The sequence below is a fragment of the Oxyura jamaicensis genome, chromosome 2 (genome assembly GCF_011077185.1).
Source record: "Oxyura jamaicensis isolate SHBP4307 breed ruddy duck chromosome 2, BPBGC_Ojam_1.0, whole genome shotgun sequence".
Taxonomy (NCBI): domain Eukaryota; kingdom Metazoa; phylum Chordata; class Aves; order Anseriformes; family Anatidae; genus Oxyura; species Oxyura jamaicensis.
In genome coordinates this window covers 129,351,280-129,412,672 of record NC_048894.1, presented here as the reverse complement: position 1 = coordinate 129,412,672, position 61,393 = coordinate 129,351,280, and the positions used below count along the sequence as shown (strand labels likewise).

Here is a 61,393-nt window from a genome sequence, read left to right as displayed (position 1 = left end):
AGGAAGGAAGGAAGGAAGGAAGGAAGGAAGGAAGGAAGGAAGGAAGGAAGGAAGGAAGGAAGGAAGGAAGGAAGGAAGGAAGGAAGGAAGGAAGGAAGGAAGGAAGGAAGGAAAAGAAAGAATGGTAAAGGGAGATAGTTATTGCAAAGCATACAAAAATAAAATTTTTTAAAATAGGAAAATGGTTTGTTCAGGATCATCCCAGAAAAGTTAAATTACTTTTTTTGGCTTGAGTATAATCAAACTTCATTTTCTCTGTTATACCTGAGCTAAGCACTGAGTCCATTCAGCTTTGAACTGGCATTTGAATATCTAGAATAAATTTAATATGCAGAACTAGGACAGGAAACATCCATAAAGAATTCTGTAGAAATTCACCTTTTACTTAAGTGTAAATAATAATTACTAAAGGACTAATATAAAAGGAAAGTTGAATGTGTTCTACTGAATTCATCTTATCACACAAAGGAAATAAATAGAAGATCTTTAAAACCTGATAGGAAGAACATGAGCAAAACCAGTAAAATGTTCAAACTTTCCTTTTGAAGAGTCTTTTCCCTAAGTGAAATGGTAGCCTCACCAGTGGATACAAAGGGGACAGAGAAGCATGCACAAACTGCTTACCAGTTCTTGACAATTACTCATAAGTAAAAGCTTTAAACATTACATGTCGTTTTGGTGTTTGTTTTGTTGTTGTTGTTGTTTGTTTGTCTGTTTTTTATACTTCCAGGGAGCCTTAAGTATTTTTGAGTCTGTGTGTGAATGAGTAATATTTGGTTGGACAAATCAGACACTGGTTGTCACACAAGTCATTTTTATCAGGTCCATAAGAACTCTCAATGAACACAATTTTATTTGGTAGAAAGGCAAGTTTATAAAAATAGAGGTTATGCTTCTCTGTCCTACAATAATTGTGCCTCTGCAACATGCCTATTAAATCATAGAATCATAAATGCAAATTACCCGAGGAAAACCTGCACAGCTTCTTCTTGGCTTGGGCATTAAGAGCAATTATGTTAATAAAATCACGTTCTTATTTATGTGACCTATTATTCTCAAATTATATCTGAAATCACATCAAATTACATCCAAGCACAACTTTTGAAAGCAACGGGTGAAGTCATGAGAGTTATCTCATAAAAAAACTCGTAATTTTGCTGGTAATGTGAGAGGTGTTAAAAAGAATCTGGCTATTCCAGAGTATTCTATAGCATCACATTTTATTTTTTCTCTCTGATGTAACTACATTCAACTTAGTATGCAAAGAAAGTTGATCTGCTCAGTAAGCATTTGGTATTTTATTTTGTGATATTAATTTAAATTTTGCAAGGGCAACACCTCATTGTATAGGGTAGTCAAAAATTAATTCCAGCCTTCTATTCAGCTATGTGAGATAACTGTGGACATGATCAACAATATTGTACAACATGTTTTATTGGTGATTTCTTCACAAGATGTCGCAAAAAACATTAAACTAAAAAAAAAGTAAAAGAGAGAGAGAAAGAGAGATAGACATATCCTAAATACTTTTTCCTTGTTTATATGTCATCATAACATTACTGAAGTTATCAGTGAAATGTTATTGTAAGATGCAACTTAATATCCTTCCTACTGATATCTGTTGATACTACTCAAGGCCAATAAACAATGTAAGGGAAATGTTTTCTCTGTGATATTGTAATTAAATAAGAACACCAAGTGAATACAATATATTTTGGTCTCTACTGCATTTCCACACAGTGCTCTTATTTTTTCTCCCAAGAATAATACAGTGACAGCATAATAAAACCATACTAGCAATGGTGATTTCTCATTTCTCTTGTAAATATTAGCCCCATCAACCTATCAGAATAAATGATTAAATACATGAATATATCCAAATTTATTTGCTGCTCAAATTGTGTTCCTAGTGAATTCTGTTGTCATCATCCATATTACAAAAATCAAGGAGGATGTTTTTAAAAAGTAAGTAACATGTCTTAAAATTAATCGTTTATTCTTGATCTCTCATATGAGCTTTCAGTTACTAAAGCCTAATCCAATCTTCTTGAATCAAGCTTTCAGTTAATATAGAAGGTTGTCACTTCATAAGATAGCATCAGTGCCTCTATAATAAATATGCTTAGTTCTTGATCTTAGCAGGAATCCAGCTGAGAAATTCAGCTAAGTATGCTTCGGCCTCAAAGCAGGAATTAGATCTTCAGTAAAATGTGTAGAATAAATTAAGGGAAAGTGTCAATATTCTCCTGAAATGTAAAGCAGAGTATAACAAGAGCAGAGAAATCTCTCTAAATGGGGCAAAAACTTGGATTTAAGAAGATAGTGGATCATGGAAGTGGAACAAAAACACAGGTGACAAAGCCAGTCCTGTGTCCAGCCAGTCCCAAATCAGTCCGTGTTTACATGAATGGAAGCTCTGGCTGACAATCTGCATTTTTAGAGCTTTATCCAAGATACTTTAAATTTTCCAAAGGGCTTTGTACATGTTCTTTTCCAAGGATAGGTAATTGTTCAGGTTTGTGCTTTCTTTAATAGAGAAAAACCTCTGGGGAAACCTTTCTTCTCAGACATTTTATTTTGCATATAATGTATCAAAGAATCTTTATATTCATTTTTTCCTTTCTCTCCTCTCCTCCACAGACCCAGTGAGGATAAAAGAGTTTAAGAACCTCCTATGGACTAAATCTTAAACACTGATTGCAGAAGAAGGATATCATTGAGTAACTTCCCAAAGCAGTGTGTATATGAAAGATGGAAATAATGTACTGGGGAAAGATCTAAATTATAAGAAAAAATCTCAGAATCGTGTAAATTAAGACAAAACCCAACTGAAATTGTGCTACACATTTTCAAGTTCTAGTATATGATCAAACTTTTTCCAGGTCTGTAAAGCTCTAGCTGACAGATTAATAAAGGAACCAAGTCTTTTCATACAATCATAAAATCACAGAATGGTTTGGGCTGGAAGGGACCTTTAAGATCATCTAGTTCCAACCCTCCTGCCGAGAGGGTTGGAACCATCTGGTCCCACCAGACCGGGTTGCCCAAAGCCCCATCCAGCCTGGCTTTGAACACTTCCAGGGATGGGGCATCCACAACTTCGCTGGGCAACCTGTGCCAGTGCCTCACCACCCTAAAAGCAAAGAACTTCCTCCTTATATTTAATCTAAACCTAGTTTAGTTTAAAAGCATACCCCTTGTCCTATCACTACACTGCCTGACAAAGAGTCCCTCCCCAGCTTTCCTGCAGGCACTGGAAGGCCGCTGTAAGGTCTCCTCAGAGCCTTCTCCTCTCCAGGTTGCACAACTCCAGCTCCCTCAGCCTGTCTTCGTAGGAGAGGTGCTCCAGCCCCTTGATCATCCTTGAGGCCTTCCTCTGAACTTGCTCTAACAGGTCCATGTCCTTCTTGTGCTGGGGGCCCCAAAGCTGAATGCAGCACTTTGGATGGGGTCTCACAAGAGCAGAGCAGAGGGGGACAATCACCTCCCTCATTCTGCTGGCCATGCTGCTTTTGATGCAGCCCAGGATGCAGTTTGCTTTCTGGGCTGCAAGCACACATTGCTGGCTCATGTCAAACTTCTCACCAGCCAACACCCCCAGGTCCTTCTCCTCAGAGCTGCTGCTCTCAATCCATTTCTCACCCAGCCTGTATTTGTGCTTGGGATTGCCCCAGCCTAGATGCAAGACCTTGCACTTGGCCTTGTTGAACCTCATAAGGTTTGCACAGGCCCACCTCTCAAGCCTGTGCAGGTCCCTCTAGATGGCATCCCTTCCCTCCAGCATGCCGACTGCACTGCACATCTTGGTGTTATCTACAAACTTACTGATGGTACACTCAATTTCACTGTCCATGTCACCAACAAAGATGTTAAACAGCACCATTCTTAATATTCTCCTCTGAGGGACATCTCTCATTACTCAAGTCCACCTGGACATTGACCACAACACTTTGAGCGCAACCATCCAACCTACGTTGTCTATCCATCAAATTAATGTCTCTCCAATTTGCAGATTGTTTACATCATTTGATTATCATAAATCACAATCAGAAAACATCACTGTCACTATTAAAACAAACAAACAAAACAAACAAACAAAAAACCACACCTCAATCCAGTAGAGAAGCAATTCCTGGGAAATTACATTTTTACCTTATTTCCTAGCAAGACTAAGTATTGGAGAAAATTCTACTTAAAATAATTTCAGAACAAGCATAAGGGCAAAGTACACGTGGTCTATGTGCTGTGGTAGCACATCATTACCTTTCCATAGAGAGGTCTGCATATTTCTCCCAGGAAACAGCTGAGAACAGCAGAACAGTTAAGCCTCTCAGTCATCTAAATCTGGGGCTGATATTGCTCAGCCATACACTGCTTTAAAATCAGACTTTCAGAAAGTCTGCCATGGATATCATTGCACGTAGTCAGAGGGAAAGGTTCTACACAGTTTTCTTCATTCCCTCAGTGCTGAAAGAAAAAAAAAAAAAAAAAAAGAGTAAAAGAAAGCTCCCCTGCGCACACACACACACACACATGGAAAAAAAAAAAAGAGAGGGAGAGACAGAGAGAGACTGGGCAAGATGCAGCTGTATGTATTATTATCTTTCTTAATCCTTGTTCCAATAATAGTGCCAACTGGATGTTCAGACTCTAAATCCAAAAGACATGTTAATCTTAAATTTAATAGGAAAAAGGAAGAATCTTCATGAAGAAAGCAAACATCCAGAGGTATAATGTGTAGGCTCAGATAAGCATGAACTGTGTTGTGGAAATACATGACAAAGGGAAAGAGGACTGAAGCATCTGTGATTTCTGTTTATAATCACTTGGCTTCTACTCTTCTGTCAGTTTCAGAAAAGCAGCCATCAGTTAAGCTGGTTAAACAGAGGGACCATATTCCATGAATTATGCAAAAAGAAAATGATTATTCAGATAGTGCTGCCACTAAAGATACGCAGTTTGCATTTTTATTCTGAATCTCACCAAGTGAAACAATAAATGTGAAAGAATAGAAACATCCCCTTTTCTGAATGTTATTCATATGCAATTAAGTCAGTACGAAGCAACGTGATTTAGGAGAATGAGTAGAGATGATACAATAGAATTTACCGAGAGCAAATCCCAGTATTAATTACCGCTTTACACATTTTGGAGAGGGAGAGCATTAATGATATTTTAACTTAATTTCAATAAGCAATAAAATAGAAATAGATTCTACTTTTGTATTTCCCTGGGTTATTCATAAAATTAAATTGCAAAGCCATAACAAGGCGTGGCCATCATTTCTAGAATGAGGGGCCAACACGACGAGCCTTCAACTCAACTTTCCATGTATCTAAAGAGCCCACATACTCCAGGTGTTTCTAGATACTCCCTGTCATGGACTCACTGCTCTTAGTTCAAGGTTGCTGTTGAAGCCAAGAGCTATAGGCTGACCTCTTCTTTATGATTTCAAATCTGCTGCTCACCGTAAATAACCTTACTGCATATCCCCAGAAGACATCAAACCATGGGGTGAGAATGCCCCTGGGGTGTGCTGCGGCAAGGTCTCTCCCCACACCACCATGCACCATGAGCCCAGCCTGTAAACTGTGCCCAAAGCCATGATTTTCCCTTTGGCACTTTCATTGAATAACGATGTGAGCTGCACCCTTACTGACACAAGCTGATGTCTTTTCTGAAGGTAGACTCATTGATTCCAAGCACGAGTTTTGGAAGGAAATGGGTGCTATGCATGTGGGAGACAGTCCTAAATATGTAGTATGTGTGATCCTCAGACTGGACTATTTCTCTTCTGGTGCTGAATTTGAGAGTGTACATCTATGATTAATGGCAAATATATTATTTTTAAGTCTCAATATTTGGGATTCAGTAGATTTTTTTTTTCAGTAGATACTGCAGGACAGTATCTAAAACTGATTGCACTTTTGACATTTATTGCTGAAACTTTATGTTTCTTCTGAAATTATAGTGGGCTTCACCTACAAATATGTCCAGAATATAATCAAGTCCATCTGGTAGAGGGAATAGATTTTGGAAACATTTTTGTTGGAAAGGAAGCTAAATTTGCTCTTGGGAGTGTGGTCTCTAATAGTGTTTCCTTTTCCTCTGAAATAATAGTATAACGTAAAGCCATTCTGGGAAGTGTCAACAAAATCTTAATTTGATGTATAAGGGCTGAAAAGCCAAAGCTAGAAAAGGAGAATCATGGGACAAAATTTGTTTATACAGATGCTGGAATGTCTCCAAAATCTATGAAAATAGTGCTAAATTCTCCCAGGGCTGAACAATGGGACTGAAATAAGGCATCAAAGAACAATTAATATATGATAACTTGCTCCCACCCACTATCACAGTGTGCGATTTTTTTTTCCCTGCAAGCACAAATAATGAACACAGTGGAAAGGTTTTCCAATCCATTCATTTTGTTAGCACATACCCAGACAGGGAAGGAGTCAACAACAAAAGTTTGATTAGAGTCAGCCTGCATTCCTGCTTTTATTTTTCTAAACAATTTCAGGTAGAATACATGCCCTTTATAAGGCAGTTCCTTTGTTAAAAAATAAAATAAAATAAAATAAAATAAAATAAAATAAAATAAAATAAAATAAAATAAAATAAAATAAAATAAAATAAAATAAAATAAAATAAAAAATAAAATGTTTAATGCATATTTCTCTTGTGTAAAATCTGCAGGTATGGAGATCTGGAGACCTGGAGAGCTGGAGACTGATCCTCCTACAGCTAGTGCCATCACGGAGTGACACCCCAGACTGAGCTGAAATGAAGCACTTACTTTCAGCATCTGACTTCAATAAGACCTACTCTGAATGGACCGCTTTATGAACAACAAAATACAGTGGACATAATATTATACAGAAATAGATAAGACGGTTTATTGTTCATACTCAACAGAATCAACTGGATTTTAGTGTATAACCTTAAAAAATACAGTACCTATTCCATGATTCATTTTATTTTTGGAAGTTTGAGTTCCATAGATAATATTATCCAAGTAGCCATTGGCAGAGTAAAATTATCTTCCTACGCTTGACTTCCACACTTAAAGAAATAATCATTGCCCTTTTTTTGGACAGCTGACAGCTAACAGTGGGACCACAACCTCAGAAAACTTAGAGATTTCCCATCATTTGTTTTTTTAAAAAAACTTTGATCTGGAGTGCATGTGTGTGGTAGGGAGGGGAAAGGAAGAGGAAAGGCCAGTATTAATTGCAAAGAGTGCAGGCAGAATAGGATAACAATTTTGAAATAAATCATATAACCAAACCATAACAGGAAAATCTTTGATAGTCTGAGCATTGTATAGAGCCAGTAGAGCTCTTTCCAAAACACGGGGCCATTTCATTAGTGTTCCTGGAAAGCTCAGACATAAGATTTCCCTTATGAGGTAGAATATCAGATCTAAGTTGCTAAAAAATTTCATTTTACCCCCTTTTACCACCATCACCCCAAAAAACAACCAACCAACCAACCAACCAGCCAACAACACTCTATGAAAACAGCACAAGTACCCTAATTTGAGAAGAAAATGAGGCATAAATATATCGATCGGACACTACTCATTACTTTAAAGGGAGCTTCCTTCCCTTTGAGCAAGTTTTACTTGCGGCTTCAGTTTGCTGAAGCTATTTCTTTTATAGCTCCAAAATCATTTCAGAAACATGCACTAAAATATCTAGCCAAAACTTGTGTCCTTTTCTTTTAATTCTGGGGGATTATAAAGCAGTGCTGGCTGGATAATGCATAATTTCTTATTTTTCATTTGTTCTTGGAAGTCTTGTTTTTGGCCATCTTATATGATATAGTGACCTACAGAGAGTTATGCAAATCTCAGGACAATTGGTTATTTTACACTGATGAGAACATTGTGTTTACAAATTTTATAAAGAGTGAGACTATTGGCTTGTATAATAACAAACAGAAAAAAAAAAAAAAAAAAAAAAAAACTTGGAAATAAATTATATTTTCAAGAATTGAGCAGCATAAATCTTGGCTGGCAGTACTATAAAATGATTGTTGTTTTATCTACGTGATCTAGTTTAACACAAATGGGTTGTATATATGGTAGTTCCGGATCACAGTATGCTTGCATTGAAGTCAACAGCAACATAGGCTGAAGCTAACTTCAAAACAAAGCAAACAAATATGTCAGCCTACGTAGCTGTGAAGAATTAGTTCTAAAGAATCCTGGTTTCCTGTTGATTTGTATTACAGCTGGTCAACTTTCATATCTAAAATAACATCTTACGTTTGCCAAGTTTTTCTTCCATTTAATGTCAAAGTGTGACTTCCATTGTGCAGTCTTTCCATCATCAAGGCACTTTAGAGGTCTGTCTCCTTCATCAGGCCTCCTATTTTCATGACATTTGGAGAAGATTAATTATCTTTGGGACCTCTAGCCTCTACTTCGCATGTGGCTGAAATCAGAGGGCAGGGAAATACACATACACTTACACAGACTTTACTAGCCTTGTTTCCATAGGAAATAACTCAAAAGATACTCTTCTGCCTTTTGTTTTACAAGAAATGATCTCACCGTAATCAAAACGGATGTCCTATAAAAGACATTGGAAGTTTTTTTTGCATTCTAATGAAAGATAAACAGTTAACACTACTCAGTATCAGAAGTGTAAACAAGTAGCAGTAAGTGATAAACCAGTGACCCCAAGGATGGCATGATGCCCCCACTTAAAGCAGCAATGCTCTGCTTCTTCTGGGAGGGATGCAGAATTTTCATATCATGCCATGGTAGCTGCACCCATTCTCCCACTCCCATTTAATGTATTTTTACAGATCATGAAAAACAAAAAATGCAAGAAGTGTGCTCCATATCTAACTTCTTGCAGATGAGGTAGGTAGAAGGGATGATTCACAAATACTCAGCAAATTATGAAAAAGGTAAATAGTTTAAAGTTATGGGAAAAGCAATCTTCCCTGAGGGGTAGGATGATCATACATGACAGATTTTTCTGCTGTTACGGAAAGCTCAGTAATATGATGTATACAGTAATCAGCTAAAATAGGGTTGAAGTAGCAATAGATTCTGCAATGACAGATGCTGCAAACTAGAAGTGTACAATTGCATGATCCCCCAGACTTCTGAATCCAATCATTGGAAAGCTTCTCATCACCTGCTGATAAACAGTTTCACTATTAGGGCATGTTTGTCTGTTGTGACAGAACTTCACTTTTTAATTTAGACTTATCTGACAGCTCCTTGGAAAACTACTTACATCACAGGCTCTATTTCCCAACCAGCGTAAAAGTAATACTCAAGACACTGATATTTCTGAGTATTTATTGTGGCACTTTAAAGCATATAAACTCCATTTCTAGATGTTTCAAGCCAGTTAAAAATAATAATAAAATGAGGCTTTAAGTTTTAGGCAGTATTTCAGTAGATTTTGTTTAAGAGTTTGTAGAATGATACTAGACAGGAAATAGGAATTTTGCTAGGAAAACAAAGAGCGTTCTCAAAATAAGGCTTTCTTGAAGCAAAGCACTTGTGTGTTTACTTAAGTTTATTATGTCTATTGGCTCACCAGTATGTATATTTCTTCAGATAAGAAATGTATGGGTTTGAAACATGAAACAAGAAACCAACCCCTGAAAATACATTCCTCTATTAAACACCAGCAAGGCTTATCTCTTATTTATACCCACCAAATTCCATTTACTTTGTAACATGCAAGATAGAAACAACTGTAGAGCCTGAATTCGAAATGCTTTTTCCTATTTCAGATTTTAATATCATAGCAATTAAAGATGAAAAGACTGGTTAAAATTCAGTTTGCTATTAACTGTTTGTTATCAAACTTTGAATTATCTTGAACTGAAGAGAGTTTGTAGTAAAGCCTAAAACCAAACTGAGTTTTTATAAAACCTCACTTTAAAATTCTACTATAGTAACAACATTTCCACTTCATATATTTGAAAATTTTCTTTAATAGCCTCATAAGTTCAGAATAGTTACATAATAGTTACATCACGGCTTTTAAAAAGGATTGCACTCAGCTACTCAGTCCATTGAAATACTAGAAAACGGGGAAAAGGAAATTATGGAGTGTAAAGGAGCTCTGTCCACTGAACTGAGTTGTTTGTAGCAAGTTCCTACTGAATATGAAGACGTCCTCACGCCTTCTGGTAGACTCTAATACACTTGACACCATTCATGTCACATTCCTAGAAGATAAAGAAAATAATTGATTAATTTGCCTTGGTACAGAATGCAAGGAAAAAGGCTGAAGCTAAAGATCTTTTAGAGTTACTTCACAGGCTACCAGCTAACAACACTCAAGGATGAGAAAGCAGGACTGAACTCACCACCACCAACTGTCCATCCACAAGTTTCCGTGTTATTATGGTCTTCTTGCCATCCCACTCCTGTTCCTGGATCAATGATCCATCATCTTTTAAGTTGATAAGCGTCTGAAATAAAGAACCCAAGATTTAATATTTTACCCATGGCATTTGATGAAGGCTGATGTTTTCTAACACTTTATTCCAAAGGAAAGATTCCCACCCCAGCTCACTCAACAGTAAGTTTGTCACTGTCTTCTACAAAGCTGGGATATCATCTTTCTTTCTTTTTTTTTTTTTTTTTTTATTGATCTTCTTCTTACATTATCTCACTGTTCATTCACTGCTCTGATGCATTCCTGCATGCAAGAGACCTTTGACAGCATGCACAATTTCAATTAACAAGAGCAGACGATGTTCTCTGTTCATCGCTTTGTGCATGGGCTTTGAGCTTTTGTCTAATATTTATCTGATCTTACAAAAACAGATGAATTGACAGCATGGCATTGAACGTGGGGGGAAATGGTACATAGCACTCACACAAGAAGATACAAGACATATTTGAGCGCTTCTTTGTTTTTAACCTCCTTTTGGGTGAATATTCTCCCCACTCAGTGCAGAGAGAAGCCTTTTTGCCTTCTAGAACTGGTGATTAGGAACTGTGATTCACATTTATGCCTGGTGTGTAACCCCTGCACACTGAACCAGGCTCTTGTTATGCAAATAGCAGAGACTGAACGGTCAGGTTAATTGTAGGGCTGAATTGCCTCTGATTAAACATCAATGGGATTTTTTCCATAGGCTTCAAATAAAGTGGCATTTGGTTTTAACGTGGATTTAAATGTCTATTGGTTTTACTTACACAGTGCTTGCCCAACAAATTGAAAACAACAAAATACAGAAGACATGACTAGCTTCAGCATTTTCCCTCTTTGGAAATTGCTTAATCCAGAAAAACATTAATTGATTTCAATGAGATTTACAGTGACAGCTATTCATCAAATAAAGCATTGTTAGTATGGATGTGAAAGCTGACTTTTAAAAAGTATCTTCATCTCTGAAACACCCAAATAATTGTGTTTATTCAATAGAAAATCTAGGATACTGACCTGAGTTTTTCTGCCATCTAATGTACTTTCCTCAAACTTCTCGCCAAGCTTGAAGCTGAACTGTGAAGTTTTGAAGGTGCTTTCTGTTTTTACGGTGATTGTATCTCCATCCTTAATAATGTAAACATCTGGTTTGGCCATGCTTCCCATTTTTCTCATGGCCATACCCACACCTGCAAGGCAAGAGGCACTGAGTGTCACAAAGTCAGTTAAACCCTAAGGCTTCGGACCACACAAAAGTTCAAACACCTAATTCCCATTTAATTAGTCACTTAAGTACACTTGAGAATCAAAGCTCAAGAGTCACAAAGAAAAAGGATGTTTTAAATTATCCATTAATGGGGAAGGGAAAAAAAGCATATTTGCATGGTTATTCCTCTGCCCTCAAAGAGATAAGGTTAAATCTACTTTGCCTTATCAAAGACTGCCTGCCTGATGTCCCAGAACTCAGCATTAATTTTTTACAAACTGAAATACACAATAAACAGGAAAACAAAGACAAAAGCATGAAGTAACATAACAGTGTTTCCTTTCAGTTCTGAATGTTTTAAAAATTCTACAGAATTAATTGACTGGCGAATCCACCCATGTATTTATTTCAACTTACTCAAGATATACTCTACAATCACATTGTACACAACTGCAAGCATGCAGTTTTAATAAAATTTCATCCTCTACGTGCTGTCTCCAAAATATAGGCTTCTGAATTAGAATATTCCCATCATGTGAAATCCTGCTTGCAGGCAAATTACACATGGAGGGGAAAAAAAGGACCTTGAGACAAATGACCTTTACAAATGACTGAAAATTCAGCACATTAAGGGGTATCGTTTGTAGACAGTTGTCCTCAAAACCCTTCAGAAAAAAAATAAATAAATAAAGATTCAACCTCCCTAAGCCCGGGTGCCCTGTTGAAGTGCTTTGCCTGAGTCTTTTTGATCCGAACGGTGAAGACATCAGTAAGAGGGTGTTCAGGCAACAAAATAGACTCCATTAAACTGGAAAGGGCAGATCTGGACCAAGCATTGATAAGCAACCTGTGAGCATAAAGTGCTACCAAGTCAGCAAATGTCTGTGCTCTGCAATTGGTGTGGTTAGGAATGCTGTCAGATACAGTGCAGCACTCTGCGGGAGTGTGCAGGATACTCGGGTGAGGGCTGAGTCCACAAAACGAAGATCACAGTTTTCTTGGGAGGTGAAAATAAGAAAGAAATTCCCAGACACCATTTCTCCAGAATCAACTCGGATTCAAGGAATGAAAAATGATGTAAGTGTCAGCCTGCAGAGTAAAAACCAGTCCTCCTCAGTCCGGGTGTTGTGCATGGAACTGGAAGTTACTGGTGTGGGGTCCCCCACCCATCCCTTTGCTGTTGTCCAGTCCGGAGCTATCAGTGAGTTATTTGACCAGCTACACCTTGAAATCTGACTAAACAGAGATGAGCCAAGTACTTTTCTCCATATGCCAAGCAGTGAAATTCACACTCCTTTATCACTGAACATTTTTACACAGAGTGAGCAGAATCTGCAGAATCCCATTCATAGTGTGTCTCAGTAGGATCAAAGGCAGTTTCCTAAGCAGTCAGCAAGGGTGAGATCCGATAGAAGACTGGTTCCTAAAGGGTGATTTGGAGTAAGCTTACTTGCCTAAATTGCAACTGTAAAACAGAACAGTGACTGGTTTAAGATTGCCATCTGAACACAAACTCACTTGCTGCCTACACATGGGAGGTGCTCTGTAGTTGCAGCACTTAATTTCTACTTTGAAGTTGCAGTTTGAGCACATGCCCGGCCCCGGCCGTCAGATGTGAGCACCGTGGCATCCTGATGAACTGAGTGGAGTTTTATATTCTTGAACTTCCTCCACCAAGGTCTCCCAAAGGGCTTAATCCAGAGGGTTATCTCAGATCATGCCTATTACCCATTCTCTCACAAAATGCACTTACAGCCCCTGCTTTCAGCTGAGCATAGATGCAGCGATGCCCTTTGTATTTTACACAAGGAGTGCATGACCTAAATTCCTTCCTCTCCTCCCTCTAAAGACATTCAAGGCAGAATCTCCCACCTCCTGAGAAAATATCCTAGCTTTCAGCAGGGAACAGACTGCAGAAAAGATCAGCTTCTGGGCCACACGGACACTGCAGTGTTTCCACCACCTGTTGGCCAGGATGCTCACAGGGGAGCAGGAATTCTGCTCCCAGTTAGCTCACAGAGGAGGCTGCCAGCGTCAGCCCTGTTCTTGATTCAGTAGCATGGTGTTGCAAAACGTACAGCAACCTGGAGCTGGGGATGGCAAGCCAGGGCCATCCCCTTGAGATACAGAAGGACACAAGCAGCCGGTGGCAATGCTCTGGGTGCCTGCGGGCACACAATCCGCCGGGGGTCTCTCGGAGACACCCACGGTGACTGCCTGGGGATGCAGCAGGGCTGCGGGCGGCAGCTGGGTGCGGCGAGGGGCAGGGGGAGCGCAGGCTGGCGGGGACGAGCCATTACGGTGCAAAAAAAAAAAAATTAATAAAATGGAATGGGATAAAATGGGATGGAACAAAATGGAATGGGATAAAATGGGATGGAATAAAATGGAATAAAACGGAACAAAATGGAATAAAATAAAATAATAAAATAAAATAAAAAGATAGCGCCGCCGCCCCCTTGCCGCCCCGCCGTCCGCGGACCTTGGACAGAGCCCTGCCGGCGTGCGGCGAGCCCCCGTGCCCTTACCCAGCTCCTTCATGTACTCCTCGAAGCCCTCGCTGGAGACGAGGCACCATTTGCCTAAAAACGCATCGATGGCCATGGCGGCGGCGGCTCCGGCGGGGCTGGCGGCGGGGCTGTGGCGGCGCGGCGGGCGGCGGACGGGCGGCAGCGGCCCCGCGGGCGGCTTTATGGCCGGGCCGCGGCCGTGTGGGGCCGGGCACAGCCAATGGGGCGCCCGCCGCGCCCCGGCCCCTTCCCCGCCGAGCCCCCGCCCGGCGAGACCCGCCCGCGGCGGCCGTGACAAGAGCGGGCACGCCGCGGTGCTGCCCGGCCTCCTCCTCCTCCTCTTCTCCTTCCTCCTCCTCCTCCTCTTCTTCCTCCGGCCTCCCGCCTGTGGAAAGGGCCCGGCGGGGGAGTGTGCTCTGGAACGAAGCTGGTCGCTGGGATTTGGGCCCCAAGGAGGTTTTTGCAGTCTGGGGTGATGAATCCTAAGCTACTCTGCGTGTTACAGATCATAGCATCAATGATATTTTTTGTGATAAATCAGGGAGAAACGAGCATGGGGCATCATGTGGCACGAAGAGAGGGCTATAAAGAGTCGGCATCCCCAAACTGCATGGGATTCCTTTGCAGGTCTTCCCACTATCCCCCCAGATCCCCTTGGTACATCCCGTATCACTAAATCCAGCAATCTGCAGCATGCTGCAGACCCAGAAGAGCTGTTGCACGCAGCGACAGCAAGCACCTTCAATCAATACAGGGGATTTACGCAGGTACCTGCGGTACACAGAAAAAAAAGCAAAGCCTTCATGCAACCTCCTGCTTCAGCACGGGGAAAATGCAGACTTGGTGCCTTGGTCTGAGTGCTCTTGACCCACAGTACCCTAATCCCCACTTCCTAAAGGAAAGCACTGCAGATACCATTGCTGCTAACCAACATCAGCACAAAATCTCCATGTCTGCTGGGCCCTGTGAGGTTTGGGCCAATTGTCAAATTCTACCAGGTGCACAGACAGACTTACTGTCATATTTTGGAAGAAAGCTGCTATTTCTGAGTCACAACAGAAACCCTGATTCCAGTGTGTCCCAAGATTTGTTCCTATCATTGGGATTATGCCGATCAGCATCTCTTTTGGCCTTGCACCAATCTGGGTGAAACCCAGAGCTACCATCTCCCAGCCAGAAAAATAAAAATCTGAAGATATGCCCAATGCCAGGAGCGTTTTTTGGTGTAGTAGCAGTGGTTTTGTACTTCTTTACCAGTACTTTCGAGAAGGAGTTTGAGAATGAGGTGTCAAAACCAGAGGAGACAGCAAGGTCTCTGTGCTGGTTCCAGAATGTCACAAGATGGAGGGGTGCCCCGAATCTGGATGTTTTGGTGCTTCTATTTACGCCTTGCAGTGATGCAGCGTCATAGAGCAAAACTGAATCAGTTTAAAGGTTTAATACTTTCTAGAAAAGGTCAGGTTTATCATACGCTAAATAATCAGCTCTTTTTTCAGCTGAGATTTTTTTAAGTACTTCTATTTAACCTTTCCTACTGAACTGCCTTTAATTACCTTCCGCTTCTCTGACTGTATGTTTTCTTTTAATATGCAAACAATGCTATAGCGTCTGCTCATAAGGCAACAAGCCACATTGCTTTTTTTGTCATTAAACAGGAATATTGAAACACAAGACTTTCAGCTTCCTTCCACTTTTATCTTCTTCTTCTTTTTTTTTTTTTTTTCTTTTTTTTTTTTCTTTAGTTAGGCTGAAGTTTACTACCCAATTCACGTTAGCGGAACAAAAATGCTGCCTGTCCTGCAGCTCCCTTCTGGTTGTTTATAGAAAGACTAAATTAAAAGCAATTAGATTGGGGATCAAAGAGAATCATCCTTCAGGAATTAGGAAGTCTTCAGTCTTGTAAAATGGGGATGATTTCTAGAAATAGAAGTCTTGGCTTTCATCCACCTATGCTAGCAAAGAATTTCTGATCCACCTTCCTGCAGCCCTGCCTGCAGATGGCTTATGATATACAAACATTACACAGGTATAAATTCTGATAGAGCGACAGAAGATGTAAAATCCACTATTTCCATCTAGTGGTGAGATGGTATTCCTGGATCTGAAGGATAGGGAGATCCACCTATGTACCTGTGCAGAACGCTGCTGTGTTTTCAACCCTCCCACAAGTCCTTTGTTTTGATTTACTCTTCTTGCAAACTGTTCAAGTCTAGGCATGTTCACAAAAGATGTAAGAAAAGAGTCTTGTATCTCTTTTCTGAAAAGTAGACTGTTAGGATATGGTGAAAATCTCTCAATTTTTACAGAAATCTAGCATTTTGCAAATTAATCCAGTTATATAGTTTACTGACTGTGATTCTGTCAATGGCACATCTCAAAAATTCTTTGAAACATGAGAATTCTGGTATGTCTTGTATCAAACAAATTAACTATATGGACCAAAGATGTGTCCATTTGGGTAAGGTACAAATGGACTGGACTACCAAAAATTCTTGATTTGCTACCACGACAATATTGTCCATATATTGGCCAAATGTTTGAAAGGTGATGGAATGCAGTTACTTACTTTGAGAGCTAAAATAAAATGGTCAGATATTCAGGGATGCTTGGTCCATGGGGATCTGTTTCTAAATCCCAGTTCCTGCCTAATTTGATGCTAACATCATGGTTTGGTGTGTTTTGTGTTTAGCCTCCTCTCCTCCCTACACATACCCCAAGAGAAGCAGCAAATACATATGTTCAACCTGCAAGTGTTCAATTCCCATGCCACATATTACTGTTTCAGTGCAGACAGCTTAAGTTCTCTGAGGGAAGTTGTCCTCTTCTCCACGTTAGACTATACATGTTCCAAGAGAAGAGGAATAACACCAACATTGAGAGGTGTAAAATTTTCCATGGAAGTTAGTTGCATGGACAGCACGTAGTCAGTTGGGAGCAACCACCAGTCTGGCAGTTTGGGCCTGCCAGAGAGGATGTTTTTCCAAGGCAGCCAAGCCCTTACATCTTGTAGGAGGGGAGGATATTACAGTCCTTTATTACCAATTGCGAAGAAAAGGACCAAAGGAAAAGAGTGCAGAGAGACCTTTGTCCTACTCCTCTGGGCTACTGCACGTCGTGCAGTGACGCTTCAGCTGACACGAGAGCTGGGAAGCCGTGACCAGCAGTGTTTGAGGTTTCTCTTCACGTAGCCATAGCGCTGCCCATTGCATGTAAGCCAAGCCATATTTTGTCTTTCAGAGTCGTAATACCTGCTCCTGGGGCAGGGCAGAGCACCACCTCGCTCGTCTGCAACATATCGCTGATTAGGTTGCATGGGAGATGCAACTTTTTCCCTAGACCTTTACTCATTAAAATGCCCATATGCTTAACTTGGAAGGAACCCAATCTGATAGCACTGTGCTTTGCCCGACTGTGTAAAAGGGAGGATCCTGCCTTCCTTCCAGTGTGCAGACATATCACACACATATATAGTGCCTTCCCTAAGCAGTAGGCTGCTTCTAGACAAGACTACCTCTTAAGAAAGTCTTAAGAGTTTGCCAGGAATATTGGACAGCACAGTCCAAATTCTACTCTTCATCCTACATCTAGCTGTAAAAAAAAAATTCAAACAGTCCATGAATAATAGTTACTCACCCCCCAAGGCATGGATGAGAAAAATTGCATAGGTGGCAGAGCTTTGTTTCTGTTTCCTGGTTGTACAAGTGTGGTTTTCCCTTCTCAGCCATGTCATCATGGGTAGACATGATGAAACACGTGCTACGGTTGCATGGCTGGTATAGGTAAGCTTTCCTCCATCTGAGGACCTCTGTACTTGGGCAATACCAGACCGAGGATTATGAAGCAACACATGAACCTGTGTGTTTTCATCTGTATGTCAATATGTTTAAGTTCTTCTGGAGTGTAAGCATTGCATCACCCTGAGCTAAACGGGCTGGGCATGGCTCGTGTTTTATCAATGGGCTTTGTGCAATGCGTCTCGGCTTTCACGTCAAAACAAAGCCAGTTTACTCTCCAGCTCCTCTTCCTCCAAGAAGCCCTCCCTCTGGACGTGGAGGCTGCCACATAGGCGCTCGGTGGCCGGCTGTCAGGGACGGGCTGGCTCACGCATGGCCAGCTCCAGTGCCAGCCAACCAGTGCCCCGGGCGCTGCTGATGCCATGGAGAATTAACGTAATGCAATTAGCACACTGGCAGCTTCAGCGCGTGGCCCCTGCACCGTCATCAGCATGTTCAAAGCAAATTTAAAGGGAAATGCTTACATCGAAGGGAAAGTTTACTGCTGTGATCTTGTGACAGCTCATCGGCTGTGCCTTGGCTGAATGACAGGGACAGCACCAGAGACCAAAGTGACCATGGAGAGCAACTCTAGGCTTCGTTTTCCTCATTTCAGACAAAAATGGGCTGATCTCAATTCCAGCTCACCTCACAGTGACTTCAGATATATGACTTTGAGCCTGACTTTGGAAGCTTTGAAAAATCCTCTTTATTTAGCAGCAGTATCTACCCTGAAGAGCAAACATCCACATATTAGTATAAACACATTTTTATTTCACTTCAGAAATTCATAGTCAGAATAGTCATTGCAATGCTAAAAACAACTCGGATGATTACAAATTGTCCAAGAGTGTCCATTATCCATAGCTTGTTAGCAGGGGACACCTGCTCACAAATGAGACTTTCAGAAAGGTAATAAACTGCAGAGCTTTTTAGGAAACCCAGATGTACAAAACATTAGCCCCAAACTCTATTTGGTTATAAAACCAAATAAAAATAACCTACTTTGTCCTTTCTGTGTGTTCTCAAACAATAAGGACATAAGGTTAAGGTAAGGACAAAAAATTTGCAATAAGTAAAGATGAAGGAAATATTTCTACAAACAATGAGCATATGAATTCTAGAATCACAAATTGCAGACTTGCCCACTGGATTTTAGAAGGGTTTTAGCATTCATTTTCAGTTGCATATTCTAAGGAAAGTTTCATTACTAAGGATATTAACTGACCCTTCTAAAGGTAACCTCAGGAAAAAAAAAATGTTTATAGTTTTAATAATTGCACTACTTTTCATTCTCGGGGCTTCTCTTCTAGACCTGAAAAGCCTCACTATATTTGGGTTCGCGTCCTTGATTCCTTCTCGCAATATGAGCTTACATATCTAAAACCTAGGCCATAGAAAATCTGTGAGGAGGTAAGAAATACCTTAATTAATAAATTAAGGTAACCTTAATAAGAAATACCTTAGTTCATTTTTTTTTCTATGTTTCTGCCACATGATAGTTTTGGTAGTTTCTTGTACCCTTCCCAGTCTGTGCATATACTAAGGAGCAGTCTAACTTGGTGCTGAGCTATATGAAGGAAAGGCAGAAATAGCCACACCATTCATTCATTTGCCATTTCCAGTAAATACTGTGGGATTCATTTGAGCAGTAGATTTTGAAGAGAAGTGCTCTAAAGTCCCACTTAGAAAAAGAAACTTTAAAAACTCAGTGAAAATACTGTTTCTTTTATTCATGCAAGTGATTTGAACCACTCAGACTTACTAGTAACGAAAAGACAGTTTGAGGAAGAACTGTGTTTCACATGACAAATTTGCTGGTTTTTCTTGCAGACCATGCTATTTTTAAAGTCGGGCTGGTCTTTCATCCCCTGCTGAAACAGGGTGTAGGGGTCAAAAGAAACAGAGAAGTGTTAACTGGGTAAAGAAGGAACAAGAAGGAACGTGCTGCTTTGTCTCCTGCCTGTCCTCGAACTTCCTGCAAAGATGATCAGACAGAGGTATGAAAACTTGCCCACGAAGGACTCAGCCTTTCCCAGGCTTTGTTCCTATTGACCCCGCATTTTCACAAGCAGGTCTGCCACTCTGCTCTTCTAGCTATCTTGTCTTAAAAGAAATGCTCTTTTCATATGTAAGCACACCCACCCTCCCTGACGAAGCACAACACAGCGCCCCATTTGACATGCTATTAACCTGCTTGCAGCACTACCAGTATGTAGGGAAGTGCTCCAAGCCAAGCAGAGCCTTTACGTTCATGTTAACCCTGCTTCCAAATACCACTCTGAAACTTAAAACAAGACATGATCAAAACAGATCAACATGGGAACTCATTCACCTTCACACCTCTTAATCTCTCTCCCTGGGCACAGCCTTAATTTTGTAAAACCTTGAGAAGGCCGGCTCAAGGTAAAGATTACTTGCTCTTAGGTAAAAGACAATCAGAGAGCAAAGTGGCTCCACAAAGCGCTGCTGTGTCCCAACACTTCTCAGTGTACAGAGCCAGTAAGGTTGAGGGGGAAGAAGAGAACAAGCACGAGTCTACCAGGAGCAAAGCTTCTCAATTGCTCAAAGCTACTGCAAGCTCTTGGCGGACAGCAAAAAGGGCTCAGAAGATTGACTCAGGCCTCCCAGAGGGAAAAGACAAGAGCGGATCAGATCAAATAGTTGCAGGAAGGAAAAAGGCTCTTAAGAAAGGAGAAGAAAGGAGGGGATGAAAGCGCCGTTGAGAGAGGCACTGTCGACAGGCAAGCTGTTAGCCTGGAGGTGACCCCTAACCACTCAGTGGAGAAGCCAGGCCTGGCGTGCAGAGTTGCGCATTCAGCTGATGAGGTGGGCAGCAAGCCAGCAATTCCTCAACTACAAAGGGTGTACCCTCCCTGTGCACATGTGTACACACGTGGAAGATATCTTTGGGAGCAAAATTAAAAAATAAAAATAAAGCCTTGAGAACAGCTAAAGCTTTAACAGCTAAAGTCCAAGGATACTTAATTTTCTTTCTCTATTTTTCAATTTTCACTTCAGTGTACCATATTCATTCGTTGGTCATTCAAGATTCACAGAGTATATATAGGTGGAAAACTAGGAAAAGCCAAAATTAATGCATTCTTTCACATCCAATAGGGCAAATGATTTTCAGAGATGAGTACAAGATGCCTAAAAACATTTTAAAGTCATCACCTGCTATCAGACATCCTACTTCCCCAACATAGAGTGCTGTCTGTATTTAGTTAATCCTAGTGTTGTAAGGACCTGTTCCAGCTCCTTTTATATTTAGGCAGGTGGCTACACTTTTGGCGAGGTATTATCATCAAGATTTGTGGGTCAGAGAATAATAACACGCCAAGTCAATGCTGATCCAACCCTGCTTTGTTGTGTATGACTGACCTTAATACCCTCTATATCCACACCCCTAGCCTGTGGATGTTGATAACATGTCCGAGCAGCCGGTCACTCTGCTTTGTTTCATTCAGTCACACAAGAGCAGAAATTGATACCGTATGAAGAGCTCACAGCAAAATTATTTAAATGCTTGGAGAATAAATTCATTAAAGATTATCTTCAATACACTTTTAAAATGCATTTGTACCCTTATCGGCAGAGTACGGGGAGAATCATTTTCTACATACCAACATAATAATCATCAGAGTACCCTCTTGCCCCTATTGCTTGTATGACTTCACTATCTTGTAATCTTGAGAATGCACGTTCTGAGCTTTGTTTTTCTATCCTGTACATTTTCCTTTCCTTACATATTTGAATCCTAGAAAATGACTTCTTTTTCATGCACAAAACATATTCTCCTTTTACCATTGCAAATTGCAGCTAATAGCACACAGAGCAAAGGCAGCATCAGCCTACACTTTGTCCACCGCGTTGTCAGTCATTTCTCAATAGCGGTGTTATTGGCCTTTTGTCTGATGTAAGCAACAATGTTGGGCACCTCTGGGTTAAAATACCCCAAAAGATTTTTTTCTGTAGAGAGCTGGATCCCCCTCCATTAGACTAAAGAAAAAGAAATCTTATTTCTTCAACAGGGACAATTTATTTTGGCTGTAAAAAGCTGAACTGGGACTTTCATTTTTCTCTCTCTCCTTGTCACATATATAAACCTCAATCTTGGACCAATATAAACACTCTAGCACCTTAATATTACTTAACCCCTGTTTTATTCTCTAAGTGGATATATGTGGCTAATTGTTTACAATGGATATAAGTGCTTCACATTTGAAGACAACCTTTGCATAATTTACTTAATTGTTGTACAAATTGTTAAAAAAAATAAATAGATCACAAAAATCACCTTTTGAGCATACAAATACATGATTAACTGGGGACTAAAATAATTCTTCAGTGTTTTCCCACTTCTCACATTCTCTCTAAGACCAATACAGGTAACATCATGCCACAAAATATTCCTCTAAACTGAAAAACAAACAAACAAACAAACAAAAAACCCTCAAACTGTCCTTTGAATAACTTTTTTTCTATTTTGTTCACTTTCTGAAATACTCTTTTAGCTTCACAGGACTTGCAATCCTTTCAAGGAATTTCACGTTTTCATAACTCCTTCACTAGAAGGGAGCTCAGTAGCAGGTTCAGGAGCTCAGCATTCTGGAACCACCTCAAAGAGCTGGTGGCCTAATTAAAATAAATAAATAAATAATAATAATAATAAAAGGATAACAGACTGCAGAGAAGGTATTCATCCCAGACAAAGTAGTTCACACGTGTTGTTCCCGTGTCTGAATTTCATTGACCTACCTGCCCCAATCATTTTATCTCACCCTCTTCTATTTCTTGCAAACACGCAGAAGAGGCCATCATAAAACATCACAGGTGTGTGTTTAGCACAGCTCTGCACCTCCATCTGCAAGGTGATAAAGAGATCACCTTGACTTCAACAACTTGGTGAAGAAGTTGTGAAGACAGACCTTAAACATGCTGCTAGATAAAACAATGTTGCTTTCAGAAAGGACAGTCTCCATTTACAAATCTTGGCAAAAATAAGTTCAGGTTAGTTTTAGATACAAGATTCATGCCCTAAGTCTGCTGTCAAATTAATGTCATACTAAATGTATGACTAAATGTACATACTAACATTTTATAAAAAGTCGAGCATCTGATTAACAACAGGTAGAACTCATACCTCAATAGGACTACACCTGCAGTTCTTGAAACTAGAACTTCGGTTACATTTTCATTAAGAACTGAACTAGAACAAAACTGATGCACATGAAATGCATGTGCAGTTGACACCTTCACCTGCACAGCCTGAGGACAGATCAGCCCTTCCAAACCCCCAGAGCTCTGCAATACAGATGAGACACCTAAGCACTTACGTTAATAAATAATAGGGTTGGACACCAGGCTATAAACACCAAATAAAGCTCTCCCTTTGATCTTTATAAAATATATAATGAAATCTCCCACAACTGAGTGACAAAAATATTACAAAACTGAACTTCAAAGATAGACCTTTTCTCCAATTATCAAAAACATTAACTTATGTTTCCCTTTGAGCTAGACTTTGCTACTTTTATGCAGGATGAGAAGCTCTACTGTGTGTTCACAGTCCCATTGCCTTGTTACATTAATTGCTGAGCTAAATTTACATTTAGCAAATCTCACACTTTCTTGAAAAATAGAAAATGACAGGGACTTAGCAACAGAGGTAATATAAACTGAGTATCAGAAAATCTACTCTGTAATTGCAGCTTGCAGTTCCTCGGCTACGTCAATGATGAATATTTTTAAAGTCTTCAGATATTTATTAGTTTTCACAAATGATAACTGCTGTAATATTTTGTGTTCCAACACATAGAAAAAATGTTGGAGATAACATCTAGAGACCCGTCTTCACTTTAGTATTTATTAACTAATGTGCAGTATTCATAGTTATATGCAAATACATGTGATATTAGTCCAACATGCAGATGACAGAGGCAGGTGCTTAGAAAGGTGCATTCACGCATCTTGAGTCACTCTGATCCACTAGTAGATGATGATCTGTCAATGCATTATGCCTTCATTTTGTGGAAGATAGGAGAACATTTAAATAGTTCAATTTGCTCTATGTTAACCTGGTCAGTGTTTCAGCCATCTCTCTTAGAATTTGTTGCATCGGAGAAATCCTTCTGTACGGTTTCCTGTTTTAACACATGTAAATGCAAACACAGTTGTTCTGTTCTTCAGTGATTCTTCTGGCTTTTCTGTTCTGCCTTAAGCTCTTTTGTATTACATCTGGACCCCAGTGCTGTTAACATCTCTACTGTCGTCAGGTTGGCTCCTTTCATTATCAATCGCTCTCCATCAGCTGTAAAGGAAAGAAATTTCAAGAACTCAAAGTCTAAGCCACAATTACTTCAGCGTGCAGTTGTTTTGTATACTTAAGTCCAAATACCCTGTTCATCTTGTCTGATTAGAAGGTAGTCCACTTACCACGAAATCTTATTATGCAACAAACAAATATATTGAACTGCACTGAATGAGCATGTAATCTTTATTTCTGCACTGCATTATTCAAAAATAAACATTTTTCTAGATGTATCTATAGTAAGAACATATATTTCCTAAGAATGCCTCACATTATATCCTCAAAGTTATCTAACAGAAGGTACTATTGGGCATAATTTCCACACATGGCTCAGCATTTTAGCAGCATGTTGTAATGGTCCATTTAACTTACTTCTTTAGCCCAAACAGTGAATTGTGTTACGCAATCTGGCAGTTATAACATCAGAAAGTACAGAGCACTAGGATTTCTAAAATTCTGAGAACAAACAAACAAACATCACTTTAAAACATGGAGGGAGCATTAGAAACTAAGGGCAGTACCTAAGTTAATTTTTAATTTTTACAAGATTTGCAGATATAAAAGATGTATCCAAACCTATATAATGCAATACCATGCAGGGCATCCAAGTTCCAATAACAGTTGCCAACTGCAAGGGCTGCAAACCTCACTTGGAAAAAATCGGCTCTTAGAAACTGAAGAGTTCAGAGCTCTTGGCATTAGTGAAATATGTTGTTTTTGTTTTACACTAGAAAACATGAAGCGTTACTGCTTAAGTCTTAATACATCGCAGTTAGAGTCATGGATGGAAAAGGCAGAGGCATGGGGGAGGGAGAAACAACTGTTGTCAACACTAAAATAATTTGGCTCTCCTCAGCAAAGTGAAGTACATTCAGCACTTGTGGCATTTCTAGTGACTCACTAAATATATGAGAGCTTAAAGAAAAGTGGGTAACAGGAAAAAGTAATAATGAAAACTTTAATGGGCTACATGCCATATTGAGCCATTACAGCACAGCAGGAAAGAAGATACAGACAGAGAAAAGGACAAAAGCAGATTACAGCCATCTGTCCATAGCCTTGAATCTGGGCTGCTTCCAGAACTGAGGAAATTTCCACCATCATCCCTTCCTCCTCACTGTACTCTCAAAGCAGACCGAGAAATTCGTTGTACTCCAGTTGACCTCATTTTGCAAGGCCACCTGCACACGTATGGTCCAGTATGAGCAGTTCTTTCAAGCTACATAGCAAGTTACTCAGTTGTGTAAGCAGCTGAAAGTATTAAACTTCTCTGTTCTCTAGATAAGGATGCCTCTACCACAGATAACAAGAAAATTACAAAGTGAACAGATTCTTACATCAAAACAAAGCTACACTTCCTTCTCTAGAATTCTGTTTGACTGTGTGATCCCACAAGTATGTTACTGCAAAAGTAGACTCAACTCTACCAGATCTAACTTGTACAAAGACATATATTCATGTTTCTATATATTTCAAACTGTCAGTGACTCCCTCTTCCTTTTTTCCTCCCTGCTGCAGAACATTTAGGTGCGGACCAGAACCAAAAAAAGAAACCACAGCAAAAAGTATCATAAAGGAGACAGTAACACTGCAAAAACACAAACTTGTAAGGTTTTTTTTTGTAAAGACTAAAAAAGAACTTCTTACCAAACATAACATCCACAAGTGGTTCAGACCCATCGTGTCTCACATCTGCAGTCACTTCGCAGTTCCTGTTAGTGGCTTGTATTTTTTTACGGCTTATACATTCAAGAAATTTTCTGAAAATATATTTAAAGATGTATTGAGTACACTGTAGATAGAAATTACAGTAAATACATGGAAGAGATTTCAAAAACTGATTTGAACAGCTTGACATGGCAGGGTGACAAAAGCGTAAACATAATGGAATTTGTATTGTATAGTTTCAGGTGTACTTTTTATGAGGAAATCACTTGTAAAAATCCAAATGGATATTCCATATATACTAATATGTAGAAAGAACTTCACAGAACTTAAATGCATTTCTCCCAGCTGGGTTAATAATAGCAACACAGGAGTCAGCAAAGTAATTTCCATTTTTGTGTATAAACCGCTTGCTTGCCAATGTTTCCTTGTTTGGGTTTGAGGCAGTATTTATTTATATAATGTTACCTTCAGTAGATTTGTCAAATGCGTGACATCGGCTTGACGTTCTGGCGGCTTATACGCTAAGTTGTGTTAACAGGGTATTTTAAAAGTTGACGTGTCAGGAAACCCAACACAAAATGACACTTTACAGTTGTGTGGCGCGGAAGCTGTATCACGGCACAACCACAATTACTACGAGTTCTCCAACAGTCAGTTACCAGGGCACAGCGGGAGCTGTTGCCTCTCTCTCCCATTATCAGTAGGAGGACTAGGAACCGCTGTCTGTCCTCCACAGGCTCAACAACAGGCGCTGTGTGGTAAAGCTAAATGCACGTGCGTTCACACGGGAGCGTACACCCCTGGTAAACGCAAGTCTTCAAAGTTATTTCAATTAACGTGGGGTTAACTGAAATGACCCCACGGTCGTGGCGTCCCCTCCTCCCCCCCGGCTCCTGAGAGCAGGCCCAGGCCGCCCCGCCGGGCGCAGGCCCGAGGCCCAGGACACACCAACGCCGCCAGGGGGCCGGGGCCGCCGCAGCCCCCCGGCGCCCCTCACCTGGTGCTCTCCACGTTGGACTCGAAGGGGCAGAAGCGGACCACGATGCTCTTCACCGGCCGCAGCACTACGTTAATCTTGGCCGCCATGTTCTCGCTGCCCCCTCCACTACAACTCCCAGCAGCCCCTTCGCAGAGGCGGGCAACGGAGGCGGGCGGGCCGTCTGCCGCAGAGCCGCCTGGGAAATGTAGTCCGCGGGGCGCTGAGGCGACTTCCCCGGCGGGTGTCCCTACGAGCGTAATTTAATGATCTGGGGCTCTTCAGGCTGCGCGTGTGTATAGTTAAAGGAGAGAGGCCAACCGACTGTTCTTTCTGCTGTGTAATACCCTAAATGCCTGTTTAGGCATGGATTTAGGTATCCAAACCTAAACAGCACAAACACCTCCTAGGCTGTGAAGGTTCGCTCGAGCAGAAACCATTGCAGTCACTACTGCCGCGAGGCTTTGTACCGACCTGCTCCTAAACACTGTCTGATTTTAGATGGGCCAACAGCAGCCGTCAGCCCTACTGCTTGGGGATTGCACCTTGATTCTGATTTGCACTTGTTCTGATAATATTCCGTGTTAGGAACTTCTTCATTGGAGTAGTTATCTTAATATATTATAGGTGTAACTGTGATCCTCCAATGATACTAAAAAAGAGGGGAAAAAAGTATATGGAAAGAGGTAATATTTCTGTTAGTCCAATAGGCAAAGTTAGAGAAAAAAGGCAAGCTTTTGACATAACATTGACATAAAGGATCTGCTCAGGGCCCCAGTACCACATAAAATTGCATACCATAAGCAGCGGTTATGGAATAAAACTTTCAGGGAAGCTATCGTATTTTATCCAGAAATTCAAGAAGTAAGGTTGCTTGGGAAGTCTGTATTTGCTTATTTATTTTAATTTTACTTTTACTTCTATCGCTATTAAGTGACAGATTTTGATGTCATTCAGAAGTACTGTAGTGTATTCAATGTGATTGAGTAAATGAGGATAATGAGGATAAAGATAACGGGTAGGCAATATGACCAAGGACAAATTAGAGGAAGTATTTTGGAATATATCAAGCAGAAGAGATGCTTGTTGTGTCGGAAGTGAATACATTTCTTTCCAATGGGTTAGATACCCAGTCTTTAAACAAAGGTTTTAGATATTCGTGCGGTTGGTGTAAGCTGTATGTTTTCCACTAGATGGCAGAAACCTCCTTGATAAATTGTTGCAACGGTCTCATTACTGTGTTCTGCTCAATGCTATTGAGATCTTATCAAGGATTAGGGATAGAATGGAATAAACCTAGTAGTAATGGCATTTGAACACGTTGTGAATTTTTATTTTAATATTCAAGACAGACCTATGTTTCCAATCTACAGGTAATGCATTGAATATCTAGTGTCCTTTGTAAAGGGTAACCTATTCTTAGAAGCTTATCTTTGTTTATTGGAAGTCCTCTGTGTTCTCTTTAAATTACACAGTTATTGAGAAAAATCATTCTCTTCACTGAGATTTAGCCAATAGAAATTAAATAGTAAAACTAAACTCAGAGGAGTCAATATAGTTTTAATGTTTTTATTCTCTCTCTTTCTCTCTCATTTTTTTAATCATAGTCTTTCAATTATAGGAAAACAATACAATTCCTTGAAATGTCTTTTGAAATAATTCTCTATAACCAATATATGGCTGATGTAAATAGATTTTTTTCCTGAGGAAGATATAAAGGAACAGATCCAGGACCAGGTAAATGGAATACTTTTTACTTAGGAGGTAAAAGTAACTTACAAAATGTCAATATATCTTGCTTTATCATAACACAAAGAACTTGATCTACTCCATTTAAAATCTGTAGCAAAATTTCCATCAGCTTCTGTGACAGCACTGAAGGAATAGAATCAGCAAAGGACTGAAGAAGAAGGAATGATCGCTGATTTTTCTAAGGGCTCTACTCAACACACTGTTGGTACTGTGACACTTAAAGACTTCAAAATAGCATGGCAAAAATATTTAATATCTCCTCCTATTGTGTTCTGATAGTAATTTCATGTAGAATGTGTAATTTATGCTGCACAGATAAATGAGGAAAAAAAATGTCGTTTTCCTTACCAGGAATTTATTGTCAGCAGTAAATAATACATCTTTCCTATTAAGCAATCTGTTTAGGGTAACCAAAAACCATTTCTGCCTTTTAAAACTAATTTCTAATTTATTTATTTATTTATTTATTTTTAAGATAGAGATTTGCAGTAACATGAAAAAACAGATATATGTGAGCAAAAAGGCTCTATGCTATTTTCAAAGAATAGAATGTCTCAGTGAACGGAAACCAAGGGACTGTGTATCATTCTTTACATGTTGACAGGCAAGTTTTTCTCTGCACACACTCTAGATGCAATAATTTTAGCTTATGATAATTCTGGTGAAAGAGTGCTAACTTTTACAGTAAATAAATTAGATAGATAGCCAGCAAGGTGACACAGCTATTAAAAAGAACAGCATTTCTTCATCTGCCTTTAAGCCCAGGCAGTAGTTAACCCCAGAATGTTCGACTACTCTCAGTTTATAACACAGTAATTCCAGCTGACCTCTGAAGCACAACATTTAAATGCCTTTTCTGAAAAACTGATGATTTGTCCATGAGGGACCTTGAATCAGTCCCTCCAACTCAAGCAAGTAATCTGGGAACAGTCAAGTATCTGCATTTGGGACTGTTCTCCAGGGACGTCCTTTTGAAGCTGAATGATTCATGAGTGTTATACCTGGTGATAATTATACATATTCCCAAAGCATAGTAACATGAAGAGGCATAAAAAATACAATATTATAATAGAAATACTTTTAATATTCCTTTCACCAGGCCAATCTTTTTTATTATAAACTTTGCCTCATCCCAAGTCTACAGATTTTCATGTCATTAGTTTCACTGAAGTGTAGTCATGAGCCTGTAGATGATTTATATCTAGGCACCATACATAGCAAGGAAAAAATGCAGCCACCTTTTACACTTTAATTATGAAGATGGGTAGAAAAAGACTATCATATTAATTATAGCCAGTCAATTTTCATCTTTTCTCATTAATCCTCGAGGTTCTCCTAGATCCAGGGAGGATTCTTTTCTTTACTTATCACATTCCTCTTCTGTAATGCTTTATGACTGTAGAAAGGCCTACATTTCAGAGGTCTTAGGAGTCTGATATCTCCATAGTTTAGGCATGTCTGGTTTTAGCATCCTGACTAAGGCTTTTGATAGCTCTGAATGAACTGAAGTTCATTTCTTCCCTTTAAATTTGCCGATCTTTCAGTTTCTTCTTCCAAAACATTGCATGATAGAAGGCTCTCAAGGCTTCTTTTCAGGTGTGGTATTGTACCTCCATGCACTTACTTGGTTCTGCAGTTCATTATCTGTGCTTGTCCTCAGCTGATTCCTTACTCTGAATGTTCATCCTTTTTTCTTTTGTCCGAGTCTTGTCACAAATAGTGATAGGTGCAGCATTTAGCAACCAAAATTTCCTGTCCACACATCCAGCTGTAACACTGTGTAGTCTAGGAATAAAATGTAACGCTCCCTTCAGGGAGGTAGCCACTGCTAAGAAGAGAGGCAACACAAGTCCAGCAGCCTGCCTGTTTTGCACTGAGGTAATACTCCCAGGCAGCCACCCAGAAGAGGCTTTTTGGGGAAGACAATGCACTGCATCTGACAGTAAGAATGAGTTTTTTTTTTTTCCAGAAAAAGAAAAACATTCCAATGGGAGTGATGTCATGACACATATCCTTCTAAGAGCTATGGACAGAGAAGGTGAAGATTACAGAGGGCTTGTAGGAAGTCGCTACAAAATACTAGTGCCATGCTGAAGGACATGCTGGGATGAATCCTCTACCATACTGGAGCAGCACTGCTTATTGTGCTGAGTCATAAAAATATAAACCAGTCTGTGTTTTTGTATTGTTTTGTTTCTTCCTTTGAACTGGATATTCTTACACCATACGTCAGTTACTGAATTTTTAGAATGTTTCCCCAAAGAAGAGTTCGTAAAGATCCTTTAAGCCTCTTAAAATCATAGAATTTAAACATATTTTTATGCTAATAGTAGTATGGAATTTGTGTACCATTAATAAACCAACTAACAATCGAATGCTGTTAATGTGGTTTTCAGAAATAAAATTAAACTCAATCAACAAAACTGCTGCCTTAAACAAGCTTGGTTTACAGTTCATTCTGAAATAGTAACTGCATATCAGTTAAGAAAAGCTTTTACGGGAGTGAATAAACAGATTCCCTGGTTGCTCTTTACTTCTCTGCAAACATGTATTTCTGTTGCCTGAGGTTGCCAATTGCCAGCAGAAATGTTTGCTAAAATAACATGCAGTATTTAACTGGCTAAGAACATACTGTGCCAGTCCCTGGCTTTTGTAACTTGATGATTTCTTGATGATAATAACTACATCTTCACGTGAGGTAGAACAAAAGCTTCACTTCATCTGTTTTTCTTCTCTGTGTAACAAATACCTCACCGAATACATGCAGCTATCATTTGGATTTTTATGCGGATTTAAAATATGCATTTGCTTCCAGCGAGTAAAGCTCATTATCATAATAGCACGAGGCACAAAGATGAGCTGAAATGAGAGGCAGCCACCTAAGGTTAGCACCTTAAGGTCTGTAATCCCTGCATGAAGCTCCAGGTAGATTAAATATGTATATTTGGGCTGTAAAGGTCCTTACACATGGTGACCCCCAGGTACCTTCCTGTTTGTCAGTCCTAACTTTAACAGAAACTTTGTCATAATTTAAGAGGGAATACATTTCCAGAACCACCCTAACAGCATGAATTCAAAGCAGTTGCATTGAATTTCGATCTATATTTTCAAAGGCTTCCCGAAGGTTTGTCTGTGCTCGGGATAACTTGTTACAAATTTTGAGGAGCTCAGCAGCATATTGACATTTGCACTACTCTTTTAAGGGTATGCTTCAGTGTTGTGAATATTGTAAGCAAAGCAGTTTGTTTTCACTGTCTTCTGCTAAGAATAGCCATGCCTGCAGATTGATGTCCTAGGGTATTTGTATTGTCAGCAAACTATACCAATATCACTCAAACGAACGTGGTAACTAGCCAGGACAGTCTCTCTATACACATTAATTCTTTCTCTGGCAGGAACTTTCACCTGGTATTCTATAAGTTTATTTATGCATCAGTTCTTACCTCTCTTTTGATAGACTTCAGGAAGGTATCTAGACATTACCCACATGTAAATCATAGATTACAGTATAGAATACCTCCCTAACACAGAAGTTGAAACATTAAGTGCCTAGTTAGCAGACATAAAGGAACATGGTATCAAAATAGAGGATTTTTATCTAACCATTTTCTGTAACTAGTTTCATTTCATTACCTATTAATTAGCATAAGGAATCTCAGGAGAGTCACTCTAGGGAATTCTTTTCACCTATGTGACTAGAAGACCATGTTTCTTTGAACTTGAAAACATATCAACACCATAGTGATATGGTACTAAATTTAGTACTGTAATTCCAATACGAAGCTAGTTTGCATTTTTGAGAGGCCATGTTAAAAATATTCTGTATTATAAATCTAAATATGCCAATTTTCTGAATGAACATCCTTCACATGGAGCTCTCATTCTGTTTGCAATTTTATGCTCACATAAGAAGAAAATAAAACAAACCCCCTAGCAACTGGATTGCGAATATGTTGGTCTGGCATTGTACTAGAATAACAGACGTGTGTGTGGTTAAAAACATGCGTAGCACAGGAAGAGTATGATTCAGTTGGCTTCACACAAGAATTTCAGATGCAGTGCAGTCAATGATATGCACAGACACTGCAGCAATTAGTAGAATACAGATCTAAGCCATTTCAAAGTATTTGTCAGGTATCTCCTTAAGTGATTATAATAATAGTGTAATAATTACATTATTCTGTACTAATTAAAATAAGCACATCAGAAGTTAGAAGAGAACAAACAGGATAATGCAGGAGTTGTTATAGATACAGAAACTACATTATATAAACAATAGGCAGCAGTTGACAATTTAGATAGGTATTCCCAGGGAAATGATACTGAAGAAATGAAATTAGGAATATGGAATGCCATATAAATAGCAAAATTGTTTAATTTTATTTAAGCCTATTTTGCCAGTTAATAAAGGAATGTAGCAAGTATAATTTCTTAAAGTAGTGGTTTTCAACCTGTGGACCCTTAGTGACCTATGGACTATTTGTTGTGGGCTTGCGAAAAATTATTTTAAAAGGAAAATTCTAACAGTTGGTGGACTTGCAGACAGGATCCAGGAGTCTCCATCTCCACTTGAAAATTATGAGGACCCATAGGTCAAAAAAGATCACACCATTGTGTAAGTTGTTACCATTCAACTCTGATGATATGAGATAGCAGAGCATTGGTTACTAGGCTACTTCTAAATGACCAATTTTTTTCAGACAAATATTTTTATTTTTATTTTTTTAATATCCAAGATTCTTCTCTCTGTCACCCAAAACAGAAGAAATCATTGTAATTTCACTCAGTCTGAATTACTGACAGTGCACGCACATTTCATCCCCCTTTAACTACATTATCCAAGTTAAACATCTCAGGGCCCTTAGGATAACCTATTCTGTTGTTACCTTCATTCACCTTCTTGTGTGAAGTACATGCATATTAAAGAGGCAATGCGTCAGCCATTCAAGCAAACATTCAAAGGACGACCACTTCAAAATAAAGACAGGGAAGAAGGCACAAGCTACCCTTGCAAAATCCCTCTCATCATGATTATTGGGTTTGTTGGCAATACAGTGTTCATTCAGAGCCCACTCCCATGCTACAAGCACAAGGCAGGTTTGTCTATGCAGATGCAAACTAATAAGGTAATAACTGTCCAGACTAATAAGAACGGTGCTCCTGCCTTGCCTGATCGGAGGTGAGCACGACACTGGAGAACAGCAGTAGTGCACAGCAAAGAAGAAACTGCCTGTGGGGGTCTCACGAAATACATTTACAGCAGCAGACAGCTCCTGTGATGAGCCAGAGGTCTCCAACACCCTACCCTGTGCTGCCTTTTGTGTGGTATTCAGGTAAATATAATTAAGCAGAGATAATCAACTCAGAGGAATAATTGCATCTCCCAGCCCCATACAAATATATATATATATAATATATTCCAGTTATTGATTTGGGCTATTTGGTAGTGACATATTTAAGTTTTAAATCCTCTGTGCTGCTCATTGTCTTAATAAGCTTTTTCTGCCTCTCCCTCTCCTGGGGCTTTCAGGACATAGTCAATACCTATAAACTCTACAGCTGTGACAGGAAGTTTCATCTCATTAAAGTGCTTCGTGAGTGGAGATTTCTTTATTCCCTCTTGTGATTTGTGTTCACAGTTTCTGACCTTTAATATCGGTGTTGTCTCACCAATACATTGGGTGCCCCTGGGGAGTGTGATCACAAATGTCACCTGACGTACTGGGGGATTTATACTTTATGTTATGTACTTTCCTTATCTGATATCAAAGTATTCTCAGCTGTTTATACTCTCACTGCAATAGCTCAAGTAAAACCTTTCTTCGAGAAGATCAAGTTCTGGGGAAATTCCTTTTATTGCTTTCTGATATTGTTTCTCTACCATATTTTTTCACCATAGATATGTCAATAATGCATTTTTTTTTTCCTCTTTAATGATACAGTTCCTCAGTAAAGACCATTTATCTCCAGGAATGTCATAGTTGTCATTTTTTTTTCCATTGCTCTTATCATACCTGTGGTTCTGACTGTGTCGTGTTGCCTAGGTTTCACAAAACTGGGTTATGACTCATCCTCTTTCTCCCTCTCAGAGCACCTCCAAAGGGCTTAAAGGGGTCACAAAATAAAAATACAAGTGAAGGAGCAGCTACTCAGCTTCCGAACACTACAATACTTCCAAGAGCCCACGTACTTCAAAGTGACGGGGGTTGTGGACATGAGACTGAGATGCAGTCGGCTGCCGGGGCATCCCAGTGCTCCTTTGTGAGGCAGCAGTGCTGGTATCAGCAGTCTCTCCAGCATCTCTCCAGCATCTCCTGCCTCCAGGTGCTCATCCAAGCCATGGGCCCTGTGTTAGCTCGGCCTCTCGGTTGCAGGCCTAGCACAACACAGCACACTCGAACACCTTGGGAGCTGCATGTGGCTGAGGAGACCCAAGGCTGCCACCCACCATCTAACAGCAGGCAGAAGTTTCCAGAGTTGCTGTAAGTTCTTTCAGCTATTAGTTACAAATATTTGTCATTCCCTACATCTAAAGAAATGAGGCAGCTGCCTTCTCATCCTAGAAATATGGGGAGGGCAAGCTGAAGGAGGTAACCATGCTGAAAGGAGTTTCACAAAGATGAATTGGTCCAGAAAGAAGCTGTATTCAAATAAATGCTACCCTAAACCATTTTCCATTCTCTGTGTTGCTCAAATTTCATTTTACAGAGAGAAATAGCTGAGCAGGGTTCTGATTCCTCATCAGAAGCTTGCCGAAGCCACCAACAACTTAAAACTGCTAATTTCTGAGTGACATTGCGTACTCCTGCAGGCCATAAAATAGCTCTTTCTATCAACTTGAGATTTAAATATATGCGCAACTGGCTCCACATTGCCTGAGAATGATGAAATTGTAGGAGCAAAAATGAGGAAGCTCTCTGAAGAGAAGTGCCATGGGAATGGCAAAGTAGTTTATGTTTCCATTAGGAAAAGTAGTCAAATGTGAAGCAGTTTTAGCTTGCCTTTGTATGCGCAATTTTCTTTAGGATTCACCCAGCACAATCATACGTATGAAAATACATCACATTTAGATGAAATACCACAGTGATATTAATCCCATTGTTCACTATCGATACATTAAAGAGATTGCTCTGCCCCTCTGGGAGCCTGATGTGATCCGTGCAGCGCTGCTCAGCCACTCCTTGAAACCTCAGCTGGAAAGGCTGATGGTTATTTTGCCTTGTTCTACCTTCACAGAGTGTAAGTGTTCCAAAGAAACACCAGAGGTACTGAGCTGAAAGATATATTTTTTCCAGATGACAGCTGGTAAAGAAATGTCTCAATCAAATAGGTACACTTTAAAGTTTTTAAGTACTGTATCAATTACAGAATCAAAGTAAATAAATAAGTTGCTTGGAAACTGCTGATTAATGGTAAAGGGTATTACTGGCACAAAAAAAGAGAAACAAGAGAGAAACTGCCAACTTCATTACTGAGTTGTGATCTAGAAACTACTGAAGTCGGGAAACCCAGAATGATAGAGTGGGAACCAAAAAAGCCCCCTAATCAGCCAATACCTTGTTACATGATTTTCAGTGGTTTCATAATGAAAGATAACTTAGAAATACATCAGGCTGGTGGTTCCTTGAAAATGCATCAGGTTGCCATGGGCACCTACCTGTATATTTTGCCAGGCTTCGTGTAGAAGGAGATAATGTTTCCCATTGCCATTTCACTGCAGCAGGGATCAAGGCTTAGGCTGGCATAAACTAATTGAGAAAAAGAGTTCTGTGACAAAATGCAGTCCTTCCTGAGGTGATCCACGGGGCAGTGACTCCGTAGGTGAGTCTTAGGCTTCTAACTAGTACCAAGTTAGTACAAATTCCTTTAAAAAATGCTACATGCCAAATAAATGATGACTGTGTCTAATTGTGCCAACATTATGTGGAGCTTCCTTATATTTTGCAGCTAGACAAGTCAGATCTAATTTTCTTTAATGGGCTTTCCCAGAAAGCATTTTGACTATAGCTGAACAACAAGAGCTTCTATGTGTGTTTTTTTTCTTGGATGTTTCACAATGGCATTTTTTTTTTGCCCCCTGAATGTGAGATTCCAGCTGAAGTAGCAGAGCATGTAATGTTGGCAATAGAAGCAGGTAATGTGAAATTCATACCTCACACCTGCTTTTCTCTGCCACTTAAGCTGTGCCAAAATGCTACTCTCTTGTTGGAAGCTAAGCAAATATCAGATGCCTTTCATTTCCCTGACATGTGTGCCACATGCCACAATGTACTCCAAGTCTTATTTGCATTTGAAGAAGAAAGAATCAGTCTTTTGTGTGCTTTTCTTAGCTGTTACAAAGCTATTTCTTCCCTGGCAGGTAAAGATTTCCTAATTGGTCCTGTCCATGTAAGTGTCTGTTGGGTTTTATTTTTTATTTTTATTTTTACTTTTATTTTCCCTACATTATCATTCTGTTTGTAAGACTTGTGCTATCCTGATATATTTTCTTATTGTCCTAAACATGTTGGCTTGAATTTTTTTTTTGGTAGAAGTTGAAGAACAATCACAGGAGAATACTTGTTGGCCACAAGAAACATCCCCCACTCTACCCTTCATTTTTAAGGAAGATTTGTCTCTCCTTCTACTTAATTCATGCAGAGATTCAAAAGGATCCAAGAGAAAAAATAGAAGTGGCAGCATGTTCCACTCCTGGACAGGATTCAGCTGTCTGTACATGCTTAGTATTTTTTAGACACTGGGTGCATCCTGCCTGGCCTCCAACTATCTATCTTACGGAAAGGTGCAGATCTTCCCATAAGTCCCATGTTGTGTCTGCCAGCCCATGTAGATGACTTGGATATCCCAAAGTACCTCCAAAGGATGTCTTAGGAAGTGTACTTACAGCACTAGATTCTATAGGAGTAGAAAATATTGTAATTTAATTCTTTGGAGGTGAGAATAAATTTGGACTGATCCCACAGAAATTGCAACTCCCATCAGTAAGGTTTTTACAACATAAGATTCTGGTATGAGGAAGCCAAACAGAATTCAGTCTCATTACAATTCTGTCTGCCAAGATCCACAAAGAGGAAATGAAAGGATATTTCTATGTTTGTGTGTGTGTATTTCCATCTTTCTTCGGAGCGTGTGGTTGGTTATGAGTAGAGATCATCAAACACAATGATAAAAAATAAAGGGGAGAAGAATATATATTAGTGTTATTATTGTTATGACAAGTCAGAAAAGAACTGATAGTTTGCTTGTTCCCTTAGATAGGAGAAGAAAAGGTCAGTGATAAATAATTTCAAGTGAAGGATGCAGCTAGCTTTGGAGGCTTTTTCTGGGAATACAATTTTCTTCCTCCTGCCCCAACCTGCCAAGCATAATAAAAGTAAACAAATGGCAGCAGCCTGCAAGTGAGATGTTAATGACGAGAGTTATTGACAGGTTGACCTAACTCTGTTAGCTTCCTTCATCTGAACCTAGCTGCGAGATGAGGTCAGGATGGCTGAACACCATGTCAGCCGTGTCATCAAATGACCTCAGCTTCCCACATAGCTTGCCTGCCATGCTTTCCCCATTGGATATAGGCTTCTTTTTACCTGCCTGGGTGAGTTTCACATGAGTTATGAGAGGAAGAAGTCTCCAGCTCCTAAGCACAACCATCAAGATCCTACCTTTAACCTGTCTTTTTTTTGCCTATGAGCCAGCACAGTCTGGCCATTGCTGTGCCCAAACAACTCCCTCAGGTAACACATCTGGGCAGCTCTGAAGGACTAGGGTTCCCCTGCAAGAGGCTACCAACTCCTAGGTAAAGGCTTCCCTTTAGAAAAGGGATTTTTTTTTTTTTTTTTTTTTTTTTTTCAGAGGAGAACATTAACTTCATGAAGTTTCTTTATTATGTAGCATTGGTAGATATATATATATATATATTATATATATATAAAAACCATGGCTGTTAGGAAAGAGGAAATCATGATATGGATCCAAAATCTCTTAAGCAGGGAGAGCAATGGGAGGCAACTAGGCCATCATAAGAAGCACACTTCAGATGAATTCCTTCAATCTTTCAGGTCTAGGAACAAAACAAATCCGATGTTGCTTATTGCAGTGGTAGTAGTGAACAGACTTGAGGAGCACAGAGAGAAGTATCCCAGCGTTCGCATTTGGACTCCTCCCAGAAAGATTTTGGTGTTGTTGGTTGTCCAAAAAAAGCCATCATTTTGGGTCAAAGGTGCAGAAATGTTCTCATGCATCTGGGAAGTGCAGCCCTGCCCTGGGTTGGCAGATTTTAATTGGAGTGGAAAAATTCCACTCCTAAAATATGTGGCCACATTTGCACTGTTTAGAGCCTTCTTCATTCAGCTATTATCTAGTGGGTTTTTGTTGTTATAACAAAGGGCTTTTGTGCTCTTTGGATTGAGTTGAACAATCAGATAATTTGATGAAGCACTCAAGGAAGAAAAAATTACGGCTTTCCCACTGTACAGTGCACTGCAGGAATAATAATAATTTTTGCTTGGGAATTTTCAAGTTTTCCTTTAATACGCTCAAATGAATGTTCCTTAGATAATTACAGGGATTACTCCCATGGTACTTAAATTTGGATCACTCCAATGACTATTTCAGCTGTTTGGAAGCAGTGCACAGCAGCTTCACAGAGAAAGAAAAATAACATCAGCTTTGCTTCTCTTCCCCAAAACACAAAGAAAGGTATTTTCCCCTTGGAACTATTGTTATTTACCATTTCTTGTACACTAGCAAGCTTCTGGGTAAGCTTCAACATAAAGGTAAAGTTAAACATTGAAACAAATCTGGAGGACCTCAGATTATATGAAATAGAAAGCCATGCTGCAAGGGGCACACAGAACAGGAATAGTTTTTATTGGTTCCTTGTCAGTGTTTTAAATTAGAGTGACATTGCTGTTGTATAGGTACTGCCTGGGGGAAGGAGGGTATTGAAAGAGAAGTTCATCTAGACAGAGGTAAAATACATGATTTTAATCCTTCCAGCTCATGTAATAAAAATGTTAACATTGATCAATATTTAGGTGGAAGACATCGACAGAAACTCGGGTGACTTTGGCTGAATGCAGTTGGCTGTTTTCTCTTCACAGAGTGAACATAATTCCTTAAATTTATGCGACAAAGATTTTAGTGCTGAACTGTTGAAAGGTAAGTGATAAGATTTTGTTGTAATTGATCAGATTTGTCCTAAGGCATTCTCTGGCCGGATGACTACGTATGACTGCAAAATTTCACTTACATACATGCTTGTCCCAGCAGCTTTGAAACACGCTCTCTGAACCTCACTGCCAGCCTGATAGACATTGTTGGGGCTTTGTAGAAAGTCTCACAGGAAGAAAACATAAAAGCAATCTTAAAGGTATAAATGGGAAAAAGAAAAAAAAAAAAAAGAAAAAAAAAGGAAAAAAAAAAGAATTAGAAAAAAATCATGAAGAATAGTTTTATCATACGCTGTTAAGTACAGCAGCTCTGCTGCAGCAGCTCCCTGAGCTGCCAAGAATGTAGGAGTGCAGGAGAGGGGGCCCTCAATATTTGTTGTTTCTTTATATTTCCTTATATTTTCTTCTGAACACAGCAAGGACAGCATGCAAGGACATAAACAGCAGGAAATAAAAACAACAAAAAGCATGATTAGGAGGGCCGCAGTCCCTGTGCCATGCTCTGACCACATGCACAGTATCTTGTGGTGCGGGAACTTCTCGGCACAGCAGCATGGGCACAGCTGAATTAGGGCTCTGCTGGCACCACAGGGGCTACACGGGGCAGAGCCCACTTGTGATCTAGACAATGGGACAACACTAACTGGCAGATGTTAGCATTAGAGGAACAGTAATAAAATAAAGTTGATTATGTTATTCCTCTGTGCAGCCCCAGCCGTTCTACTGTACAATTATCTGAAGAAGATGCCCACAACTGAATCAGGGTAGTGTGTCAGGGTAGTCCAGGAACTCAAGGCTGTGTTCTTTTGGCTACACTGCTGTAAACCTAGCTTAATCCTGTGTCTATGAAAGGAGTTCCTCCTGATTTACAGTAGTATGGACTACTGTAAAACCTACACCTATCTTTTCCCTCTCATTACCTAATGCATTTTGGGCTTTGATTTGAGATTTTGAGCAAGTGGCTTACTGCTGAAGAAAACCTATCCACCTGTGAGATGTAACAATGCTGTTCTCAGGATGAATGGTGAAAATCAGGTCCCACAGTGGCACTTGAAGGTCTTGATTTCAGAGAGTGATCTTTGCCAGGTGCTTTAACTGCCATCAGCACAAACACCAAGCAATACAAAGAATTTGTCTTAGTCACTGGCAGGTTGGATCGGTGAATTTTTTGTGTCCAAGTATGTTCTGCACTGAGGCAGTCACAATACTTCTCACTAATTTAGCAATAGTTACACTCTCCATGTTCGAGTCATTCCCAGAGTAAGGTTAAGAGCAGTTTGTACCTTCTATCCAGCTGCCTTTCTATCTCCATGTAACCTGCACACATTTAAACCATGATCTTCCTGTGAAATGTGCTTCCAGCTGGACACTGGGCACAGGGGATGTTTAGATTGGATATCTTCACAGAAAGGGTCATTTTTTCATTGGCATAGGCTGCCCGCAGAAGTAGTGAAGTTGCCTTCCCTGGAGGCGTTTAGGGGATGTGTGGATGTGGCACTTATGGACTTGGTTATGTGGCAGGCTTGGCAGTGTTGAGTGATGGTTGGACTTGGTCTTAAAGGTCTTTTCCAACCTAAATAATCCTGTGATTCTATGTATTCAAAATGAAAAGATGGGGGATTACAGACAGACCCCGATGAAGACAACAGGAGCACCAGAACCCTGCTTCTAAATGAAGACAAGTTGAAAATGTTGCCTAACGAGAGCTGCGTTTTGGCTGTTGTATGTCAGCACAAGAACTACCCTAAAAGTTCAAGATCTAACCACAGTCCAGACACTCCAGCTTTGCACCTGCAGAACCCTCCCATTCCTTATCTGGTTTAATCAACAGAGATTTAGTGTGCGGTAACTTATATCTGAATAAAGAGGGAAAGCTGCAGTCAAGCCCTCTACTGGCATTACTTAAGCTGTGTGGAAACTGGCATGTGTTAGAGCTTTGACATGTGCTGGAGGTACAATCAGGAAAAAAAATATTTGAATGAAATTTGGATTTTGAGTATTGGATGTCAACCAGAATTGGAAAATACAGCTTGCCAAAATTACAGGCCTGCTAATTAGGCTGCTGGTTACTCCAGAGCAGCCTAAAGAATGATCTAACAGCATAATATGAATAAAATAAAACTATTGCTAGAACAATGGAACAGTGATAAAAGATTTATTGATACACCTAATCAAAACACATTTTTGTATGATTTTGACACAAACTGAGTATTTATAATATACATTTGGAGTGAGACAAGTGATTTGCATAGTCATCTGTTGTGCAGAGTGTAATGTGGCATGGATCCACCCATTAATAAAAAGACTACCAGAGGGATACAGGCACTCTTCTGCTTTTTCCTAGATTTCCTTTACAGAGTCTGAATGGCCACCCTTGCAGTAATTAAAAACATTCAGTACCACAGGTATTTCCAACACCAGCAGAAAGAAGAGTCTCTCTTACTTTAAGGCCTGTATTTCACATACACAGAGGTTAGATCCCATTCAAGTCCCTGGGACTTCTGTAATGCAGGAGCCAGCCTAGTGACAAGCCAGCTGCCTTAACGCACATCCTCCCCAACTGCCCGAGTAATTTATGCCACCATACAACAAAGGCCCACAAGCAAAAAAAAAAAAAAAATAATCATTGGGATGGTACAATGAGCCCTTCATAAGGCCTCCTTCTGCACTTTTTCGAAGTCGGTCATAACCCAGCTGTTACCATCTGCTGGAAAGAGCTCTTGGCAGGGGACCCGTTGCAAAAGGCTGCCAAGCACCAGCCCCTTGACGAAGTGGACCATTCGACTTCTTGCAGGCTGAATCCCCTCCAGAGACACAAGGATGCGTAGACCTGGGGACGGCTGTAGTTATACTTGCTGTCCACGTATCTCCAGGTAGCTATTTCAAGGTAGAGGAAGACTTTTATGGATTGAATCCATGAAAGTGAAATAGTAATTTTTCACGGGTAATTAGGAAAAGCTGATTTGAATTTTAAGCACAGATACTGCCATTATTGTAAAAGCAACACCTTTTGGGGGAATTTAATTTCCTCTAAGCCATCTTTAATAATCATTATGTTTTTATTAAATTTCTAGCCCTAGGACTAACTATTAGCATTGATTTAAAGAATAAATTACTGATGAAAAGTTTTTCCATAACAATTTCATCCCAGTCTTGCTTAGATACTGAAGACTGTCAAGCTACCACCAGGAAAAATAGTTAATCTCAGTCTAAAATTAAGCAGTTGAATTTATGTGCATAAGGATAAATTGACATCTTTAATCCCACAGAGAAAACTCCATACTCCCAATACCAGATCCTGTCATTTAAGATTGTGTTGCTGTTGAAGTCTGGAGATCCTCTTAACATGTGATTTATTTTTAATGCTTTCACTGAAATTACAAAATGATCACATTTCTCTTTAATGGATTTAAGTGTTTTTTATTTGTTTGTTTTGTTTTTTCCTTTCTAGCTATGCTCAAGTACTGCACAAAGATTTGAAGCTATTGATGCATCACCTCTGGAACAGTCTTCAAAAGAAAAAATGCTCAGCCAACGTTATAGGAATTTGCCTTGGAAACATTTATATAGCCTGACATGAAATGTGAAACAGGAGGAAAGGATGACTGTAATAGGAAACCAGTGACATAGTCCAGAATGAAAGGTCTGTTGTATATTAAAATACATATTGATAGTCCACACCTCCATAAATTACATTGCTTTGGACTTGTTTGTAGCAAAGAAAATAAAGTATTTTAAGACACCAAGTTCTGAACCTTTTAAAAGCAGTATGCCTGTTGTAACCTCTGTAACAAAAGTCTTGATTTAAATTGCTCGTCATTTATACACATGTAGGAGCTCTTTGAATGACAAGTGTACACACTGCTTTAATACCTGCATCTGTTCCAACTCATTAAACCCAGCTGTTCTTTACTTTTCCTCTTCCCCTTATGGTTCAATGGCAGTAAAACCATTCCTCCTAGGCCATAAGTTAAAATCAGAGAAGGCGTTTGAAGAACGCCTTGAGGAAGAGCATGATTTTCCATGCTTAAGTGTAAACTGATCCACAAAATACATTCACTGCACAGAAATAAAACCAGTTTTGCTGTGGAATGGTAAGTCACACAGAGCCATGCCGATGTCCTCACAGCATTGTAATGATACATACGGGTCAAAATGGAAATGTAGGAGTTCTCTTAGAGAAACTGAGAAGTCTTGGTATGAAGCTTGTTCAGCTGTACACAAGAAACATACCTGTCCTCATGCCTGAAATGCCAGTACGGTCTGTGCTCATACACCAACTCACAGCCATCGCAGAGTACACCGTACTACCACAGACAACTCCCTCCCTACAAACGATTCTTAAGCTCTCACAGCTACCAGCACAATCCTATTTTAGCTAGGGAGAGGAGAACCAGACCCACACGATACACATGTTAGCAGTTAAGTTCCCCCTTATTTTAACAAAAGCTCATAAAACCTGGGTATGTTACTATGGCCCTACAAGGCTGACCTTGCTCTCTTGGGCATGGAAGCACAAAACACGCTGCACAGGGCATCGTCAGCTTGATCATGTATCCTACCATAAATTCATATCAGTATTCCTAAAAATAATGTTCAGTGTTGTGGAGCACTCCTGATTCCTGATGTCCCATTGAGAAAGAGGTCCCATGATTTTGTGATGTTTGTATGGAAGTCTAAGCAGGCACCTTGTTCCCTTCTTCCCACAGCAGAAACAGCCTGCAATGGGAATTGTGCACATACATGCTGTAAGGAGCTCTGCAGACGTCTTCCACTCCACATGATATAAACCTTCCTCAGAGCACCACACCTTACTGCAAGGATATGGTAGGGGCAGACTGGCTGCAAAACAAAGGGTTGCTATATAGGAAAATAGACCCAAAATCCTGGTGTTGTGATTTAAACATTTCTGTTAATGCTGCATTATCGATAGTGATAACACAAGCTTCTGATTGTCTTTTGCCCACGCTGCACTGCAGCAAGTGTTCATAAACATAAACTTTGTTCCAGATCAGCCTTTTGGACACTGGCTGCAAGCTAAGGCACCAATGACAGTTTTCTTAATACAAATTTGACAAGCATGAGCTCCGCAGCTGTATTTGATGGCTATTATAGCTTACCAGGTGGATTTTTAGAGCACTATAAAACTGGCAGCAGCCTTGGAGAAAACTCTGAAAGCAGAGGAAGCAGGATCAGACTCCTGCCCTGGGGCAGATCCTGGAAGCAGGCATGCAAGCAAGCATCTGCAGGACAGTTTGTGTAAAAATTAAGAACAAATCAGAGAGGGAGCATCATCAGCACTGGCGTCACAGCTTCATCCAAGCTGATGCTGCCTGGAGAAATATTCCAAGTAATCTCATGACAGATGATTGACATTATTTTGATTTATACTACTTGCTGTAGGATGGCTTTTGTCTCAGGAAAAGGTAGAGGCTAGGTGTTTCTCTGTCATCACTAATGTGTGATCCCAATGGAAGGAAAGCAAAAATCAAAGCATGCAGCTAGGGACTTTTTCTACTAGCCTTTAACAGAATACTGCTTTGCAAGTACTCAAGCTGAGCTTAGGACACTTTAACACTGGTACTAGCATCCAGGCAGGGTCTGGAGGTCTCTGCTATGAACTCGGTTGTGTTGACTTAAAAAGCCACCGGAGTGTTACCTGGTCTCTCCATGTGCTCCCTGAGCAGGGCATGAAATGGGAAGACAGATCTGTGATGAAGAGGCTTCTGTATTACAGCTCAGCATCCTGATTTTTTGCCTACATTTTTTTTCATTCTTGGTTGTTGAAGCCTGGTGATTTTGATCTCAAAGGAGTTACTGCAATTCTTATTCCCTCCTGTAACTTGCAGGCCTTCTTCAGCCATTGACTTGTTGCTCCATCCCCAAGTGACAAAGGGCTTCTTAGAACAGAAACAGTTCTACTTGAGAGCTGAGAAATTAGTGCCTGCTCCAATTTAGCAGCTGCAGTAAATTAACGTAGATAGACTATGGTCTTTATGGCATAAAGACCATATCTGGTAAAAAAGGTGATGTTTGAATTTTGCCCTTGCCATCTGCCAAGTGAAAAAATATTTCCTTGATTTTTATAAAAATAACTGAAAACTCAAGCCATTGCTATTTTTTCTGCAAGCTAATAACCTAGGAGGAAAGTGCTTCTCGTAGATGCACATTGAAAGAAGAAACAAAGGCTTAGTGAACTGTCAGAGGTATCTAACTGTGACCTTGCTATGGGAAAGAACATGAAAAGGTATTTTCTTTCATTACTTTCCTTGGACAGAGAAAATGTTATATTTCACTCATTGTGTGTCAGGACTTGCACTTTTTCTGGACTGCAGCAGCCACTGAAAGCTTTGGAGAAAGGAACTTTTCCCAGCAGGGGAAGGTAGGAAGAAAAAGAAACTGCATGGATGTGCAGGCTGAGTCTGAGCTTGGCCACCTCCATGAGCAAGGAGCTAGAGGAGACAGGGACAGGTTGGTGATGGTCAGAGAAGGTAGGGAGATACCAGAGTGCCACAAGTGCAGCTGGAGAATGAGGGTGTAGGGGCAGGAAGCAGAGGGATTGGGGCAGCACATCTCTCTATAGCCCCAGCTCCAGCACCATTTCTGTACTGCTGGAGTCAGGAAGGGCTGTGGTGGACAGGGGTCAGTCAGGACATCAGTGCTGGCACAGGTTTGGGCCCCTTCCTCCTCTGTCTGGGGAGAAAGGCAGAAATACTGGTACCATGTAACCCCATCACTGGGGAAGTGAAAGAGTGTGGGGATGGGGTCCTCTCCACACACAGCATGGCAAGCATTTCGCTGCCATTTGCAATCCTTATTTACTCTTTGCTTGGTTCTTAACACAGCTATTTTTGTTATTTTTTAAACATCCATTATCTGCTGTAATAAACATCTTAGTTCCACAGCTCTCTGGTGGGTAAGCACCGAAGGAAACACAAAGCACAGAAAGGCTCATCCAAACTTTTAATGGATTTCAAAATGACGTGAGGCAGTTGCCAGTTGGCATCGACATGAGAAAGCAACGGCACTGCGTTTCCTCACCCTGTTTCCCCACGCACTGCCGCTTGCCACACAAAGCTCTGGGCGCACAAAGCCCTTTCCATGCCTGCCTCTTTTGGACTGCTCCCAGTGATGACAGATGAGGTTTTTAGCTGCCTGTGCCAGACCTGCAAACTGATGGTGTCCTGAGCCCACGCCGGCAAAAGCTCTTTGCATTATCTGTGTAATTGTTGTGCCATTTACCTCCTGCCCCATGACTTTGAAGAACACCGGGCTGCCTGGCACCTCAGCTGGGCTGCAGACAGTGCCATTTTGCTTTCAGTTTGCCTAAAACTGGTCCTGCTTCCATTAAGCAGCAGTTCAGTGCACAGCTGAGCCATCTCCTGCCAGGTGCTCGCATAGCAGGAGACGGCCTCATCAGCCAGGCTGGTAGAGGGCACACGGAACTCTCCTGAAATAACAGCATGTACTCATATTTTAGAAAGGAGAAAAGATGCTTTCATATTCAAATTGATTTGGGCCACATAGCACTATGAACATTGCCAAGGTATCCCACAGCAGTATTCACAAAGGCTCTGTCTACAATACTAAATTAGACGTGCCCAGGTGCTAAGGCCAACTGGCATTGAATAGTTTGCATCTATGCTAATAAATTGTCTCGTCCTCTAAAACAGGGCTGCTGCATGCAAACCACCTACAGGTCTCTAACCATGCCCAGGAATTACTCAGGAAGCTTGCTAGCTGTGGTGGGCCAGGCGCAGTCTCACAGATTGATCTACCAGTTTACTAGAATAGATACTTGTAGGCATGCTGGGCACGCTAGAATCTGCTAGCCTAGGAGCAGCTGAATTTGCCCTCCTCGTCAGATAAACCATCTTCAATGTTTCAGTATTTTTCTTTCACACTGATATGTCCACAGAGTCTCTACAGTGCAACCACTGTGTATGTGGGAAAGGAACATTTATGGATGCCACCAGTGGCACTTTGGAACTGTGCTCTCCTCAAGCTGGGTATCACTACAGAGGCAACAAGGAAATCATCTGTTTTGCAGCCACAGTACATTGGTAATCACGGCACAAACATCCACCACCACTATATGGCGCTTCCAGGGATGGATGCCCTTTCCCTGAAAGCATTCAAGGCCAGGTTGCATGGGGTTTTGGACAACCTGATCTAGAGGGAGGTGTCTCTGTCCATGGCAGGGGGATGGAAGTAAGTGATCTTTAAGGTCCCTTCCAACCCAAACTGCTCTATGATTTTATACCAATGATTTGCTGGTTGGCATCAGAATGATTTGACACTGGCTTGTAAGAGTCACCACCTGCTGGATCCCAGTTGTAATCTGCCTGGGCTGGTGCTGCCTTCTTTGCACAGCTCCACAAAGATAGTACTTTGTGTGCACAAGCTCTTCTGTCAGTACTTGTTATCTTGGGTCTGCAGAGCAAGGGAGTAGCAATGACTGCAAAACACGAAATCAGAGAGATGTTAATAGTGGAAATTCCCCAGTCTTACAACCCATCTTCTTTAACATTTCCATCCATGATTTTAGCACAATAAGTAATGGCAATGTTGATGAAATTTGCTAATGCCATGAAGCTGGACAGTATCATAAAATGAGAGAATTCAAATTTCCAGATGAACTTCAGCACCACAGCAGTGGAGATGGAAGGAATTTCAATAAAACCAAAAACTATATATTTGAGGAAAACAAAAATCAAACACATGAAAACAAGGACCTAGTTGTTGACGGAGAGAAGCATGTGTTTGCCAACTAACCAAAGAATAACTATGAACAACTTTTGGAGGCAATCATATGAAAAACAAATGAGATTCTTGGAAGTATTTGCAGTGATGAGACCTTACGAAGAGCCCTGCCTACTGGACTGGTTGCTCATCATAAGAGTGAGTACAACAGGCCGCAGAGGGTGGGGAAGGGGCAGTCTGTGTTATGAGAGAGGGCTGGCAGCCCTTTACTCGGTTGACAAAGTGGGGAGGAGTAAAAGGGGGGATACACTTTTTACTTATAATTGTACAATGACAGTGGTGTAGGAACACTTCAAAGAAAGGACAGTGTTGGCACAAACCAAGGTTTTGCATGCTACATATAAATACATTTAGACCAAGAAATAGAAAGTTCCCCCCTTTTCTATATTTGTGCCCTCTGAAACAGCTGTTCAAGGACAGCATAAATGAAGAGATTTTCAGGCAGTGCCCATTAAGTTCAGAAAAATAATTTTAAAATATAATTGCTTGTGAGAGCAGGGACCAGGGCCTGGCAATCCATGTATCTAGTGTGGTCCTTTTGTCCTACAGGGAAGAAACAGCTGTCTGTGCTTATATATGTCCCAGTCCCTGAGAGCTGGGAGCATGGAGAATGTCCAGAGAGGATGCTGCCTGCATCAGCTGTCTCCATGCTCCCTCTGGATGGTCTCCACATCATGGCCTGCCCCAGCTGCTGCTGTCCTCTAGGGATCTCCTCCCAGCTTTCATATCCCTCATTTGCATCTGTATTTGTGTAATTGAAGAGAAATCTTTAATTTGCTGCCCTTGATTACTGAAGTTAGGTCTGGTAGTGGTGGAAAGGGACAGGAGTGAGGAGATTGCAAATGGGAAAAACATCTGTCTCAGTGGTCATCTCTCCCCATCAGAAAAAAGTAAATATGTCCAGAAGCATAAATGAAAATCATATAACCAGTGAAGCCCTGAGGCTTCTCAGTATAAAGTGAAGTATCATTAATTGATACAATTTTTTTGTTAAGGAGTGGCTCATTTGTCATGGCTTGCACAGTGCCTTTAATTAAAAAAAAAATTCTTAAAGACAGAATAAAACCATTTGCTCTAGTTGTGGAGGAGTCTCTGGAACAAACTGCACATATGCTTTCTAGCTCTGCTTGAAGCCTGCCAGAGCAAGACTTTTATCATTCATTTTCTGATACTAGTACGGATCTTAAATGAGCAACCATGGCAGTTGGCAGCTGATGCTAGTTCTGGCTGGGAAGGATGCGAGGAGCTCTAGGGATAGTATCAGTGTTGTGTTTATTGAAACTGCCTGAAATGGATGGCAGCACCAGCCTTTGTGGAGCATGGAGGCCTGCACAGCCCTGCTGAGGAAGGGGGGAAGGACACTGCTGGGGAGCTGGGACTGTGGTGACAGAGGGGATGGCAGGCAGTTCTGCACTGATGTGACACTGTCCCCTGCGCCCAGAGAGGACAGCAGGGCACAGCTGGTGACAGCAACAGGCTCAGACCATGTTCGGGCCCCAGAAAGTGCAGCCCCAAATGGACATCAAGAGTTCAGCTGTTCCACGTGTGGTGCTTTGCCTCTTTTGTCTGAGGGACAAGTCCTGGGCTTAGATCCAGGGAAGTGCTTTCTAAGTAAGGAGTACAGGACAGAGGCTAGCCTGACATTTCACTCCCTGCAGTCTGGCTGAAAGCATGAAAGGTTTTGAGGCAGCCCGCTTTGGTCATGGGTGCCTGCTCACAGGGGAGACAGCACCAGCCAAGCACCTCATCCTGCTCCTCAGCGCGAGGCGAGCCCAGTGCTGAGGACAGCAAGGTTTTTCATGCACTTCTGCCTCAGCTTCCTCCTTTGACAATCAGATGTGCACCCTGTAGGACGTCAACAACCAGCATTTTTTTTATCATTTCTGTGACACACCTGCCATTTTTTTGTACATGAGTCTGTTGGGTCTGTAACCCAGCTACTTGGCTAGCTAGGCCTAGCATGCTAAGGCCTGTCTCCAGCGTTGGGTTGTCCTTTTTTCTCAGTTCTTTCTGACAGAGGCAGGCAATTTTACTTTGAAGACCTCTCCAAACACGCAAAAATCTTGAAGTTGTGTAAAACTGGATGTTTAGAAGTTTCTATTGATTGCATTCAGCCATGTAATTTCACTGGATAGAGGCTACTGCTAATCTAAGTTTTGTTATCAATTTAGGGGAGAGCCAGGGCAGGTATTACATGAGAGTCTGTACTATTATTTCCAGGCTGAACCAGCAATAAAGTTGCATGCATTCTTCTATAATCTGAAACTTGCTGCCGCCCCTCTTTACTCGCCCCTTGCTCACTGATACATCTGTGCTGTGTGTACCCACTGAAAGAAAGTCAGGAACAAGAAAAAATTGCTTTTTTTTTTTTTTCTTGTGAGGTAGAGTGATGCAGAGTAACTGGAACTGTGCAATAAATAAGATTTTCATCATAGATCTGATCTGGACACATACAATGCAGTAAAGTGTTTCTCAGATTTGTACTTTGTTGGTTGTAGGAAATAAGTAATAACGTGTCAGGACTTGATATACACACTTGATCTTCTTGTGTGGATGAGGTCAAGCTATCATTACTGGTCAGGAGCAATTACTGCTGCAAAGATAAAAGTCATTTCCACCTTCAGAAGCTTTATGTTGTTGTAAATTAAGATATTGGTTTGAATCTAAATTGAACATATCAGTAAGAAGCGAGCTGATATAAATTGATCCTCATAAGCCAAATACAAATTATTACAGCAGTCATTAATGTAACCAGGAGGAGGAAAATATTACAGCTATGAAACTGTATGTTGTAATTACTGCTGTTATCTCAGTGCTTTATATTCAAAGTTCTCTGTTGTGGACACTGTTAATGAATATTGATTGGAGAACAGAAAAAGAACTTCTCAATATTAAAAGCAGTTTAGCTGTATTTAAACCAAGACAGTTCCTTTTTTTTTTTTTTTTTTTTTTTTCTTTCTGCCTTGGCTGTATCTTTAGACCCCTATCTAACAGCAGCTGTGATTTATTTTTAGCTTTTTTTCTTTGCATATTTAAAAGAGTGTTTCCGTATGGTGTGAAGCATAAGCTAGTGTAGCAATTAACTGGCAAAGAGACTGAGCTTTACTATTCTGAATAACTCAGAAATCAATTTCTGTTATGAATCAAAGACATCTACACAAAGTGAATAGTATGCCTCTGATAAAGACACATTTTGTGGATTTGTCCAATCTGGAGACTCAGTGGTGCATACATGCTGAATTCAAAAGAAGATGTCTAGCAATGGGTTTAAATGCCCATAATGCCACAATACTAACTGAAGTGTTGTAGGGTTGTCTTTTTAATTCATATTATATCAATTGAATATTGCAGAAATCAGCAATATCCTTTCAGAAGCACTACACTGTACATGTTTCTAATGAAGCAAGATCCAAAGGCTACATTTGCATCTAAATATAATGATCCATGCAGAAAATATCTGGCTTTTATATATAAATTACAATGCTGCTCTGAATTGTTCTCTTTTAAGAAAAGGAAGCTCCATCTTTCAAAAGACAGTGAACAACTGGTTTCATATTGTTTGGATAAGGTACAGTGATCTTACCAAGGCATGTCGAACATAAGGAGTTACAAAACTGTGACTATATAAATGGTTTTTTGCTCTACCATGTTCAACTAGTCAAACAGCCTTCAGTAAATAAATGATGTGAGTACAGAGCAAACTTTTTGCACTGCATTTTAATTAAGAATTAATTAACAAGAACTCATAAAGAAATAATTAACTTCCAGATCTTTGCTTTTCTGTTTTGTTATTCCAAACAAATCTGTGGGAGTTTTGACCTAAAAAACACAAAAAGTCTTCACAACTAGAAAGCACCCTGATCTTATATTTGTGTGAATTAAAATTTTAACAATATAAATCAGTGTGGGGCTGGTTTTTTTCATACTTACAAAAACTCATAGAATTCTCTGTCTTGTCCAGTTCTTTTTCAGAGACAAGGCAGTTGGTTTCTGACCTCTGTGCTCTCATCAGCAGGGATGGTGAGGAAGGGCTTAGGTTTCCTGTTCTATTTTGCTCATTTATGCTGGTTTACAAAGCAGGCACTTTAAACTTGTTGAATATCTTCAGGGCAGACTAAGACCACCCTAGGCCTCCTTCAAGCCTTTCCAAAAGGGGCACTCCTTTACGCAGCCAATTAAAAACCAGCAGTGAAACCAGACGCTCAAATCTGCCTTCCCAATGCATGGCACTCTGTCTTCCCCAGCTCCCTCACCCTCAGTTATCACTTCAGCTTGGCCCCTCTCCAGGCTGAATCAGGTGTAGCTGTTGGTAAAAGCTCTACCCAGCCAGAGCCCCTCTGCTGCTTCCCAGCTCATAAAGGGACAGAAAACCCATCTGCCTGCAGCACTTAAACTGATGAACTTATTTGGGAGACAGCTCAGAAAATACTGCTTTTTAAGCAATTGCCTAGCACCACAGCAAATCTCTGGCACATGGGATAGACGCTAATTTCTCTTCATCATGCACAGCCACTTCTTCCTCTCCTGTTCCTTCTGAATACGTCTGCATTGCAGTCACTGTTCAGAGAAGCACTGCCAGACTGGGTTAAGCTCACTCAACTCCTGCTAACTGCTGCTGTAACAGCAAAAAGCCCTGTTACAAATGCTGCTTCAGCAGATTTGTGCATTGCTCTGCTTTTTTTTTTTTTTTTTTTTTTTTTAATTATCTGGAGTACAGTTAGACAAAACTTTTAAAAGTGAAGGTCCATGGTCTGACTTTCTGAACAGTTGTGCACCCAGGAATTCTAGGAACAAGTTGTTTATTTAGATGCATGAATTCAGGCATCCACTTTTTAATAAACAGTTGCCCATTGTAACTCTGCAAACTTCTGCTATTGAAAAGATAATTAGACTGGGTAATTACATTTCCATGACAAAGACTGTATATCTGCATATCTCTCCTCATTTTTTCTTGAAATTCAACAACGGTCACCAATCTTCCTCTTTCTTCTCGTAATACTCAAGAGTTTCCAATGTACACCTTCAGGGATAAAATGTGTGAATTTGTGCACAACTCTCTCCAAGGACTTTTTCTCTTTTATTATGGCTGTGTTTATCCCAGGCTCTCTAGGGACCTGTTCCTTCTTTTCCTCCCTCCAATGCTTCTATAACAATGATGGGAATGGGAGAAACTTGACTGAGGGTACTGGGATTTGCTACCCCAAAGCCAGGACAGGTTTTGGTCAAGGTTAGACAGTCCAGGACCAAAGTCTCTGTGCTCTGGCTGCAGTATTAGAGACTTCCCTTATCACAGTGGAAGGACTGCTACACAGTCATCTGAATTCTGTGGAGGATCAGGTTCCTGCATACGGCTTGACATCTCTGGCAGATTTATTGCATGCTGAAATACCTCCACCAACACCACACAATACTGCAGCTGTGTCACCGGACGTGCAACAAGACCTCCATCCACAGCACATCGTTGTCCTGAGTTGTGTCCATTAATCTTCATAACGTGGGTGTCTGGTAGCAACCCGTGTTGCATGGCACAACTCACCACTTCTGGTCCTCAGTTCAGATGACCAGAGCAGAGCAAGCTGGGGCTCTCTGGAGAGCAAAAGGAGCAGGATTCCTCTGCTCCTCTACCAGCTGGAGCCTCCTACAACACATCGGTGGCACTGGTAGTAACACTGCTGTTGCTGTGTACCAATGTGTTTGCTAAGGAAATGAAATCTCTGGACTGCTGAAAATGCTTTCATTGTTCATACATGATTAATTGCCTACATGGTCATCAAATTGCCCTCTGGAGGGTATGATGGGAAAATAAGTCCCAATGATAAAGTACACTGTCAAAATTGTCCTCAAGTAGTTTTAATTACTTTGGGTGTTAAGCATAAACTCTACTCCAGTAGACAATTATTCCACATAAATTTTATAGTGGGTCTAGATGTACACATAAAATTAATTGATTCAAAATGGAATACATTGTTTTGACAGCCAGTTTTGTTAAGGAGTATGCTCCTATCATTAAAGGAAGGAATATAGCTGAAGTAATTTATGAATGACAGCTGGAACATAGTATTGAATAGAAATGTGCTGAGCGTGCTAGATACTGAAAATCAAATAATAATAATAATAATAATAAAAAGATCATCTCTTTGCATATAGGTGGTGGCACTTTCAGGAGCTGTTCTTTCATCCTTGAAGGCTCAGACTGAATATGAGAAATTAATTAATATGTCACTACACAATTTCATCTGTGAGACAGCCATACCTTTGCTAATATAATTAGAAAAACATATTTTTCAGTATTTCCATCTATGGTGTAGTCTGTGAAGGTGAAAATGGCAGTGAACTTCCCCTGAAAAAAAAAAAAAAAAAAAAAAAAAAAAAAAAAAAAAAAGAAGAAAGACTTTTTGGCAACTGGGATGCCAAAATACATGCCCTTGTCAGAGCACACAGGTCCAAAATCTTACCAGTCACTAAAGAACAGCTTTTCCTTGGTGAGGTGCATGTCGGACCCAGGCCACTTCTATCTTTGTTGGGTTTGCCATCTTTCAGCCTGGAAAGGAAAATTTTAATGTAACATCTTCCAAACATCACTCAGGACCTAAGAGTAACAAAGCTGAGTCAGATCAAAGGTCTGTCCATCTAACCCAGGTTCTTCTCTCTACCTGGGACCAATAGAAAATGCCAAAGGAAGGGCATGAGAAAAGGATAAGCATGTAGTGCTATTTCTCTGATAGTCTGTCCCAGCTTCCAGTGAGTTGTGGCTCAGGGACTTCCTTAGCTAGAGGTGATATTTAATAGCCTATTAAATGCACTCAATGGTAGGTACTTAATACGTAGCATGTATTTAATAGCACTCAGTAGATTATTCTTCCATTAGTTTACCCGAGTTGGTTTTTTAACCCATGGAAATTCTTAGCATCCAACGTACCCTGTGGCAAAGCATTTCATAGCTTAAACTGGACCCTGTGTGAAAACTATTTTATCTTACTAGCCTTAAATTTGCTGCCTGTTAGTTGCATTTGTTGCCTCTTCTTATATTCGGAGAGACAGAGAATGATCATTCCCTATTCACTTTCTCTGTGTCACTCATGAATCTGTAGATTCCACTGCTTCCCCTCATATCTTTCTTTCTTTCTTTCTTCTCTTTGTCTTCCTTTTCTCCCTCTGTACACCTATTTCAGTTCTACCTTCTACTTATTGGGATAGGGAGATCAAAACTGCATACAGCATTAAAACTGTGAACTAATATTCCGTATACTAATTCTGACTTGTTCTTTATTCCTTTCCCTGTGCAATATCTAATATTAAACTTGGTTTTTATCAGTACTATGTGTTGAGCTGATGTTTTCAGAGAATTATTTATTTTAAAATTTCTTTCCTTTGTGGTTCAACTCGGTCAGAAGCCATCATTGCATATATAAAGTCAGAGCTGTTTTTTTCCGTGTTCAGCACTTTGCATTTACCTACACTGAATTTCATCTTCTGTTTTGTTACCTGGCCCACTCAGTTTCATGAATCTGCCTGTATCTATTCAGACTTGGCCTTTTCATTTCCTACATGAATAACTTAGGTTCATCTCACAGTGGAACCTGGCCCTCAGTTCAATTATGAATATGTGGAACAGAACAAGCTCTCGTGGGCTCTCTTCAGGGCTCTGTTTCCCTGGACTGACCTTCCCTTCTGTGAAAATAGGCCTTTCGTTCATACCCTTCATTTGTTATCTTTGAAACAGGAATTTGTCCAGGTGAGAACCAACCTTTTATATACCATAATAGATTTGGTTTTAGGAGCTTTTGGTGAAAGAGTCTTTTAAATAGCTTATTAAAGTCTATGTAGAATATGTCAACAGTATGAGCTGTTCACATTTGTCAACTCATCACACTCTGGTACATCTTGGAGACTTTCCCCAAAGCAGTGTTTGCTGTTAACATATTAGATTTTTGATGCATCCACTGATTCTGTTCCTTAGAAGAGGTTCGGTGAATTCACTTTTTTGACCTCTAGTGTAATATCCCCCAGAGGCCAAGCAGTGCCGTCAGCTCGAATTCCCTATAAACAACGAGCAGCGGCAGCTGAGGGCTTTGAGCACACCTCGCGGAGTGACAGTATCTTACAGACACAGGCCCTGGCTGGGATCACAGCGTTTTTCTGCTTCCATCGCTCTGGGAAGGTTTTGGTACCGCAGTATAGTTACTGCTGGCTCACTGGATTGTATCCCAGTGCTAGGAGAAGTAAGATTTGCTTTTTAACTGCCCTCCTTTTATAAGCAAGAAGGAGCCTGGTCCCTGGGAAGGGCCATCCTATGAGAAAGAGCACCAGGAGCTGTGGATTGTGGTATTACACTTGCTCGATTTACCACTCCATTTTCATTCATAGATTAACTATTGCACCTTCTTCATCTCCATAACTTTATTTTTTTTAGACCCAAACTAAGCTTTTCAGACTAAAACTTTTGTTCAGTCTTTTAGAAATAACCCTCTCCACAGTTCTACTAACAAGATCTGCATTTCAGAAATAATGCTGTCTACACGTCTACATTAGCATTTCAGTTCAGATCACAAGTGTGCTTTTAAAGTGAGTCTCCTGATCATACTCTACTAGCCATGGCTTCATTTTCATCCTGGAGTGGTCTTGGAGGGCATGAAAAGAAGATGTAACAAAACAGGAGACACCTGATGTACATCAACCAGGAACAGGCATTAAAACCATAGAACCAGACTAGAACCGGTCCAGAAACACTCCCTGGAAGAAGCAGACTTCTGATGCCATTACATAATTGTATTGCAAACCTTGCAAAACTACAGCTTCCTCAGAGGGTACGGATGATGGATCTTCAGCACCAACTGCTTTGCTATACAAATCACTTCACTGTTTGATGTGACTGGCTAATATAAACAGCCTATAGCACATGGACAAGTCAGCAGCAAATGACAAGAATCTGCTGTGCTCAAATGACTGAGAGGAGAAAGGGAAATGGATTAGAAAGAGCCCTTATCTTCTGAGTGCTGAGAAAAACCACAAGCATCGTGTTCTGAAGTGCAAGATTATCAGCTGTCTCCCTCCGCCTGCCACCAACCTTGATGAAAGTGCCTGTGCAGACACTACTTCCATTGCCTCACTGGATAAGTTTGTTTGTGGTTACACCCACCTGTGTTTCTGCTGTGCGAATCATACCAAAAGCACCAAGAGGAAGGAAGACAGTGGCGACGCTGCTACTTCTAGACTGGGGATTCGAGTAACAAAGATCAGAAAATAATGCTGCAATTAAACTCAACCGAACATTTCTCAAAAGGAGGCATCCAACAAGACCTAGCCCAGAAGACTCAGAACCAAATGTATTTAGCTGACAATCAGTTACATTTGCATGAAGAAATTATTGGTATATTACTCCTCAGCAATCCATTTTTGGTATTACCACTTTAAATTCTTTTGTACCTGAATTCATAAGATCAAGTCAGAATATTAAGCCTTTCTTGTACAGCTAGGATATTGATTTGCATATAAACATAGCTTTTTAGTTCCCTTGCTATTTATTCTCAATTTTAAATGTTTGCAAAATTGCAGCCTGTTTAACCGCATTCTGAAGGAGCTGCAGCTGTGTAATTCAAATACACAACATGTTAGAAAAGGGCACCTCTAAAATAGATCAGTAAATTAAAAAAAAAAAAAAATGGCACATCATCTTCCAAGCTTTTCCCATTCTTCTTAGAAACCCCACATGCCAGATCCTCAGGTGGAAGGAAAACCACCTCAATTTACACCGGCTGGGAATCTCAAATGCTGGTGCCTATCCTGAGCTGCTGTGAGCCAACCACTTATTTCACATGCAAGTGCCTGGTGCCTGAACATAGCCATGTGACAGTCAATGTAGCAATACAGCTTCCTCATATTGAATGCAAGTTTGCAGCAGTTGCTCAGAATATATTCAATGTAGACGAGGTTTAGCCAAAGTGAATTACCAATTATAGCTTACAATGGCTTGAATTTGCACACAGAGAGCTGTTGAAACCATTAAAAAGTGGAAGTTTGTGTGTCATGTCCATACTGGTGAGCAGACAACTGTTACAGAGACCAAAAAAAAAACAACAAAAAAAAAACAACACGCTTTTAAGAACACACAGACAAGGTAAAAGATCAGCTAGATCAGCTTCCTGGCAACAAAGGCAAACTGTAGTTATTTGAGGTCACTGACTGGGATGTTTGCTGACTGGGAAGAAATGTGGAGAAAATCTGGTATGTGAGATACACTTTCTTAATGTGTTGCAGTTATATGCAGATATCACAGAATCACAGATGTATTGATTCCTGCCCAATACCTCATATAGAGATGAATGAAACAGCAACAGCAATGACATTTACACACATCTAGCTGCATATGTATCTGGGAGCAGACTCCTCTATTCTAACCTAAAGCCAGTAATGCTGTGTGACTGGTCGCTGCTTCTCCCAGGCTCTGCATCTGACAGCTGATGGTGTGACTGTACATGCAAAATCCCCCCTGTAACACACAAAACCCCTTTGTCTGATGCCATTCATTCCGGTAACCATTCCCGGTCAGCCAGACAGCTGTCAATCAAGGTAATGCCTCTCAACACAAAGCCAATCTGTCTGTGGTTGCAGGGTTTGAGCCAATTTAATTTAATTTATTAGAGTTGAAAGGAACCTTTGCCTCTGTGACAATGGGTGAGACAGTTTGTAATGATTCTCATTTAATTGATGAATGTAGACTTGGCACTTGACAATTAACCAGACGTGTTAAGACATTGGGGGTGAAATCCCAAAAGGATTTCACAAGCATCTTCATGATGCTGAGGTTTACTTTCCTACAGCATGTTCGTCTGCAGCCTTTCTCAGCTGGGCAAAGCTGGAGCTGCTCAGCTGTGTCTCATGGAAGCACACATCCACCATTCAGAGAAATCAACTTGCTGCACAAGAGCAGGACCTAAGTCCCATCTCTGCTCTCAGTGTGAAACCCTTTGTGCTCAAAATACACAGCCTCATGGCCAGTCTATTCCTGCGCAGTCCTATGCTACGTGGACCTTTTGCCACTGATGCACCTGTGCACAAGTGAGGACATTTTTAAAATGCATTAACCACAAAAAGCCTACTATGAATTAATCATTCTACACAAGGCTGTTCTGAAGGAGACATTTTGCTTTCTGGAAGCACTTTTTTTCCTATTTTCCTAGCACTAAAACATAACATTTTTCTACGTTTTGTCCTTTATGGTTGCCTGATTTACCAACCCACTTTGATTAACTTTTATGTATTAATTAACACACTTTCAACCCTTCTAATCACATATTGCTCAAGGGTGGTTATTGTAGAGTCACAGATTTTAAATCCAGGGTGCATCACTGCAGGCGTCTGCATAACTCCCTCTGATTTTACCCTTTACCCTGGGAATGCCTGCTGAACACTTCTCTGTTGACTGAATGAGAGCATTTTTAGAGGAATTACAATACTGGTTCAAAGATTTAATGCAAGAGAGAAGCTAACCACATCCTCTCATAAGCTGTTGCACTGGTTGAGATCTAGATTTTATTTTTAGCTTAAGCTTACCCAGCCCCAGCTTCTACCCACTGAATCTTTAGGACTTCATTTTCTGAATCATGTCATTTACAGACTGTGACAGACCACTTCAGAACCTCCTCATTTACTCACTAATTAGATTTTTCTACAGACATTTTTATCTTTCTCACCAAAAGAAAAACCCTGGAGAACAGCTCTTGTCCTCATGCTTGTGCCTCCACTTCACAGCAGAGTCTCCTGATTTGCACTGAAGCTGCTCCTTGCTAGCACAGTCTCCTCCTCACCAGGACAAAATGTCTTGAGGTCCATCAGACCATCACTGCCCTCATCCCTGCCTGCTCTGGTGATCACCCAGCCAGCACCAGCACCAGCACCAGCACCAGCACCAGCACCAGCACCAGCACCAGCACCAGCACCAGCACTGGTTGCTGCTTCCATTTTCCATAGCCTTTCTGAAGTGCAGCCTCCAAAATCTGGATGCTATTCAAGAAATGGGTCTGACACTTCAATATTTCTTCTTGGTGATTTCCTGCTTCTCCAAGCCTCCCATGAGTCCTCTGACCCCACATGTCCCACAGGGAGCTCATATTCACCCATCACCTAGGTGGCCACCTAAATCCTTTGTACAATCCCTGATCTCCCCATCAGTCCCCATCTGAGGCAAGCCACAGTTACTCAGATGTTTTCATAATTTTATTTTTCTTTATTGACAGCTAATTTGTCTTTGTGTTTTTTTGTTTTGTTTTTTTTTTTGTTTTGTTTTGTTTTAAATCATGTTAGTTCAAGGGTTTATACCCCAATAGGAATTGTTCTGAGAGCTCCTCCATGCAATATGTGTAAGTTTAGTTAGCATGTTTATGCCTGCTCTGTCCCCTGGTGTCTGCTCTGCACAGAAGTGTTTTAATATTGTTTAAAAAGTGATGTTCAAATTTGTTTTGACGCACTTCAGATTTGCTTTACCTCCTTTCCTCCTTTTCCTTACACATTCCTGTCTGCAGCCTACGTTTTCTGCCTGCCAGCTAAAAAGAGATTTCAGAATTTTAAAAATAGTTATTTAAAACAACAAACCAAGGCTGAAATGAAATACAGCAGAGAAGAGCTGTTCTGGGGAAACTCAGTAAGTTAGAATACGCCAGGGCTTTCCTGCAGGGTTTTAATGGCGACTGCATGTAGCTGCAGAGACCTAAACCTACACATTATCTGAACCATCACTGTGAGAGGTCTGTCTTTCATGTGAATGTAGCTAATTGCAGATTTACATTGTTAAGAGTAATTCCAGAATTAAATGAATTCAGACTAAGTTTTATTATGTATCCTTCTGTTTCCCT

At 40.4% G+C, this 61,393-nt stretch overlaps 2 protein-coding genes and 2 long non-coding RNA genes across 4 annotated transcripts in view; all 4 read right to left on the bottom strand.

Annotated features, from left to right (window-relative positions):
* Positions 1 to 9,302: 9,302 nt before the first annotated feature.
* On the bottom strand, positions 9,303 to 14,453 carry LOC118162413 (fatty acid-binding protein 5). The gene is made up of 4 exons (XM_035318541.1): positions 14,148 to 14,453; positions 11,430 to 11,602; positions 10,345 to 10,449; positions 9,303 to 10,203 (listed from the first exon to the last, which is right to left on the bottom strand). Exons 1-4 carry the CDS (start codon positions 14,221 to 14,223, stop codon positions 10,153 to 10,155), a joined length of 405 nt encoding a protein of 134 aa, XP_035174432.1. The 5' UTR covers positions 14,224 to 14,453; the 3' UTR covers positions 9,303 to 10,152.
* A 4,202-nt stretch (positions 14,454 to 18,655) lies between these two features.
* Positions 18,656 to 20,824, bottom strand: LOC118162662. The gene is made up of 2 exons (XR_004748557.1): positions 20,246 to 20,824; positions 18,656 to 20,087 (listed from the first exon to the last, which is right to left on the bottom strand). It is a non-coding gene; the product is annotated as an uncharacterized LOC118162662 (long non-coding RNA).
* Positions 20,825 to 22,051: 1,227 nt separating this feature from the next.
* On the bottom strand, positions 22,052 to 27,037 carry MRPL53 (mitochondrial ribosomal protein L53). The gene is made up of 3 exons (XM_035318976.1): positions 26,881 to 27,037; positions 25,863 to 25,975; positions 22,052 to 24,215 (listed from the first exon to the last, which is right to left on the bottom strand). Exons 1-3 carry the CDS (start codon positions 26,967 to 26,969, stop codon positions 24,091 to 24,093), a joined length of 327 nt encoding a protein of 108 aa, XP_035174867.1. The 5' UTR covers positions 26,970 to 27,037; the 3' UTR covers positions 22,052 to 24,090.
* A 27,698-nt stretch (positions 27,038 to 54,735) lies between these two features.
* The window catches only part of LOC118161602, a 12,098-nt gene continuing 5,440 nt past the window's right edge, over positions 54,736 to 61,393 (bottom strand). Inside the window, exons 2-3 of the long non-coding RNA XR_004748098.1 lie at positions 54,998 to 55,083; positions 54,736 to 54,882 (exon numbers count right to left, since the gene is read on the bottom strand). This is a non-coding gene — a long non-coding RNA (uncharacterized LOC118161602). The remainder of the gene's footprint in view (positions 54,883 to 54,997; positions 55,084 to 61,393) is intronic.

Excerpts from the sequence above, each read along its gene's own strand:
- LOC118162413 (XM_035318541.1), bottom strand. The coding sequence starts at position 14,223 with ATGGCCATCGATGCGTTTTTAGGCAAATGGTGCCTCGTCTCCAGCGAG. Across the intron at positions 10,450-11,429 it reads TAGATGGCAGAAAAACTCAG|ACGCTTATCAACTTAAAAGA; the intron begins GTCAGTATCCTA and ends TCTTTATTTCAG. Across the intron at positions 10,204-10,344 it reads TGGATGGACAGTTGGTGGTG|GAATGTGACATGAATGGTGT; the intron begins GTGAGTTCAGTC and ends TTTATCTTCTAG.
- MRPL53 (XM_035318976.1), bottom strand. The coding sequence starts at position 26,969 with ATGGCGGCCAAGATTAACGTAGTGCTGCGGCCGGTGAAGAGCATCGTG. Across the intron at positions 25,976-26,880 it reads TCCAACGTGGAGAGCACCAG|AAAATTTCTTGAATGTATAA; the intron begins GTGAGGGGCGCC and ends ATATATTTTCAG. Across the intron at positions 24,216-25,862 it reads ACTTGTGGATGTTATGTTTG|CTGATGGAGAGCGATTGATA; the intron begins GTAAGAAGTTCT and ends TTTCCTTTACAG.